The sequence below is a fragment of the Micropterus dolomieu genome, linkage group LG08 (assembly GCF_021292245.1).
Source record: "Micropterus dolomieu isolate WLL.071019.BEF.003 ecotype Adirondacks linkage group LG08, ASM2129224v1, whole genome shotgun sequence".
Classification (NCBI taxonomy): Eukaryota; Metazoa; Chordata; class Actinopteri; order Centrarchiformes; family Centrarchidae; genus Micropterus; species Micropterus dolomieu.
Window position 1 is genome coordinate 21336127 of NC_060157.1, and position 70452 is coordinate 21406578.

The 70452-nt window shown below is 40.0% G+C and overlaps 6 protein-coding genes across 17 annotated transcripts in view; 2 read left to right on the top strand and 4 right to left on the bottom strand.

Annotated features, from left to right (window-relative positions):
• The window catches only part of LOC123975315 (large neutral amino acids transporter small subunit 1-like), a 10968-nt gene extending 5581 nt beyond the window's left edge, over positions 1 to 5387 (bottom strand). Inside the window, exons 1-3 of one of the 2 annotated variants that reach the window (XM_046056704.1) lie at positions 2567 to 5387; positions 1529 to 2050; positions 1267 to 1392 (exon numbers count right to left, since the gene is read on the bottom strand). In XM_046056704.1, coding sequence (XP_045912660.1) covers positions 1267 to 1392; positions 1529 to 2050; positions 2567 to 2642 — 724 coding nt within the window. In that variant the 5' untranslated portion in view covers positions 2643 to 5387. Of the gene's footprint in view, positions 1 to 1266; positions 1393 to 1528; positions 2054 to 2566 lie in introns of both variants that reach the window. The other variant, XM_046056703.1, reaches the window with a different exon arrangement.
• Positions 5388 to 11554: 6167 nt separating this feature from the next.
• Positions 11555 to 31307, bottom strand: LOC123975323 (N-terminal EF-hand calcium-binding protein 1-like). Its single transcript, XM_046056725.1, has 12 exons — positions 31031 to 31307; positions 27724 to 27748; positions 22527 to 22635; positions 21263 to 21288; positions 20843 to 20940; positions 16138 to 16396; positions 15786 to 15865; positions 14446 to 14499; positions 14150 to 14262; positions 13909 to 13986; positions 13643 to 13734; positions 11555 to 12807 (listed from the first exon to the last, which is right to left on the bottom strand). Exons 1-12 carry the CDS (start codon positions 31145 to 31147, stop codon positions 12779 to 12781), a joined length of 1080 nt encoding a protein of 359 aa, XP_045912681.1. The 5' UTR covers positions 31148 to 31307; the 3' UTR covers positions 11555 to 12778.
• A 1694-nt stretch (positions 31308 to 33001) lies between these two features.
• On the top strand, positions 33002 to 40694 carry alas2 (aminolevulinate, delta-, synthase 2). Of its 2 annotated transcripts, none has more exons than XM_046056701.1 (10): positions 33002 to 33105; positions 34162 to 34513; positions 34651 to 34746; positions 34922 to 35144; positions 35769 to 35953; positions 36196 to 36375; positions 37174 to 37338; positions 38513 to 38781; positions 39649 to 39811; positions 40164 to 40694. In XM_046056701.1, the coding sequence occupies exons 2-10, from the start codon at positions 34183 to 34185 to the stop codon at positions 40325 to 40327; spliced, it is 1776 nt and encodes a 591-aa protein (XP_045912657.1). In that variant the 5' UTR covers positions 33002 to 33105; positions 34162 to 34182; the 3' UTR covers positions 40328 to 40694. The 2 variants fall into 2 exon arrangements, with proteins under 2 accessions (XP_045912657.1, XP_045912656.1); XM_046056700.1 differs by lacking the exon at positions 33002 to 33105 and adding an exon at positions 33632 to 33653.
• A 1044-nt stretch (positions 40695 to 41738) lies between these two features.
• ttc34 (tetratricopeptide repeat domain 34) lies at positions 41739 to 51971 on the bottom strand. Of its 4 annotated transcripts, none has more exons than XM_046056673.1 (8): positions 51874 to 51971; positions 46701 to 48485; positions 46175 to 46397; positions 44987 to 45179; positions 44399 to 44565; positions 43598 to 43871; positions 43201 to 43415; positions 41739 to 42418 (listed from the first exon to the last, which is right to left on the bottom strand). In XM_046056673.1, the coding sequence occupies exons 2-8, from the start codon at positions 48410 to 48412 to the stop codon at positions 41873 to 41875; spliced, it is 3330 nt and encodes a 1109-aa protein (XP_045912629.1). In that variant the 5' UTR covers positions 48413 to 48485; positions 51874 to 51971; the 3' UTR covers positions 41739 to 41872. The 4 variants fall into 4 exon arrangements, 3 of the variants coding, with proteins under 3 accessions (XP_045912629.1, XP_045912628.1, XP_045912630.1); XM_046056672.1 differs by lacking the exon at positions 51874 to 51971 and adding an exon at positions 49441 to 49504; XR_006826032.1 differs by lacking the exon at positions 51874 to 51971 and adding an exon at positions 49441 to 49504 and having other exon boundaries at positions 42286 to 42418; positions 43201 to 43380.
• Positions 51972 to 52029: 58 nt separating this feature from the next.
• On the bottom strand, positions 52030 to 59080 carry si:ch211-112c15.8 (tumor necrosis factor receptor superfamily member 25). The gene is made up of 10 exons (XM_046056719.1): positions 58678 to 59080; positions 58496 to 58592; positions 58266 to 58391; positions 57660 to 57785; positions 57469 to 57517; positions 55909 to 56048; positions 55488 to 55649; positions 54922 to 54959; positions 54339 to 54441; positions 52030 to 52349 (listed from the first exon to the last, which is right to left on the bottom strand). Exons 1-10 carry the CDS (start codon positions 58756 to 58758, stop codon positions 52030 to 52032), a joined length of 1242 nt encoding a protein of 413 aa, XP_045912675.1. The 5' UTR covers positions 58759 to 59080.
• A 4283-nt stretch (positions 59081 to 63363) lies between these two features.
• znf362b (zinc finger protein 362b) overlaps positions 63364 to 70452 on the top strand; it is a 9153-nt gene continuing 2064 nt past the window's right edge. The window contains exons 1-9 of one of the 7 annotated variants that reach the window (XM_046056711.1): positions 63364 to 63551; positions 65573 to 65636; positions 65932 to 66160; positions 66808 to 67002; positions 67764 to 68082; positions 68751 to 68975; positions 69388 to 69466; positions 69643 to 69801; positions 70294 to 70452. The exon at positions 70294 to 70452 is cut by the window's right edge and continues 2064 nt beyond it. In XM_046056711.1, the coding sequence (XP_045912667.1) occupies positions 65574 to 65636; positions 65932 to 66160; positions 66808 to 67002; positions 67764 to 68082; positions 68751 to 68975; positions 69388 to 69466; positions 69643 to 69801; positions 70294 to 70410 (1386 nt within the window). In that variant the 5' untranslated portion in view covers positions 63364 to 63551; position 65573 and the 3' untranslated portion in view covers positions 70411 to 70452. Of the gene's footprint in view, positions 63552 to 63749; positions 63782 to 64128; positions 64233 to 64865; positions 64938 to 65572; positions 65637 to 65904; positions 66161 to 66807; positions 67003 to 67763; positions 68083 to 68750; positions 68976 to 69387; positions 69467 to 69642; positions 69802 to 70293 lie in introns of those variants that run through there. The other 6 variants (XM_046056706.1, XM_046056713.1, XM_046056708.1 and 3 more) reach the window with 6 other exon arrangements.

Below are 70452 nucleotides of genomic sequence, written 5' to 3' on the forward strand. Positions count from 1 at the left end.
TTGCATATGTGAATCACATCAGCAGTGATTGTCTCCCTCCATGTTTAGGGCAATGGTATGGAAGATTCAATTCAAATAATGTGATTCATTGTGATTCATTGTAAGGGCAATTACTGCAGGCAGAAAGTGTATCTTTTTTGCAGCAATTATCAATGTTCCTAATATGGCGATATCAATTCCATCATGTTCTGTTAGATACATACAGATGAGTCCTGTAAGAACCTAATTACACTCAGCAGCGCTCAGCTTCAAAGTACACCCACGTAGACTCGCACGCACATGGTTACACACTTGCACAGACTCAATCACATGGCTGCAGACACACAAGCCTTGTGTTCAGACTCAGCAACTGTGCAAACAAACTGAAAGGAGGGCAGTCTGCTTGGTTGGGCTTATTAGTGTTATTAGTGTCAACAATTTGCTGATAATTAGAGACAAATGAAGTAAACCTCAGTATCAGCATTGCCATTCGATACCATAGGGTCGATACTGACACACGTGGGGTGGGACAACACTATAACTATGCTTTGATAAAACCTGCAAACAGCAATAGTATTTATTTTAACAAACCTTTCATTTTTGCAATAAATAACAATGAAGTGGGAGTTGGTTTAACGCAGTGTACACAGCTGCATGCTGGGAAACACACACTAATCATATTGGAAGTTGGAGAAAGCAATGCTTGTTGGGACTGGGAGGGAGAAAAACTTATTATAGAGTCCCATAAAAGAGGATTTGGAACAAAGTATAATCATACTTCAGTTTCAAAACAGGTTTGAAAGTGTCTGCCTAATGCAGCAAGGTCACGGTCACACCGAAAAGTAGAGATTTACTGATCTATACTGAAGCATATTTCCATACTGTTTAATATTATATTTAAATAATTATTAGGGGTTGGGGTTAGGGGTAATTTGGCCAATCGTATTATGAATGTAAATATTGGCACATGCCTCATTAGGGTTAGGGTCACACATTAACACAGAACTAGTTTTCTAATTCTGTGTTGAAGTGATTGTGTTCAACAAAGAGTTGTGACCAACATGTTAGTATTGACATCAGGAACGATACCAGATGAACCAGTGAAATAGACTGAACTTCAAAACCCAGCTGAAAGCAGATCTCGTTATGTTATGAAGACACGTGGCCACAGAATGCTGTAAGGCATAGTTTTACCCACAGCGTGAAAGAGCCAAACTATGAAGTAAAGAAATGAGGGTCAATCTGGACTTTTAGGTGACTGTTGCTCTTTGAGTAAGTGGGACTCACCTGTGGAAATCTGGATGAAGCCAAATAGGATGATGATGATTAGAGCTAGCAATTTGGAGGCCGTGAACATGTCCTGGACCTTGGTGGCCGCTCTCACACTGATACAGTTTACAAACGTCAGGGAGGCTGCAGGAGGTACAAAAGAGAGTGGACTGGAATTAAGTATATCAAGTATATGAATTATTTGTCATCTCTAAAGAAAGAGAATATATGTCTACAGTTAGTTTTTGCAAGTTAACCCCAGCCATCAATCCCCACTCACTAAGACACAGGCAGGCAATGAGTTTGGCAGCACTGTCGGGCACGCTGCAGTTCGGGTAGAGAGGTTTCAGAAGGTAGGTTGCAAACACCAGCGACACCACATACTGTGACGACGGCCGGATGATGAGCATCTCCACCCACAGCTTCAGGAAGGCCGCCAGTTCACCATACACCTCCAGGATATAGGTGTAGTCTCCCCCCGACTTGGTGATGGTTGTGCCCAGCTCAGCGTAGCACAGGGCACCCATGGTAGAGATCACTCCACAGGCGGACCAGATGATCAGGGAGAGCCCTGCTGAGCCGGTCTCTTTGACCACGCCTGTTGGAGTGACAAAAATGCCAGAGCCGATGATGGTGCCTATGATCATTCCCACGCCGTTGAAGAGGGTGATACTGCGTTTGAGCTCGATCTTCTCCCCTTTGGTAGGTGAGCCATCAGTGGGACTTGTGGCAGTGGGAGCAGGGACCATGAGGGTAGACGGCTGCTCTACAATCAAATCGTCCTGGTCTGGGTCTGCATCAGCTGCTGTCAGAGAGAGGACAGCGGACCAGGAGATTAGATGAGAGAGTTTCACATTTGAGGTACAACCAAAAAAAATCATCAGTGTCAGTCCACGTGCCCATGTGTGCATTCTGGGTCAATACATGTGTGGCATGGCTTATTCAAAAACAGGTTAAGCAGGCTCATCGGGGTAATTTTGAAAACCTGTTTTTGAAGAGTGACACCTTACCTACCTAATTAACCTCTCCTTCTGTTAATGTGAACACACACTGCATCAGGTTATTATGTTTACATGCACAGAAAAGGGCTCGTGAGGCACACAAGGTCTATTTTTGAGTAATTTGTGTCATATTTAATCACCTTAATCACACAGACACCACTGTGGTAAATCTAGCACCTATAGCCAAATCTAATCTATAGCCACGTTAATCTCAATGTACTTTTGCATCAGGCAATGTTGCATCAGAGCGCATGGCGGAATAATGCAGCGCTGCACCATGTGGTATTTACAAGAGTGAGAGCATGCACAGTACCTACCTCCCATCTTCTCCTGGCTCGCCGCCTTGGCAACGCTCTCCCGGCTGCTCCGTGATTTCAGCTCCGGCTCAGCCATCTTCCCTCTTAATCTGGGTCCCCCTGTCTTGTCTTTTTTCCTCCGGGCCCCCTGTTTCCTTCCGTCCTTTATGTCCCCTTTCTCCTCCTGCCTGGATCTCCTCTCTGTCTCTCTCACACACGCAACCACCCCACCCCCTAACTCTCCCTAACCCTCCCTGATTCGTCCTCTCTCACACACATACACACACATTGTCCACTTCATTCGCGCACACTGCCGTCGTCACTCAGACTTGAATTCATCTGACCCTGATCCCATCTGTCCCAACCTCCCTCCCTCAGTCTGTCTCTCCAGGATACAGCAGGGAGGAGCTGAACCTTTGATGATGCTGCTGCTGCCTGAGCCTACGCCCACTCCAACTGAATGATGGGATAGCTCAGAGGGGAAAGTAGGTTACTGGCAGGGACCATTTGGAGGGGCCACCATGTGACACTGTAATCTTTTCGTGTGCTGCCTAATCCGGTGGTACTTCATGTCGACGTGTGTCTGTGTGTGCTTTGGTGTCAGAGCGTCTCAGTAAGGATGAGGCAAATCTGGTGCTCCCTCTACTGGTGTTAATGTGAAAAAACAAGGGTCTTTGTTCTCCGTCACACACAAAGGTGACGCCACAGAGAAAATGGAGACCCCAATGGCAATATGCAGTGCAGACAATGCAGAATAATAATGACTCAGCACATGGTATTTCTGGATCACCTAATGCTTTTTCCACCTCCATAATGCCTAACATGAAATTGTGAAATTGTCCCAAGGTGTTCAAACAAGACAAATACTACAGTATTATAATGTCAATGTGCACTGCTCCATTACAGTAAGGGCAGTATAGCTTACTGTAAGTACAGGCACATACTGGTCAGTTATAGAAATAATTTTGCAAGGGATTCTGGACATTAAAGAGCTTAAAGGGTGGAAATCAAGGGCAACTGGGCTTCTTTCAAGGATATTTGAAGATGCTTCACCTCTCATCCAAGAGGGTTCTTCAGATCTGGCTGACTGGCATCAGAGCATAAGCTATGGGTTATCAGATCCCTGCACCATTGAGTTGATAACATACCAACAAGTGCCCAAGCTCAAAAGAATGAGCATAAAGAACTGAAGGATACACTTACAGCTTGTAGATATCCCAACTGGCACTTTACAAAAACAGCCACAAGACAACAACAACATTGTGATTCCATATGAGTCTGGAGTATTTGATAACCGTAAGAGGATTTTTGACAAGCACACTGTGTTTTTTAAACCCAAGTACACACTAGGATAGATACTAGTCCACCCTAAAGGCTGCACACCCAAACACAAGAAAAGCACTCTAGTGTATGCTGTCGAGAGTGGTGAGAAATGCACAGACCTATTTATTGGGGAAACTAAATAACCATTACACAAACGCATGGCTCATCACAGAGGGGCCAACTCCTCAGGTCCACTCAGCAGTTTAACTACATTTGAAGGATTAGGGACACTATTATACTATAACAACAATATTCATATTCTGTATAGGGAGGAAAGATGTTTTTAGAGAGGAGTGAAATAAGCCAGAGTCAACACCAGAGTAGAGAAACTATCTCTCAAGAGTGGAGGAGGTCTGTGACGCCATTTATCACCTGCTTAGAGTGCTGTCTTTCATCTCTTCCCAGGAGATTGAACAAACGCTCACATTTGGCATCATGTGACAATGCCAATGAAGGTCATTCAGACTTGGCCTCAGGTGACTTTACAACAACCATAACGACTGTTGCTACAACAGCCAGGAGCACTAACGAACCAGGCTGTGTGGGCCTTTCCATCAAATTCACAATGACCCCACTGAGGTTAAATGGCTGGGATTCCCCAGTCAGCCAGAATTGAAGAAGCCTCTTGAATAAGAGGCGAAGCATCTTTAAGTATCTTCAACCAAGTCCAGTTGCGCTTGATTTAAAACTTACCTTGGCTAGCAATGGCCCGGACGACTAAGAGTTTTTACAGACATCTTTTAGGGAAATTGTATAGATGTGTAAAAGTAATACATTTTTATGTCACTGAAAATGGTCATCAATCAAGAGGTTGAAGCTTTTATTTGCAAAGCATATCCTATAATGTCAGGTTGATTTGCCTTATGGGCACTTGGTTTGACGCTGATGAATTGCACGTCACATTTCCAACCACTAGATGGATACCTAAACACGTTTCAAATTGGGGACTTGCTTCTGGTAAACAAGTGATACGTTTATGTTTATGCCGCTCCGTCATTAAATGCGATGGAATAAAGAACGGCGGGTGTAGTCTACATTTCTCATCACAAGCTCTAGTAAATTAAGTTAGCTTTTTTGCCTGTTGTGTAAAAGACACCAAACGTGCATAATGTGTGCTCACACCGTCCACAGTAAACCTGCAGTCCATTCAAGACGGACGAGCTAACTTCCTTAACGTTAGCACTAGCGCAACTGATTAAAATGTTTGTTGTAATGTAAAATGTGCATTCCGAGAATGAGCCCCGTTCTGTTTAAGCGGTAGTACTTGCTTACTTGCATTACTATCAACGCTGACAAAGTCGGCCAACGATCCCCAAGCTCAGTTCATGCGAACATCTCAGCTTTATGAAGGGTAGACGCTGGTCGACACTGGAATCACCCAGAGCACTTTCTGCCGCGAGTCCGGGGACTTTCCCCTGGGCGAGAGTGAGAGAAACCAGGTCCTCAGCTTGTAGCCCAGAGTGCAAGCCTTCTGAATGCCCGGATGTGATATGGCGGGCACGGAGTATAAGTAGGAGCATATGCGGCAGTTATTCACAATCAGGGTGTCACAAAAGTTAGACGTGTTTTTTTGCAGTGTAACGTTACTCTGATAAACTGCGAGCGGATGTTTACTCTTACAAACTTCTCCGTTGTTTGTAAGTAGATAGTCGTTGAATTAAAATATGAAACACCGTGAAGGATCATGGGAGATTTTAAAGGCATAGTGTGCCACAGACCGTGCCCACCACAATAATGTTTCACATTTCTTATTTCTTTATTTCTTTATACAGGCACAACTGTGCCCAGTACAAACACTCATGACACTGGAGATTGAATAGGAACCTGGCTGCTATCACTTTCAAATGGATTTACAAGTCTGTTTAGCCTCTGATACTAAATGATGTCTGATTGCAATAGTTTACATTATTGCTCATAACACAGAAATGCGGGAAACCACAAATTCAACATCATTAATTTTCATGTCTCCAATTATTGTTTTCAAGTAAATATTATTAACTAAAAGAAATAATATGCTAAAGAGAAAAACAACAGGGATGTATAATAAGGAATAAATCGTGATAAAACGAATTATTCAAAACATTAGACAAAGGAAATTAAACTCGAAGCATATCTTTTATGCTTCTTGTGTGAATAGTGTCTCCATATATGCTATCTTATATCTTTTTAAAGCAAAGGGGCGTGTGTTCCATCTGTTAAGACTGAGTAGGACCACAGACTAGGCCCATCTCCATGAGTCATGATTTAAATTTAAAACGGACAAATAAGACATTAAATCGGAAGTCTCACAAGACATTAACAGTCTCAGTTAATACTAAGAGGTCGTCTGTTACATGAGCATTCACATAAAATAAATAGTTTTGCCTTCATTAATTTAGCCTACTTTACGGACTAAAGCTCATTGTCGAGATCACGTGTAAATTACTCAACTAAACTGTATGTCGGGAATCACAAATAAATGTAGTTCTCATTCAAAAATTGTGGAATAAATAATGGCAGACAATGGAAATGTTTGAAGTACCTCAGAATTGCTCTTGAGCTTAACCTAGTAACTTTCCACTTCCAGTAACTTTATACTTGCATCTGAGAAATACATATTAAGTCAGTTGTGGTATATAGCTAATTAAATAAAGGTTATGAAATTTTCCATTTTCTGCTTCTTTTTACTTCTACTAAATTTCAGAGATAATCATTGTAATTTTTATTGCACTATATTATTTATTACAGATTTACAGCTTACATACAGAACATATGATCAGTAATGATTAATAATAGCTGCACCTCAACCAGTTACAACATTAAAATGCTGACTGTAATGTAGAATCAAATTATATTATGAGAGAAAGAAATTATCACTACAGCAATACAATATATTTTTATGTGAGTGCTTAGAATGGGTGGTGTGACAGGCAATAGACACATCAGGCAATAATTGCTTAATAATATATTGCTTGCACGATTGGATTGATATGAAAATGAAATGTTGCAACAATATAATGGTACATTAATTACTGCTTGTGGCGATCAGGTTGGTTCTGGATAGACCTTTTTATATACAGTCTATGGAATACACAGGCTGTGCTCCAGCCCACAGAGACATTTTAGCAGTGTGGAGGGCGTTGAGGCTTATACGATCAACCTGCTGTGAGATAAATCCATGATTTTGCATGTCTTCTGCTTTCAAGTTGAGGTAGTTTGTGCTCATCACCTTCAGTAACTGCTCTGAGACAACAATGTGTTAAAAGCAGGACAGGTATTTGTGAAGCTACACTGGTTGTTACCCGAGGTGAAGGAAACATTTAAATCTTGACATAAAAGTAACAATTCCACAGTAGAGGAATACTCCATTAAAAGTCCTGGATTTTCCTGGATAAATGCTTTATGTAGGCTCTTCACAGTAAATATACCTGTATTGGTGTCAAAGGGCTCATTGCGATGAAGGGGTATTTCAGTGTTAGCTGGTCCTGGTGGAGCTAAGCCTGATTATATCATGCATATCTGGGGATTTTTGTGCTTTTAGATGAAATGAAGGATTAGTTGCTATACATAATATAAAAAGTGTGTTTGATACTGTATAGGTACTAGATACGACACCAGTATTTTAGAAAGCTTATCGCACAAGTCATTTTGAATGTAGCATCTCGATCTGCAGCTTCACTTCCAAATTCGATCATCAGATAAATGTAGAGGAGGGAAAGGTACAATGATTAGTGGTATAAGTAATAAATACCTCAATGTTGTACTTACTGGTGAGAAGGTTACTTACAGTTCCTGAGTAGAAAAGGAAGTTACTACAAACCCCTGGTAGATATTAAGCACATGGTGACATCTCTGTGAAACAGAAATATCACAATCTTGTCTGATATGACCCATCCGTCCATGACGATTAGTAAAACCAAGACCAATAGTACGCCGTTACAAAATGTTCAACTGACGTACATTTACAATAGCTTTGGCCATTTCCCCCACATATTTATGTCTTTCATTATACGGCCCAAAACATTTTCCTTTTTCTCATACTTTGTTTTACCTGTCATCTAACTTTCTACTTTAATTTAGTCTATTTCCATCATTGTCTTGTTTTGCTTTAATTTTATTTTATTTTTGTCCTCACTATTTTTAGTGTTCTTCGTTGTTCTCTTGTTACATTTTTTCCTTCCGGCTTTCTTTGCCCTTGCAGTCATCTCATATCTGTAATCTTATTTCACAGGTTGCTCCTATGTCCTCTGTCATCACCTTTTAATCCTATGAGCATTTCTTAATCTCTTTTTACTAAAAAAAATTCTCTCTCACTCTCTTTTCCATTCTCTCCAACCATTTCTGTCTCTCTTACTTGTACATCTCATCCGTCTGCCTCCACTCTTCCATCCTACTCTTTTCCACTAGATATTTCTTTTTCTTGCTGTTATGTGTTTATAAATGAGGAGAGACAGTGATAGCGTCATGATGGATGTTAAAACCTGTACAGCGTACAACAATGTTTGTAGACACAGGAGGGATCAGATGTTATGTAGCGTTATGTAACTTGATGTAGGAAACACTTGGAATGAGCATGTGTGATGGTGTGCTGTGTGCATGTATGTGTGAGCGTGGCTATGGGAACATATGGGCATGCGTGGGAAAGTGATGAGAAGAAAAAAGGATGAAATAAGAAAAAAGAGAAATGGAGAGAGAGAGAGAAAATTAAAGAAAAAGATATGAATATAATGTGCATGTATGCACCCTACATGCACAATAAAAATAATAATAATAATAATAATTTATAAGTTATACTAGAACTAGCTGGCTTCATTTGTAAATGGACCTCACTTGTGCATGGGGGCATTGTCATTTTGAAACAGGAAAGGGCCTTCCCCCAAACTGTGGACGGTGGAAGCACCATTGTATAAAATATAATTGGATGTTGTAGCTTTAACATTCCCCAAAATTTAAAATAAGGGGTCGAGCCCAAACAAAAAGCTATATTTTACCTGTGTTTTTCATGTGTTTTTCTTCTCTCCGTCTCTCTTTCTGTGAGCTGTGTGCTGTTCACCGGTGGTGCTTGAAGCGTCGCATCCTCTTGAACCTCTCCACTAATCTGTGGTTGGTCAAGTGCTTTTTAGTTCAGCCAAACTATCCAGATAGTGATTTAAGTACCGATCTGTGATCTGTTCTCCTTTTCAGTAAATTAACAGGAGTTGTTTTTAAGTGATCTGGAGCTTGCTGAGCAGGTACACAAGTATGTGCTTCAGGTTTAATCTTCATTTTTGGCACCTTTAGGGCAACAATGCCATTTAATAACCCTGATAACATTGCACAGTAAGACTTAAAACAATGAGTGTTTTTTCTTTTTCTCTCTTTCTTTATTCACTGCTGCACTAATGTTTACGTATTTAAAGAAATATTTCTTATCTGTACAAAAAAAACCTGTATCATTCACTCTCCTTGTTTATTGGCAGGATGATAAACTTTATATAAGATGATGAATGTCATCACTCCTGTTTTATTCAGATCTACACCATATAACTGAAAAAAAAATCTAAATAGAAGCTCCACAGTTATTCTGTTTGTGAGCTGATGTACTCCTCCACATAAGATTGTGTCATCTGCCACTGATGCCGCGAATGTGTAGCCAATGAAAGTAGGCAGTGGAGCCCATCTGATAACACAGATCAAACGCCTTCTAATTCCATAAATATATTTTGTGCCTTGGGCCGTCAGTAATCCCTCCTTGATCAGCTGTCACTGTAAGCTGGCCTGGAAAATGCTAGAAGACATGTAACTGTACACATCGCTGCATTCCCTGAATCCTTTACTCTCACCTCCTCCTCCCTCCCTCCCTCCCTCCTCCTGTTACCTTGTAGCTTATCGCAAATCTGACCACTGGTGTGTGTCTGTGAGTGTGCGTGTGTGTGAGCCACACACACAGGAAATCAGAGTTCAGGCTTTCTGCTTGAGTTTGCTTCCCTTCGGCGTCAATGTGCCTTGACAGTTGACCCTGTCAAGGCACTTCACACACACCGTCTCTTCACACACCACTTCTTCCTCCCTCTCTTCCCTTTGTAATTTTTTTCCTGTGTTACTCCTCTCTCTGAATGGTTCATTCCCTCTCACCCAGTCTCCAACTATTCTAACCACATATTCTTAATTATACACAAGCACAAACACATGCACATAAACTCCTAATTGTTCAAAAAGCTGTGTAGTGACACTCAGGTGCATTAACATCGCGGACAGAAAAGCCTTGTCTACTAATGGGTGCAAAACATCCCAAATGGCATCCATTTGCAGGCAATTAATCCACACCATACTGACTGACTCGCCTTCTCTTACATCCACCTTACAGTTATAAGTGTCTGCTCGGTCTGCAGTGGAAATGGACTATTCTTTGCGCAATTTGCACTAGGAAATCACACAAAAAGACATAATGGCTTCAACATACTGTATAAGTTTAGGAACAGATTCTGCTTTTCACTATTAACCTTTTATTTGAATTATGTGAGATATGTAAAAAGGATTCATATATGAACTTCTACTTATGAAGACTAATACTTTCACATGATGTTCGGTAACACATTACATTGGTCTATTTTTATTTCTTTGGGTTCAAAACATTCTAGGTTAGAGCTAGCTACTGCTACTAGCTAAGCTACTGGTTTCCTGCTGTTTCCACATACCCTCTCATAAGTGGAGGTAGTGACATCACAAGTGCCAGACCCGGATAGTTTTGTCAGTTTAAACTTAAAATGCTTACAACTGTCAAGATGTTAGTGAGAAAATTCTGATAAAAAATCAAGCATCATTCTGCTGGTTTTGGGTGTGTTGTTAATTATTTTGGTGGCATTTGATCCAAAACTGATTTAAAAAGAAAATGTTGTTTATACTGTACAAGTTACAGCAAGATACTGAATATCACTGCAGACTCACCGTTTGACCAATCTGAAAACCCTTTGAAACACTTGATATCGGCCATCTGGAGAACGACTCTGTTGAGTTTGGTAGCGTCTGAAGAAAGACTTGTGGAGATATAGATGTTAATTTAATTAGCATATTCTGAAAAATATCGAGTGACTGACTTGACCATAGGTTGCAGGCAAACGTTAGTCACAAATCAGTGAATGTGCTGAAAAGATTGCAGCTCTCTGGGACGTACAGATGATTTTTTAGATTTTTTTAAGTTAGGAATGAGAAATGTCAAAAAATTTACATTTCTTGTAAAAAAACACGCCCCCTTTGCGCAATCATTACCAAATTTTATACATCAACTGAGTAGTGACCCGAGATCGTACAAACCGAATTTTGCACGAATCCATCTAACGAATTACGAGGTATAAACGTTTTGCAAGTGTAGCGCCCCCTAGTGGAAGAATATCACAGGACTGCTCGTGGAAGCTTAGGCTGAGCATCTGAACAGACGCGTCAAGTTTGGTGACAATAGTTTTTGCTGCCTAAACACTTTTAGCGGAGAAACAGAAGAAAGAAGAAGAAGAAGAAGAAGAATCAGAACAAAACCAATAGGGCTCCCGCAGCTTCGCTGCTTGGACCCCTAATAAACACAATAAGGTGAGGTGGCTGCTTAATACAGAGGGCCATTTCAACTGTACCATTAATTTACTAATAAATATCCAGGATTTCTCTATTAGATCACAATTCATAAACACTAGTACTAAACCTTAACACGGGGACAATGAATGCATAATTTCATGAGACATTTCAAGTCATGAACTTTATTTCATGCCAGAAAACAAACATAGCATCCACATAACAACTGTATATTCTTCATAAAAGAAAGGATAAACACTTCAGAAAAGAGTGAACACATTCATTCCTCGCATTATCAGAGCAACCAAAGCTCAACATACTATCATACTATACATTTACCAATGTTCTACAACAATTACTTACATCTTTCTATCTTTCATTAACTACTGTATACAATCTTTATAGAACTTCTTTCTATTGTCATTATATTGAACAGTTTCTTCTTAATTTCTGTACGCAAAATATAAACTTCTATTTTGTGCGTACTGTACAGATACAGACTGCAAATGTAAAATAATGGCTTTTGAGTTTAATTATTGAGAATTATTTGGTTAATTGTTATCATCCGCTAATGTCTCACTACACTTCAGTGCAGCTTGTTATAACAGCAGTTACAGCTACATGTTCAATAGACAGTCTACAATAAATATCCATCCGTCACAAGTAGGTCCATGTTTCATATTTTTCTAAAGTGCAGGAGTGACACAACGGATAAAAGTTTAGGTGTGGACCATAATCGTTCATTAACTATGTTTTATCTAATGGCTGTCTAACCCATCAAGAAAAAGACGCTTGGTAGCAAAGCTTTGAAGGAGACAACAAAGCACAATACCACAGACAGAACAAGGGGAAATGCAAGTTAACCCTAAAACTTTTTCTGCTTTTGTCTGTGCTGAAGAATGAGTGATAGATAGTGACGATAGGATGGACAGATCAGTTGTCATTCATATGTTTCTATTTCTGTGGCATCACTGACAACATATCTATTCTAAGATGTAGTTTTGATTGAAATAAACTAGCACTGAGAAATAAGAAATCATGCAAATAATTGTTTTTTCAGAGTTTTTTTCTTTTGTGTGTTTCTATTAAATCAGAAGCATGAAATGTGCCAAGACTGTTAAATGAATGTTGGTACAGATCTTGATCACACAATAAAATATTGCATTACCTTGATTCTTCCTCTCCATAGATTTTAGTTAGTTTCACTGTTGACTGGTTTATCCAAGTAGTCTTCTTTTTTTTATATAACCTCTGCGCATAGCTTTGCAAGAACAATCCTGATTATGCCATGAGGAAAAAGTAGATATCAGAGAGTAAAAAGATTAAACGATTATACAATCGCCTCTTCCTCCTGCTTTTATGGTGTTGAACAGCAGCAGCTTTGCTCTGTCAGTTGTTGTTCATAATCCACCAAGAGGCTGTTAAATGAAACAATCATCAAACATCAGTGATTTATGCTCCTTGACATGACAGCAGGAAGAGAAACTAAATATAGACATGTATTTATATTTTTCCTTAAAGGAGGGATGGCTTTCTAAGATTACAATTCATTATCTAATACAGTACATCTCACACATTAGGCCTGCATTAACTGATTTTTTAAACGGTGACATATTATCACCACCACCTAAGTTGTTATGGTGAACTTGTTAGCATGTGTTAGTTTATTTTCCTAATTACATATCCAGCAGATACAAAGCAACATTAGCATTCATTTGTAGTTATGCTTCACCTGATAAAAGCCCAATATTCACTCTGCTATTAGCTCTGCTTTGATCTCCACCAACTCCTGTGAGAAATATCAGTTTCTTTAGCTGCTAAATGCTACGCTACACTCACCAGCTTGTTGCTAATGTTGTCTACCATTTGGTGCTGGGCAGGTAGCACACAGTGGGTTTATCAGAGGGTTTTAGCTGAAATTAGCATCTAGAAATCGCGCTGATGAGAGCTGTGTGAGTGAACAAAAACAGTATGGCTTGGTTTTGTTTTCCCTACAAACTATTCTCCCAGAAAGACTTCAATGAGCTCTTAAATTAATTTAACTTATAATCTTTTGTATCTTGAACCGCTGAAAACCCCTGTTCATTGTGTGAGGCATATGTAATATTTCTCCACAAGGCCATGCTATTTTTCATTTTATTCTCACAGATTTACTAATAATAGCTATCATTAATTCATCAAACGGTCAACTAAATCACACTGGACTAAAATAAAAGCTTTCAACAAATTATTGTTTAAGGGTCTGGTTTCTACCTGGAAGGAGCATGGTGGAGACCATCTCCGGCCCTTCCAGTGAGTCGATAATGCAGCGCTGGAATGTCTTACTGATGGACGACTGCAGGTAGCTGAGAGGGAAGAGGGATGAAAAGGATAAGGCTGCCATTTGCCTCTCAACAAGGCAATTACACTTCAAAGAGAGCCTGTAAGATGTTTGGTTGCTGTGCAAATATTGGTTCAGCAGTGAAATTCACCGAACATGTTTTCTAGTTTAACATGTCATGAAGCCCTTCTGATCCTACCTCATCCAAGAGAGACGGTCCTGCCAAAATTCATACATTATGAAGCATGATCTGTCTGGCAGGTTCTGGACTGAAACGCTAAACAATTTTAAAAAGACAAAGAGAGACAGAGAGAGAAAAACAGGGCAGTGTGGGTTATCTCATAATGTTTGGGAAAATTGAAGCAATATGAAGTGGCTGCATCAAATCACGGCGAGATCCTCAGGCAAACAAAGGCACTGAGGCAGACAAAGGGACATACTGCAGGTTATTCGGCTGGCTGCTGGTGGCATCTGTGTAGATTTTCAGAGCTTGCTGAAACTGCTCCACATCCCTCTCCTTCACAGACATTTGCCTCTGGACCAGAAGTATGTTCTAGAGAGGGAGCAGGCAACAGATCAGGCTACTTTTGGATTGTTTATGATTTCCAGGTATTCAAATATATAAATCAAATATTTAGAGACAAATGGAACACCTCAAAAATTAGCAACAACATATTTACTGTACACACACACACACACACACACACACACACACACACACACACGTTGGACTCACCGAATTATATGTTCCTGCCAGTGTGTCCTCTTTGAGAGGTTCAAGATGTGGGCTCTGAAAATGGGGTTATAAATATTTCAGTTAACACAAATTAGCAGTAGATTCAAGCTGGCTCAAAGGAATCCAGCAAAAGCAAGGCCTCTAGTTACAGTCTGTCACAAAGCATTGGCTTTCTCAAGGAAAGGGATCGCCCTATTCATATTAACCCTTTCATCAGCCTCACTGCAGCCCTAAGAACTGTGTTTACACTATTTTCTTGTCTGCAAAGCCAAGATAAGAAAATGTAATTAATAGTGAGTTAGCAGGCCAGCTTATTATCCATGCAGCACTGATATCTAACCCTCATCTATAATTTCAGATGACTATTTTAAGTTATAATAACTGCAAAATTAAAAATGAAATTAATACCACAGCAGCACCAAAAAGCAATTTTTTTCAGACCAGCAGGAAAATTATTGGTAGCTTTCTATACATTTGAAGAATTTCAAAACATCTGTAACCATCTGTTAGCCCAGAGCACCAATAACAGAATCTGTACAGAACTGATGCATCACCATCTACATATCTGTGTAAAGTATCAGGTTTTCGAACAACCACTGTGTCTCATCGGCTCACTGAAACCCTTTTCTCAGTTTCCAGTTTGAGTGAAGAACAGCATGTTTTCACAGGCTGGCAGACCTTATGCATGGCATTCAGTGTGTGTTGTTCAGTAAAGCTTGTACCATTATGTGGTACCAACATCCACATGAACTTTGTATAAATCACTCCCTCTGACAACATATTGGATCCCATACCGCAGGGAAAACACTGGTTATCTGCAAACGCACCGTAGGGCTCATATACAGTGTGCTTGACATTTCTGTCTGTAGCAGCTGAGTCTCTGCAGTTATACCTAAACTGCACAAAGACCAATTCTCCCTCAGGAGACAAACCTCACCAGTATTGGCTGATGTGGTCCTGCGGCTACCACGTTTTGGATGAAATATGCCAGTGATGCTGCTATTTTTAAAGGCTTAAATTCTTAAGAAAAAGAAAGAGCATTTGAAATTTGTTCAAAGATATGAGAAATTGCTTTTATGATGTGCACAAGTGACGCGATGATGTGGAGGCTGAAGAAGTAGTTTTGAGAATTGTGATCGGAGAAACATACCAAGGCGACTGAGAAAATCTGTTAAGGAATAAATCAACATTTTGGGAGACACACTTTTTATGCTGAGAATTAGATGAAAAGATCGACACCAGCACTCTCATGTCTGTCTGCTGGGTCTGGCTTCACTTTTAGCAGAGTTGGCTTAGCTTAGCATAAAGACTGGAAGCACAAAAACAGATTTTATACAAACCTCACACTCCAGTTTGTCCATGAGCTGCTCCAGTTGGTTGATCTGGGAGCCCCAGTGGTTGTCTGGCTCCACGCTGACCCCTGATCCCAAGAACCACAACATTAGCACAAGCCAAAACAACATTGCATCCACATGGCTGAATACACTTGTTGTAAGTCACTTTGGATAAAAGCTTCAGCTAAATAAATGTAATGTGAGGTGATGATGCATGTTTTGTTTGGATGACCTACTGTGAGTGCACTCCTGAGCCCAATCACTGTAATATACCCTTTTAATTTCCAGTATTTTGTCAAACTTTTGCCATCATCGGATTTACCTCCAGTACCTTAATCACAATGTTCCTGAGACGTACCTGTGGTGAGCATGCCAGAGTAGGGGTCAGTAGGGGACAGACACATGTTCTTCTGAATGCGTCGGCCTGGGCGTTTGGCAGCCCTCTGGATAGGCAGGTCCTCAGGCTTCTTCAGTATCCTCCTCCCTGTACAGCCCTGGTCATGAACAGCCTCCATTGCGCAGTCCAGTGATGACTGAAGGGACTGTAGCTGGGTGGAGGTCTCCCTCAGCAAGAAGCGCGTCACAAACTGACCCAGCACCGATGAACCCTGGTACTCCTGAATGGAAGAATGAGGGTAAAAATGAAGGAAAGGAATCAGCCATGATGTGGGGAAAACAAATTAAATTATCTTGTTTGTATCATTCATTTATTTATTTATTATCTTTCCCTATCTTAACTTTAGTTCAAGAAATGTTTGTGTTTTCTCAGTTGCTATGCTTGACTTGCCTGCCTGTTAATCTTCAGCTCAGGTGTTAATATGAACTGTGAACATGTGGAGAAATAACTGCAAGTCCAGACAGCAACTGATTCTTGGTTCATTTCACACTAAGCTTTTTGAGCAGTAGCTCAAGTTGCTGATTCTCAGATAATCTGCCTCATACCTTATACCCTTAAAACCTTGTATTTAGAGGTTATTTGTTGTTTGTTAGGATTACGTTCTCACTCCCCCTTACGATCTTCTTATTGCAGTTATTTGGTCAGAGGAAACAAGTTAATACAGCACTATTCCCCAAAAAAACAAGGAGTAAATACAAGCCCCATCTACACAGCCTGTTCAAGGCGGGAATCTTGTGCCGTTATTCTGCCTCGCAGTTCTGTATAAAGCATACAAATATAGAGTCAGGGGGAAATTGTTGATTCACTGTTAATCTGGCGGCGGAGGTAGAACAGAGCCAAATTGACTTCTGTCTAAAATGGGGGCGCCACTACGACAGGATACACTAGAGGTTGATGCTGTTGTGCTACACTTCATGCCTCTTTTGCTTTATTGGATTATATAAAAAAGCAACGCTGGCATAATTATAAGTCTTCTTTTTGTCAGTACTGCGGGATCTCTGTGATTTTGTCACTGTGTAGATTACCCTGAATGAATGAATGCAAAACACACAAGGGGATATTGGTGAAGTCCAAGAACTGGAAAGTGATATTAAGATAATGTATGGATGTCTGGTGCCAGAGACCTTTCTGAGATGTTTCAGGGCTGTGGCTGCTGCTTCTATGCCAGCTACATTTCTGTGGACAATGAACCCTCCTCAGCACTGTGGTGTAACAAAATAGAGTTCAGAAAGAAATGACAGGGAGACATTTTTTTTTACAAATGACCACTGAGCTCAATAGAATCCTTGTTTCTATGTGCTCCGTTTTCTCTGCAACAGATCCGCTGCACTACATGAGAATTTCTCCTCCCTTTCTTTTTGAGACAGAAGAGCTGCAACACCACAGAAGATGTTTTCTCTTTATGTCTGGGCAACACAACAGCACACAAGAGAGGATATATTTGAGTCTGATGAATTCATAATATTACTGTTTGTTTTTCCAGGCTTCGTGTACTACATTTTCCCCATCTTTTACCTAAAGCTATATGGGAGTCTTGGTGGCCATTTAGCACTGCTACAGGACCAGTTTTATTTTTTGTTTAGCAGCAAGAACTAAGGGCTACAACAGCATCTGCTCTTCACGGCAAAGAAAGCTTTTGATAGCAACATGAAAAATGCATGAGCTGTAGGAAGGCAAGGTTGATATAGAGAAGAGGAAATAGAAATAGATGTACAGAGAAAGGAGATAGAACAGAGAGAAAGAGAAGTGTGTGTCTGAGCGAATAAAAGACTCAAATTAAGAAAAAGAGGGAAGGAAACTGAAAGAGAAGGAGAATGTTGGAATATAGAAGCTGGCTGTGTGTTTGTAGTGCAGTCATGTGGAGGACATCTGCGTCAGATCAGTTGGACAGCTGGGGGGTTTGTCAGCCCTAGTTACTGTCACCTACGCTTTACTATTGCCCTATCTTCTTTCTCTTACTATTATCAGTGACAGCCACTCTCTGCACTGCAGTGAAAATAAGTTGCTGCATACCACAGGAAACAACCTCATTATACTGTAATCTATTCACAATCCACACCTGATTATCTTCCCCTGCCAAATACAAATAAATATTCACCAGTTGGCTTAACGTGGAAGTTTATGTGAGATCGATAAAGAGTTTTGAAGGAAAGTGTGTTTAGTGGATAAACACACGTGTTTCATTTTAATCTGAATTCATGATGGGAAAGCAACACACGAACATAGTGAGAACCAAAGTTGTTTTGTTAGATAGAGCAACCAGAAAAATCCCATCCCATGAGGAGCTTATTATGGAAGGATTAAAGGTGCAATGTACAAGAATAGAAAGAGATTTAAGAGTTTAAAACATTCAAAAATGAACCAACATTATCAACAGAATGTGAAGAACATTTCTGGTGTTGTGTCGAAGACATCTATGCATTGTGTTGCAGAGATATCTACTGAAGTTAGCGCGCTAGCAGCTAGTCCCAGCCATAATGTCTACCACAAGAGGCAATAGTCAGATAGCATAGATCAGGCCTCCTCCTGTAATTTCAGCAGGGAGATGTGTGCAAGCATTACGCAACTATGTTACACAAGCTCTCTTAGCTTTTTTAGTCTAAGAAAAAACAAAGTAAATACTCAAAATGTTAGGAAATTAAATATTCTTACACCTATTTTCCTTTCCAAACAAAAAAATCCAGCCATACACCTTCAAAGTTCTTTCTTTCACCAAACTAATTGCCTTGTTAACTCATCTTAAAACACACTTCATTCAAACTTGAATGATAAAAAATAAAACTCTGTTAGTCTTGGTTAAATCTAACTTGGAAAGTCTTTCCACTGTTACAATAATCACCAAATCTGGTTTGTTCGAAATAAACCAAAGTTGTACAAACTTGGTGAAAACATGTTATTGATTCTACTGGCTACTGGTTTTAAAAAGAGAAAAAATACTTAATGTGACGTCTAATAATGGCCAATCCAATGCAATCAGTGCTATCATGTGAAGATTTCAAATCCACAAGTTAATAGAGTATGTTGTCAGAGGTAGCCTAATCTTGTTCCCACGTGGAGGTGATTTATGTTTGATTGTGCATATTAAAGCATTACTGTGTTTCTGCACATTATTGAACCTGTTGTAATTGAAAAAAAACTGCTGGTTCCAGCTTCTCAAAGGGGAGTATTATTTTTGCTTTTTTATACCTTAGTTGATTATCTCTGGGTTTTATTAGCCACACTAGCAGCACACACACCTTCACATTTTATAGTTCACATATGTGGTTTTGCTCTCCAGGTGCTCAGGCTTCCACCATCCAAAGACATGAAGGCTAGGTTAATTGGTGTCTCTAAAATTGTCCTTAGGTGTGAATGTGAGTGTGAGTGGTTGTCTGTCTGTGTGGCCCTGCAATGGACTGGCGACCTGTCCAGGGTGCACCCCGCCTTTCGCCCGATGTCAGCTGGGATTGGCTCCAGCCCCCCGCAATCCTGTACGCAGGATAAGCGGTTGACAATGGATGGATGGATGGATGGATATGTGGTTTTAAGCAAAATGTCTTGACAACTGTTGGATGGATTGCCATGACATTTGGTTCAGACGTTCATGTGGATGAATTTCAATAACTTTGGTGACCTATTATTTTTACCTCTAGTGCCTCAGGTCAAAATTAATATGCCCAACAGAAAACTAACTAAACTAACTTCCCAGTTTAGCTGTACTTTCTGTTTAGTGCTAATTGGCTAAATTAACAACTAATCAAAGATGATAATCATGGTGTACATGCTAAACATGCTCGTTAACAATGCCATTGTTAGCATGTCAGCATCTTGACATTTAGCATGTAGCTCATAGCACTGCAGAGCCGCTAGCAGAGCTGTAATCTGGGATCTGGAAAATTGTGTATTGTTCACTATTTTCTAACATTTTATACACTATGCAGTTAATTAACTAGGAGAAAAAAGGCAACAGATTAATAATGAATGTGTCAGCTCTATAACCTCCGTAGTAACCAATAGCCTATCTCTAATACCAGCACCATATTGTGAAATAAGTTTAAATTTTCAAAAAAGCCCAGAATGATGTGTTCACATAAATTGCTTTACTTCCTCTTTACTGGTTGCCCAAATGATTTACAAAGACAAACAGCTCCTCTTATCAACAGGCTGACATCAACTGTTGTGAGAGGAGGCCATTTTTAAAAGCACGGCTCATCTTGTAGGTTCTGTGAGCTCATGTTTGAAAATGTATCGTCAGTGAGGAGAGGCAGAGCATATAGCAGCCAAAGTCAGTCTTGCCAGGAGGTTTTCTTTTCTTCTGTATTGCCACGGCAGCACAGTGATCTGAGAGGGTTTTAAACTGACTGCTGAGGCACTAACAAAAAAGCCTGTCTAACTCTTGTTTTGGTTTGATCTGATCCACAAAACTACCCTGTAATGTTTTATTGCTGGAAATGTGTAAAGTCTAAGGATGCAATTATGACCTTTGGTGATTCCATAACTCCAACCATTTCATAAGTTCCCTCAAGTGTAGGCCTGTTGTATTGAGAGCCACACGGCAGTGTTGGGAAATACAAAAACCCCTTTGACGAGTTCCCACAATAATCCATGTCAAATTAAGCGTATTCAGAGCTGGGATGCTTATTCAGGTTCATAGGAAGATAAGAATGGCCCCTCCATCATCACCCACCTCTTTAGTTTTGTCCATGGCCTTCAAAATGGCCACATTCAGCTTTTCCAGAGCAGACAGGACATTGACATATTCTCCCAGATGTGGAGTGAAGTACTCTGGAGGAGAAGAAGATTTGTTAAGCACTTTCACCACGCTTTGTGTCTGATCAGCACACTGATCAGTGCTGTTTTCTGCAAGAAGGACATAAATCAATACGATACTGGTGGCATTAATTATAATTGAAGTCGGTTGGCCACCAATTGCTGAGTCACTGAGACTAAAGGCATGTTTGTGTTTGAGCTGTTGTCATTAGACAGCTTTAGTCAACAAGCAACAGCAAAAATCATGCAACCATAGGTTTTTGTGTGATCATATGTACTACGTAAGTTTTGATTGTGATTTTAGTAGCAAAATAAATCAACAATGACACATAATTACCTGAGAGTTTGTCTATCTCCAGGTTGCTGTGAGGCAATGGGAAGAAGACAAAAAGAGACAATTTAGGAGCTGTCACTGGGAATCCTGAGAAATATTTTATATATTGTCAATGCACTTTAACGAGTCTAGTCTTTTTGTCATTGTAACCATGCTAGCAGCTCTAGGGATGTCAATTTGTCGGTCTGTCTATCGGTTGGTCCATCACTTTGATCCAGACTACTGGATGGTTTGCCATGAAAAGTTGTACAGACATTCATGGTCCCCAGAAGACTATCTTTGGTGATCCCCACAGTGGGCGCGGGAGGGTTTCAGGTGAGGCATAGAGAGAGAGAGAGACATGACACTTGATGTTCTACAGGAAGTTATTGCATTTGACCTGTTAACCAACACGGTCAGCTGGAGCTGCAAAACAGGGTGTGACACAAAGCCCATGGAGGCAATTAACAGACTTAAAAAAGCCATAAATAAACATCTGCTTAGAAATCATAGGAAACAACGCTCCTCATATTTTACCACTTGCCTGGGAATAATTACATCTTTAATTTTTTTCTATCCAATCAAAGTAATACAGTTACATATGTGCACCTAAATCTGAAACCACTTTTACAGCACCCAAGTATAGTACAGTGTAATGTACAGTGTTAATTGTAAAGTACTGTGATGTATAGCAACTGATTTTACACTGGCATGGTATGGCAAAAGGTCTTGAACATACAATTTGTGAGCTTTAGATATTTGTGGTGTTTTAATTTGATTATTTTACCATCAACATTAACTTTAAATATCTCAATTAGTGCAAAACTAGCATGTTTAATTGTTTGTATTGCAAGCTTTATTGTTTATTGGGGTGTAGTTAAAGCTATAACACCTGAGATGTCATTCTTCATTGTGATTGACTTCAGTGATACACAGTGATATCTCATTTCTATTTCATCATTGTTGTGGCCACGAACACAGCAAAATATGGGTATATTTTTTGTCATATTACCAAACGTTTTTTATTCCAACAAATGTTTTTCAAGTTTAGTTGTAAGCACAGGCAAATGTTTACATATTTCACAATCTTATTTGTACTCATGAGTGCGCAAACAGAGTGCTGCAAACTCAGGGGCGAGCTTTCACGCCAGAATTGAGGCTCTCAGTGGAATATTGACATAATCTTTATTGAAGTGAGGCACTGACATCTCCCTGCCAGGCAGCATGGGAGCAGGAGGCTACAGATGGCAGCGGAGTTGGAGGACGTCCAAAAGGAAAATGAGCTTACTCTGTCTGCTGCCTATCGATGGAGTTATACAGCTCCTGCATCTGTTCTTCAGTGAGGATACCATCAGTAAAGTATGACTGGAACTCCTCCAAGGACAGCTTCCCGTCGTCTGAAAGGAGACAACCCATGAAAATTAGACTGCACTGAAGCCTGAGAGGTTTTATCACCTTAAAGGATTATTTCAGTATTTTTAAACATGGGCCCCATTTTCACATATTTTGGTGTTGAAATGACTAGTAGGTACAAAAAGTTTTGCAATCCATGTTATTTTCCCAAAATATGGGAAAATAGGGCCCAGGTTTAAAAATACTGAAATAATCCTTTAATAAAGAGTTGCTTTTATTCCTCACTGCAGAAACCTGAGACTGCAAAATTATTTACCTACTGTCCTGATTTCTGTTACAGTTCATTCATCCTATTAAAAGTTTGCAACAATCACATAAACATTGTTTTCACATCCACCAATTCGATGTAAGTGTGTAGTTAATGGCAGATCAGAGGATAAACAGTGTCTGCCACTGATTAGCAGCATCTTGGGCTGAGGAAATTGGGAGCAAGGATTGAGGGCTAGTTTGAGTAGTCAGAGCACAGCTCAATAGCGATCAAACTTCAGGCGATAATGAGATCTCGCCTCCATCTCGCCAGCTTTTCTCTGTAAGCAGTGAAACCCTTTGAGACCTGGCTCTGAGATCCCCGCCAGGCAACGGAGCTCCGACTGAAAGGCCCGAGCCAACAGTAAATCATATCATCTGTTAGTTTGTAAGAACAATTTTGACTTCTTGCCAGCTTACACAGTGGATGGCTCTGGACATGACGCATTTGCAGCAAAGGCTTGTTAGTGACTTTACACATTTCCAGAAGAGATTTGCTTCTGATCTCGGCAAGTTGTACGCTGTGTTTACTACAAGTAACATTAAAGTGAAGTGTTTTTACATTGTTCTGCTGTTGTCGTTAACATAGGGATCATATCCTTAAGATGGAAATATGTGCGTTTACTTCATTTAACATGTGTTGTGGCCTGGATAAACTGAACCTCAGATGGAGGATGAAGCTATTAGAGAAGGCAGTATCATAACTCCTTTTTCAAACTACCCTGTAAATTTCTTCTTTCCACATGATGTAGGAGTAAACACGATCTGTTGCACATCTGAGTCATTCTCCAGCCTTCTCCAGAAGAACTGCTTTGGTGCAGATTCACACCCAATTAGAAACCCGAATACAACTTAGAGTGCAGCTCAGGTGGCATAGTATGCAAGTGTTCACAGTTTCTCAGAGAGCAGAGCTGCAGTGGTAGAATGGCTGAGCCTCTCGCTATACACAGTGTTTGTCTCACAAGCTAAAGGACAGTAATCTATCCAGCATGTGCTTTGCCTGGAGGAGTTATGATTTTTTCCAAATTTAATCACTTAATGATTGATAATAATTTGTGCAGAAGTGAGCTTTGAGGGCATTTCATAACAATTAGTATCGCAAGGATTAGTCAGTTAATTGATTAGTGAGACTGTGTTTCTGTACCATGTATGTTTTCTGCCCAACCTTCCACCATTTCCGGTTTCTGGTGTATTTTGAGATTAATTTGTTAGTCCCTTCCCCTAGGCTACTGTCCTCCAGGTAATGAATTTAACAGTTTCATGCCACATGGAACCCTGACAGGCTAAGGGTTGTGTACAAGCTGTCATGTCAAGCCCATCTAACTCATCCAACTCCTGCCACTGTGTATTGACAACTGCACCAGTACAACACTTCTTACCAGCAGCGCTAGGCTGTCCCAAACTGAACAAAACGACAGCATTACAGGTTGTTTGGTCAAACACTTCAAAATGACTTGTGTTATGGTTTTATTAAAGTAGAAGTAGAGCGATGCTTTCATAGCAAGGGCAAAGGTTTGCATATAGGTAGGGACATGTACCTACCAATATTTTGGGAGTACAGAATTGTCCCTACCAATATGTTTGCAAACTCATTCGCATTATATTTGGAGTGATAGTCGCAGATAATTCCGATGTGCCCTCCCAGAGGTTATGTCAAATTAAAAAGCTGTTCCTACGCGCCTCCCCCTGCTGATTTTGACAGGGAATCGTTCATAAAAGATATTTAGTGCTCTGCTAGTGCCACATTCTTATGTGAGTGCTCTGATTAATACATCGATTCTTTGATTATTGTTTTTATCTTTTTATTTTAGCAGCCTTAGGGCTCGTGTCCATATAGCATTTTTCTCTCTCACAGCACAAGCGCTTCACCCCAGGGCTTTCTCTGCCAGAGAAAAACACTTTATGAACACACACTCTTATGTTGTTGTTATCTGGGGGGGTTAGGGTGTTGTTGTGTCCTTACCAATGTCGAAACTAAACCTACGCCCTTTTTTTTAAATAGCATATAGCATAGCATACAATAATAGCAACCGGTTTTGTCATTTATGTTGGAGGATTTCTTGGATTAGTTTAGTTTAGATTACCATCAGCAAAAATTGCTTAATCATCAAGCTATTATAGCAAACAGTTGATGCCTCAAGGTTCTTAAATGTGAGGATATTCTGCCTTTTTTTTGTTTTATATGATTTAAAAAAAAACTGTTTCAAATGTGCAGCTTTTGCAGCAATTGATGCAGAGGCTTTGTGATTAACAACTGTCAATACAACACCTCTGCAGGGAAAAAGATGGATGATAAATCAGTAACTCCTGTTAGAAGTGAGGCAGCTTACTAGCTTTAATAGTTTGACTTCACATTGATTGAAATTCCAGCTCTAACTGTGACCTAAATGAAAATCTCTCTCTGAAGCTTCTTTGAGGCAATCCTAAAGCTAAAAGTGCTACAAACCAAAGAAGCACCAATAATTCATAAGGCCCACCAGTGCAATAGAGGAGAATATCAGAGATAAGAATAGACTGGAGAGAAAAAATAGATAGTAAATAACTCACTTTACAGAGAATACAAGAATTTCCACTTACTATATTGTCTTATAGTTATTTGTAATATTGTGCAGTATATTAAGTTTAAAAACACTTTGCACTTTCTGTACATCCAAATTCAAGAAATAGTCAATGGATAAATGACAGCTGAATATTTGCTTTTCACAAACTGCTGATAATGTTACTCTTTTGCATCCAGGGCTTTGGCACTTTTGTACATCGTTGCATCCTGTGAGGATTCTGCTGTAGTCTGCAGTCCTCTCTGTTACAGCACTGAACACAGCAATAATTTAAAAATTGCAAGTGAAGTATAGGAGGTGGAAACCTCACAGTGATCCTTACTATCTGACTGTTTAGAGTGAAAAGTTAAAACTATATTATGCACCTTAATGGAAACTGTTTTCCAACAATCAGAAATAAAAACTCATGAAAATAAAAAAGGTAAAACAATACAGGCAGAAAAACATTCTAACTATGTTAGAAAACTAGTGTGGTGTATGAAACCAATCATCATTTTTCAGCTTGTAATAACAGCTCAGCTCAGATGATGACACTTGTGTGTTTGATGTGAAAGTCTCCTGAAGGCAAATCTTATCACACTTCACAAAATGCACCACTTTTCCACAAGAGTTAATTTATTTTTAAAGACTTTATCTAATGGCTGTGTTTGTTAATGGTTTTGGTTGGATCCGAATATCACTGATTACACTTTCAGCTTCATTGTTACATTGTCCTTGTTTACTCTCTCTTTATCTCTGAGCTCAGTGTGCAGCAACGTGAAACTAATCAGCACAAAGCTGGTGAGTAAAAGCACTCAGTATCTACTTAATATTCTTGCATTCATACAATGTTTTTTTTTTGCTTTTAAAAAGTATAATTCCTCATTACAATAGCATGGAGGAATGTGAGTGTAGTGGGTTGGCAGCCAGCCCTCATTAAGTGGTAAATCCGCAGTGCTCAAGGCGTATCATGGCAGCCCACTCAGTGCTGATTGGTAGGAGGCACTTTCCTCTCGGGTGCACAACTCAGTGAGTTCATGAAGACGGGAAGCAAGCAGAGCTGCAAATTGAAGATAACTACCACAAACATGCGACAGAGTTCTTTTCTCTCACTTTATCTTTCTACAGTGAAAAATAAATACTTTGTGCGAGTGCGGGAGGACGGCGAGTAGAAAGAAATAAAACAAGGAGCAGACTTGAAGCTTACAGAAATGCATGTAATGGAAATACTTATTGAAATGGAGTCAACATCTATTTCCATTTAAACGTCACACCTCTGTTGTGTTTATTAGCTGCTATGTTTTTTTTTTTGATTCACAAATCCACCCGCCCTTTCCTTCTACCTTGTACAGTTTCTTCACAACAGCCGCGAAGAAAAAAAAAGCATCTTCTAAGTGATATTTCATTATTCACAAACTGAGGATTTTTCCTGTATTTAAGTATCTCCACACGAGCTGTGAGGCACCCCAGAGAACCACTGCTCATAGCACCACATGTTGCATCATTAATCCTGCTCTTATGTAACACATTCACTATCCTCCTGAGCAATCTGATCAGAGTTCGGAGATACTCTACATGCATTAATCACTTCCCCCTTTTGCATTTTACATTCCATTAAATGGAGATACAGTGCATGGATAAAAAATTAAGAGCAAAAACATTTTCCTGTTTGGCAGCATTGTTTTTTCATGCAAAGCAAATGATTTCCTTTAATGTGAAGAGGGGATTTAAATGTAACACTGTATCACATTAATCAAATGTAACAGTGACATGTTTAGGGGGAATATATTAAAATCACATTAGACTATACTGAATTTGTACCTTTTTTAATTTAATTGTTAAAAATGTATTTTCTACCGAGTCAAGTGCCAGCCGAGGCCACAAATTAATGTGTAGCAAGATATTTGGGCTACAATTATGTTGCCGTCTCACTGAGGAAATATCACTGGATATCGCTGAGATGAGCATTGTGTGGTGAGCAGCTGCATCAAAGGAGTTCATCTTCTCAAATCCAATCACATCACAAAAAGATGCAGCTGCACCTGACCCTGGATATTTATATCCTTTCTACCTGGGTCTCTCAAGGATGGCAGTAAACCAAAAAACTCCAACAGTGTCACATAAATCCCCTCTGAGCCAAAACAGGCCGCCTGTCTATACAGAGGCATCAAAGTTGTGCCTTTTTCTTTCACTGGCCTATCTCTTTTTTTGTGTGAAAACGCCTTCAAAGAAATTTTTAATTGAGTTTTAACTAGCCAAATAATCAAATTAGCTGCATATTTTACTTACCATTTTTGTCTGCCCGGCGGAATATCTGTAATAAGGGAGAAGATCATGTCACAGTTTTTAGGCACAAAAACACATGACAAAAAACAGTGGAAAAAATTAAAAACACACAACACAACAATATTTTTTTAAGCACACGAAGTACAGTGTCTTCATGCAGTAACAATCTATTTACACGTGGAGCTATAATCTGAGATAAAATGCAAATACTTTTGCCTATTGGAGAAGCAGTGTTGCAAGCCAGTCTCCACAAATCCGAGGCAACAGCTGTTTTTTCCCCCTATTTCTTTATGAGGCAGCGCAATTTCCACATTTCAATAACGAAAGCGACATGAGACATTTCAGGAAATGAAATGCTGACATTTATTTTCACCCGGCAGGAGCTTTGGAATGATTGCTTTTATGTTCTTCCTCTCCCCGGGCATTGAGAACGATCCATGCTGCTGTAAGATATTTCCCCGGTTTTGTGCAAAACAGCAAGCAGGAAGTGACAAGTCCTTTCTATTCATTAACATATTCTGTGACAACAACGATAAATTCTTCATTAATGTCTGTATCCTCTTCACTGTGTAATACCAAATCTGTGAGTCAGATCTGTTTGTGGTGTGTGAGGTGTTGCATGTGAGATCTGAGTAGAACCTCTTTCATTTCAGAAAGAGGTGGAGGGGGGAGGTCTGCTCAATAAACCTGTGCGGACCAATAGAGTCCAGTGGCTGGTCGATTAACTGTATTATTGGAGCGGAGCGGTGCACTCACATCCAGCTGTCACCTCTTGACACTGACCTCTACTGAGCCTCACAGAAATCTATGCAAGAAACAATGGAACTGAACATTTCTATAGGATTAGAAATATTGCACTGAATATCTCAGGAACCTGGAAAACATTCTGTCTTTATGGCCCAATACAGAGTGCACTTAAGCATTTTCGAACAAAAGCTGTACGGTTTTCACTCCTGTCTTGTATAAATGTGTTTTAGCAGATTCTTGAAAAGTGATTGCATTGATCACCCAAGTCTGCTTTAATTAATTTAAATCTTACACTATCACTGTATGGTAATGCAGTTGTCGTGATGTTCACTATGATAGATTGCAAAACTGAAGGTAGATTCACGAATCCGCTAAAGGACTTTGACACGATACGGAAATGAAGGGAAACCAGAGGCTGTCAGGGACGGGAGAGCCAGACCAGTTTTAGATTGTTGAGGCTGTTGAATACCAACACTGACTAAAAGCAGTAAAAGATTGTCAGATAAGTCAAAAATACAATTGAATACTGTCCGTCAATAAATAATATAGTTAGTACCAAGGAAAAGTATAAAACAGCATATTACAAAATTATTTACAAATGTTGTATTCTTGACTTGTCTGATCATTTTTGTCAGTTTTTAGATACATAAAGAATTAAATGTATTACTAATATCTATTTGTAATTTTCCTGTCAATGTGAAGTAAGGTACAGGACAGCTTTTCAATCCATTATTTAAGTCAACGGATTGAACTCCAACCAAAAACGCCTATTCAAAACATAATTTAGCATTTCTGCAGTGTCCTCTTGCTTATTGGCTGAACCCAAAACCAATTTGAATATCTGGGAAACTATTTGAGAGCAATAAACATTGGCTGTAGAGAAACCTGAGGAGGAGATTTACTGGCCCTTATTCCTCCTTTGTGCCGTCAAGTGGGAGGTTGGTGGAGTCGATAGACCTGCTGTCATCCCACAGAGCCAATGACGATCTTCTAAAAGCAGTATTAGCTGCATGGATGCTGCGCGGTTGTAATTTCGATCTCAGCCAGTCCCTTGGGCCTGTTAATATGTCACACTGGGTCTTATCTGGACACAATAAAACTACAGCAGGGATGAGTAACTGGCATTCTCAGAACATCCATACAGCATACCAGCTGTGTATGAGAGGCACACCGCTGCTTCCCAGCAGCCTCTGAAGCAAATTATTATCTCAGAAAAAGAGCACCAAAACACTTCTCAGGGATGTGAAAGCCTTCACGCAACGGTGAGTCTGTTAAATCAACAATGAGTGCTTCAACCTGCCTAATTTTATAAATACACATTTTTGAGATGAAAAATAAACCGCACATAAAGCTTCCTCAAGTTTAAGTGAGCTGTATTGAGTCCGTGTGGAGGAAGAAAAGCACAAATGAGGCTCATTTTTCTGTGAAATATTGCAGATAATAACAAAATCAGTGGAGGTCAAGTTGGATTAGTGGATTTCCAGTCTTAATTTATGCAGCTATTAAAGAATAAATGACCGCCCTTTAGCCACTGTAATATGTTAAATGTGGAAACACCAGTTTGGAGGTTATGCATTGTTGGGCTGGAGAGAAATGCTAACTGCATTTAAACCAAATGCGTATTTGCTGCAGTCAGATGTTCCCCTCACTGGCCAATAATCTGCACCGAGGAAACTGGAGGATTGTCTTTACAGCCAGCTGTCAGTGAGTCTATTGCTGGGAAATGATTCTGTCTTGTATTTTTTGGTGTTTTCTGAGTGTCCTCAGTAAACCAGATTAAAGGCTTTAAACATACAGCATTTAGTTTTAAAATATAATACTGCATGTACACAGTTGTCTTTTATATGGAGGGATCACTTGCATTTTTTTTCATTCTGTACCAAAAAGAAGAATAACAGGCAGCTGAGGGAGAGAACATTTCTGTGCATGTAAATCCAGCCCTCTGTCAAATGTGCAAGCAATATCCTGATTACATCATTCAAATTTTAACATTTTTCTATTTTTATGTTTCTTTTTCGAGCTGTGTGAAGGGAAAGCTGCTCATAAAAAATGCATACCATATCATGTTTAATATAGACACCATGCATGTTTCATCTAGGGTAAAAGCAATGACAAGACACTCATTATCAGGTGAAAATAAAAGCTGGAAAACAACCACATTAAAACAACTGCATTGTAAAGTTTAAAAGGTGAGATGAATCCAAACATTTGTGTGTCAGATGACTGTGTTGGAGCATCTCCTTTGTTATTCACGCGCTAATAAGCATGCACTCACCTCTCTTACACAATAGGATTGCTGCATGTCGAGCACATGTGAATGGGAGGCTGACAAGCCATTAGCTCAATATGAACCATTCATAAAGAGCAGAAATGGATTACTCATAAGTGTACCTTTGTAAGATGACCCTCCAAAGAGGTGGATGTGAGCAAATCATTTCTAAATATAGACACAATCATGCACACAGCTAATCATAAGTGTTTCTAAAAGATGTAATAATAAGATATGCATTTTGAAGCTATAACACCACCTAAACATAACAACACCAGTGTATAGCCTACTTACATCCTGAACAAGAGAGATGCCTTGATTGTGGTTGCGGTCAAGCTCCTGCTGCTTTCTCAAGTGCTCGTGCTTGGCAGACTGCAGACACATGGTGATCATCTCTGTACAGGCCAGCATCTTGCCGATCTCGATGCGATTTCTGACCTTTTCTTTCAAAACACAAGATTGTCCTGTCCCTGCGGTTTATTTTGTTTATGTATGCGGGAGCTGTTGTCCTTGTCAGGGTGGACGGCGGATGATGATGTCGGTCCTGTGATCCAGTCAGGGGGAGATGGACTCACCCAGCCTGCTGCCCACCGCCTGCACGTCAGAGCTGAGCAGAGTAACTCCGCCTCTACACGAGCAGCAGCAGCGATTCATAAAAGCCAAAGCCCGAGGAGTGCACCACCTGCTGGTGAAAGAACACACGCACACACACGAGAGAGAGAGAGAGAGAGAGAGAGAGAGAGAGAGAGAGAGAAATGGATAAATAGTTAATTACAGGCTGGCTGTCAGGAAGTGAGTTTGTTAACACTGAGAACCGGCTAAACAAAGAAAAGAACAACAGGAGATGCTTGTCGAGCTGACAGGCAGTTTTTATCTCCTGGGATTTATTTGAAGACTGTAATCTGTGTCGGTGAAATTCCAATGAACTTTAAAGTGAGTTCATGTGACGTTATGGTGGATTGTAACCCATATGCTATTTTATATAGTGCATAGTATACGGCGTCTGTAGTTTATCCATTGGCATATGATGAGATTTATAGTATCGTGAAATTAAACCTTTATTTGTGACATTTATAATGCAGGTATTACCATTATTCCTAAAGGGACTCATCACCTATGTATGTCATACGAATCGTTTTTGATGAGTTTAAAGTTATCTTTATCATATGGGTATTTGTGACATCTCTTTCACTATATGCCTATAATATCCCTACAGAGACTTACAACCGAATTATCCCAGGGGCTTAATTAACGTGGCTATTCTTATTATTTCCCTATAATGTTACTATAAATAAGGCTGTGTCTAAGTAGTCATAAGGCTGGTACCACTTTAATCAGCACATACACAAATAATAAATACAATTTAATTTAAAATAAAATGAACATACTTTATGTAATTGTAAGCAAATATAACATTTATTATTTATTAAAGTATTAAGCAATTATAAGTGTAAAGTCATAACTGGTTTATAAACAGTAATGGATCACTGATAACAGGTATTTCACAGCTGCAATCATATATAATACCAATATATGAATACACACAAACCTTTACAGTGTGTTATAAAACACTTATTAAGTGTTTATAAACATGTATAAATTATTCACAAGCAGGTTCTAACTGTTCATTTATGTATTCAAAAGTCATTCTGAATGAATGATGAGTAAATAAAGTACTTCATCAATAAATATGATAAATAAACATTTCATATTTCAGATAAGATATATTTTCATGATACATTTTATATGATTATCATTTATTAACTAGATGCTTCAAAGGAGGAGTTATAGTTGATGACAAATACACTAATAAACTTAAAGATTTAAAGATGTCCTTATTTCTGATTACAACTACATAATTATGTGTTATACATTCTAAAAGAAGGGATGTTAAAATAAATTGTTCCTATATCACGTACAGCCTATAGAATCACTTTAACATCACAATGCGTTTACAGTGACCGTATTGTGTCTTATGATATTTTAATCTCCTAATATCACAAAAAAAAACACCAAATAGAGAATTTACCACATAATGCACATGCATGTTTTTGAAAATGCAGCACCACTTCTTTTTAACAACTCAGACATCAAAGTGAAAATGTCCACCATAAAGTCATTTTACCTGACAGTGAGTGACACAACTTTAAAACAGCCCTATCAGCATCTTGGCACCTCCCATGCAAACACACACACACACACACCCGTCCCTGGGTGGCCCCCAAAGCTGAGACCCACATGATACCTCTCAGCAGTGGGAGTGGAGCTGATTGCATAATGCTCTTCATCATCTGACCAATAACTGTTGACACTTTCTGACCTTCTGTCTATTTACTGTTTTGAAGTTCGTCCTCAGTGCAGGTCAACAGGTGAGCTTCCTGACTGTTTTAACTTCTCATTAGTTTCATAATAATTGTAATTATTGTTGTTGTTGTTGTTGTGATTTCTTTTTAGTAATAGTAGTGGTAATCATACCATTACTATCTGTTAGTAGCAGTGTTATTGTTATATACAAGGCTATACACTGCAATAGAAAAATATTTATTGTTATAAGTTATAAAAATAAATATAGCATCATTTATTATATTTATTGTAGTGGAGAACACACTATATGAATGAATATGTATTTATGCGCACACAGTGTATCCCTAAACAACATTTGTTAACAGTCAGTGAGAATAAACCTGACATGTCGATACCACAGCCTATAGCTAACTAAAGTAAATGTGGCTTTTTGCATGTGATCAATAGTTAAATGTTTTCAACAAACACATTAACTAAGGTCAAAAAAACTTTTGACCAACTTGTGGTGTTTAAAAGGCACTTGTCTTTTACAGACCAACGTAAAGATAACATCTAACCACAAGAGAAACCCACAGATCCCAAGAATTGCTTTATCTGCTGACCGCAGGAGAATGTGAGGAAAATGATACTGCTGCCCTCTGTTTACGCTTTATACAGAGGTGATCATTAGCAAATTAAAATAATAGGGAAATAATAGTTAATAGTCATCAAAAGAATTAGATGCATCCCTGCCGTATTTTATACTGGATTATATGAGCCTCAGCTGATGACGTCTGTCAGGGCAGCACTTGGGCGCCTGCAGTGTGAAGATAAGCAGCAGCAACCTGCCGCACCCTGGAGAAACCGAACCACTACATTCACTGCCAGCCCTTCTGATCATGTTTAAGTGTGTAAACTACTATGGGATTCTAGTTTCATGAAACCCAGTGTCAAGTTTAGCGATTCCTCAGTCATACCTATTTAGTCACATGATAGGATGAGTTTTTAGGTTTTCTGTGAATGTTTTTTCACATCCTGACTGCAATGAAACGGACACTCTTCACAGATGTATCGCATCATCTCAGCCAGCCTGAGAAGTTGTGTAGAATAAATTCCATTTCCTGTCTTTTGTTTTAACTCAGACTAAAAACAGCTGCTGTAGAATGGCTGCCTTCCTTCATTACTGCCCCTTCCTAAAGTCCGTCCCTAAGCCATCTTTGAGGAGGACAGGAGCCGCCTTGCTGTCTCTGGCCAATCAATGTCCCATCATCATTCGCCAGATCAGTGTGAGCGGCCCAGCCACTCTGGAGGACGAGCTGAACGCCTCACCTACCAAGAAAAAGGGTCAGCAGAATCCCACAGTGGACCAGAGGAGGCTGTTTGCTCAAACGGCTACTCAGGTGGCTGTGTCTATATCAAAGGGCTGCCCTTTTGTCACCTCTCAGATTGGGGCAATCCGAGCCAGCCCTGAAGTACAGGAGGACATCCAAGAAGGTAGGAAGAATTAACTCACTGATCCTGAGTGACACTACAGTGAATCCAAACTTTTAGAGAGGCAAAATATCAAAGGGAATTAAAAAAACAAAATTGTACCATCTCACACTGACTGCATCTGCACTCTTCTTTCACAGGTTTGATGACGTCACTGTTAAAGGGTTTAAAGGATTCATTCGTCCCAACATCACCTCAAACAAACACTGTCACCCACCTCCTCAAAGACAGCATGGGTATGTTTTAGGCTACAGTAGAAATGAGCTGAAAGCCGTTGAAATTACCTATATAATATGACTGAGTCTAGTAATACAGTACCTGTTTCTTATTTTGCCTTATTCTTATTTTTATTAGAGAGCTGTTCATGATTTAACTGTAACTTGTTTAAAGTCAAAACTGTTCCTCCTGCAGAGGGCCCCAGCTACGACTATGACCGCTTCTTCATGGAGAAGCTTGCTGAGAAAAAGAAGGACCACACATACAGAGTCTTCAAGACCGTCAACAGGAGCACCGAGGCCTTCCCTTTCGCTGAGGATTACTCCTTCTCTGGGCGGGAGGGCTCCCAAGTGTCCGTCTGGTGCAGCAACGACTATCTGGGAATGAGTCGGCACCCACGGGTCCTCAGTGCGGTCGGGTAAAATAAGACTGAAAAAAAAGTCTTCTGAAGCAGGTCCACGTCAAGTCTCAATTCAGTCGAGATGAGTTCAAGTGAATTCTCAGTTCTTGTCTAAGCAAGTCGAAATCCAGGCCAAGTCAAGCAGGAAAACTGCAAGTCATTTGGAAGTCTTCATGTGTCTGACACTGCATTTTCCTTTCCAAGTTGTGTTAATAGTGTGTATTTTACATACTGGAGTCTGGAGTCCTTTGAATACGTAGGCCTAATGGTTACATTTTTCAAGGTGTATTGTGTTCTTCCACGATTATACCATGCCAAAGTTGAGATTGAAATGTTTTTGCTGTGAGGTCTCATGTCAGCTCAAGGAGGCAAATCAAGTCTTGAGGCAGTCAAGTCCAAGTCCAGTCTCAAGCACTGGTTTTTGTAACTTATAACTCTTGCAGCCATTGCACCATTTGTAGGTTGATGGTAGATGTACATGCAAGGGGGCAAACGCTTCTGACTTTCTTTATGAATATAAGACACTTTTATTTTTTGGGTGTTTCAGACTGAATTGGAAAGAAAAAGATGGGAAACCCTTCATGGCATGGATTATGTGAGCCGGATGCTTGGCTAAGATCATTTTGTTCTGGATGTTCTCAGAGATGCCCTGGAGAGGCACGGTGCAGGAGCAGGTGGGACCAGGAACATCTCAGGCACCAGTAACTTCCACGTGTCTCTGGAGAAGGAGATGGCCCAGCTACACCAGAAAGATGCAGCTCTGGTTTTCTCCTCCTGCTTCGTGGCAAATGACTCCACACTCTTCACTTTGGCTAAGATGCTTCCAGGTAAATACTGACCTCTGACCTCTGAGCCACAGGTCATATCAATAGATTCAGGTGTTGACATTTATCAAAACGTGTAAATGTCACTGTTCGTCAATACATGTTTCGTATTTATATTTTTGGGCTCATGTTTCAGACGACATATTTCACGTTTTTTACATTGTAGAAGAGGTGAATAGTATCTCAGGGTTGAATGTTTAGAGGGAAATCATCGCCACTGGTTTCAAGGTGTGTTCACTGTACAGGGTGCGAGATCTACTCTGATGCAGGGAACCATGCATCAATGATTCAGGGCATCAGGAACAGCGGAGCCAAGCGATTCATCTTCCGCCACAACAACAGCCGACACCTGGAGGAGCTGCTGCAACGCTCTGACCCCAAGACACCCAAAATAGTGGCATTTGAGACCGTGCACTCGATGGACGGTGAGTATTGTTGAAATGTTAATTTGCAGTGATTTATTGAATTAATCAGATATATACGGTGGAAGGCAAACCTATACTTACTTACTTAAATTTATCCTTTATATGCAGAAACAGTTTAGATATAAATCTGAGACTGATGTGCAAAGTAGTTTTTAAAAGAAAAACATATAATGCAAATATATGTATGTGCTTTTAATGTAGTTACTGTACATTGGAGGATATGTGGTTATGAAACTCCCTAGGTCACAGTTTAGCCATAATGTATTTATAGTTTTAATAATAAAATCTAATAACAAAAACTTTATTATTTTAAAATGGGAAAATAAAATAATTTGTACGCGCTGTACAAATCTCAAGAATGTTTATCTGTTTTCAGATAAAGCAAGACTTGTTTTATATTTCTATAATTTACAATTTTTCAGTCTGCATCGTCTGTCATTCATCACTGTTTCCCATGAGAGGATATAGACACAGCCCCCTGCTCTGTTTCATTGTTTGATATTACACAGCTGACAGCTCCATCAAACACAAATTGAAGTAGACTCAATGGATGAGTGTGACTATATCCAGGAGGAGTTTTTAAAAACACAAACACAAAAAGTTTGTTTTGATGTAAATGTTAGAAGATTTTCAGATTTTAATATTGCAAAGGGTGTAAATAACTCCACATACATTTCAGCATATACTGTAGGTCATATCCAGATCTTACACAGTGATGACATTTGCTGCTCAGATTTCCTGCTGTTCACCTATATTGCACGGTTCTAAAAATACCACCTTATTCTCTGGGGCTTTCAGGTGGCATATGTCCCCTGGAAGAGCTGTGCGATGTAGCTCACCGTTATGGAGCACTTACGTTTGTTGATGAAGTTCACGCTGTGGGCCTGTACGGAGCCCATGGAGCTGGAGTGGGAGAGAGGGACAATGTTATGCACAAGATTGACATTGTTTCTGGGACCTTAGGTGAGTATCTCTTTAAGAAATCCACTTTGTGTCCTTTTAAAATTTATACACAAGTAAGCCGACTGTTTTGTTTAATCTCTATTTTGTTATGAAAGGTATAATAACTATCCTATTTATTGAGACATTAGCTCCTACATCTTCTGTAAACAAGTCATTTCACTACGACACAAAAAAGGGCAAGGCAAACAGATCTTCTTGGCCAAACTCTTATTTACAGCCACTTGCACTAACTGACACTTTCATACTGCCAACAAGGCAGCAGTAGCTCTCAGCCAGCACGATACTGCTCTGATGTTGGTTAAATAAGGACAGGAGAAGAGGAGGGGTCTTATCAGCTGGGTGCCTGCTCAACTCCCTCTCTGGTCGCACTGATAAAACCATCATCAGCGAGTCCATGCTGTGTGTAGGGTTTTAGGTAGAAATCCCTGTCAAGCTCACATCAAGTGTAAACTAATCCTGGATTACAACGCTTGACTTTACAAGGCATGGTTGCGAGTGTGGACTTGGCAATAAATAAAGCTCAAACTGAAATAACAAATTAATAGCGGTGTATTAACCATAGACTGTATAGTCAGCACATAAAATTCACTGATATGAAATCTGATACATTATGGTGATGACAATTATTCATCAATTTATTAAATTATCTAACTCTTTAAAATTATAATGTTTGGGATTCAATGAGTTTAGTCTCACTGTCTATATATATCTATATGTAATGCATTATTATTGTGGTGGAGAAAGTGTCCATCAGATTCTTTATTTTAGTAAACGTAGCTATACCACAATGTGAAAATACATAATAACAATCAACTAGCATTCAGAATTACAGAGGGATAATTGATAAATCTACATATGCCTTAAAAATAGTACTCATTATGCATTGTGTTAAATCATTATATTATTATTATAACAATAATAATTACACAAGAATTGTATACACTGTTGTAGTTTAATCTGTAACAATGCAGATTTTATATGCTCATCAAGGAATAGTTATGTAAATTTTTATAAATGTCAAATAAATGCATGGGGTAGAATCTTTTTTGAAATCTACTTTAATGTAGTGTAAAAGTACTATAAAGTGGAAATGCTCAAGCTAGGTATGTTACATTTATACTTTATTAAATGTACTTACCATCATTAATTAATTTCCTGTCTGTTGCTGTTCCAGGCAAAGCCTTCGGCTGTGTTGGAGGCTACATTGCCAGCAGCGCCACTCTGGTGGACACAGTGCGCTCCTTCGCAGCCGGCTTCATTTTCACCACCGCCCTGCCCCCGATGGTACTGGCTGGAGCCCTTGAGTCTGTTCGGGTTCTGAAGAGCCCAGAGGGGCAAGTGCTCCGCAGAGCGCACCAGAGGAACGTCAAACACATGAGGCAGCTGCTCATGGATAAGGGCTTGCCCGTGGTCAACTGTCCCAGCCACATCATCCCCATACGGGTATGACAATTTTGCAGGGCTGATGCCTCCATTACCGTATCTCACTCCACCAACTCCTCAGCTCTTTATTTTTTCAGCTTTCATTCATTTATTTCATGAAGAAGCACAAGTCTGTTGTTAATTTCATTATTGTCACAGAGAATTATCTTACAGTAGGAACTGGATAAAAACATATTTACCTGATATATCATTAGGGAAGAACTCTGACAGTTTCAACAATTTTCCTTTGTATATATGCTAAATATCAACCAAACACTTCCCTTTATTGTAAGCCTTTTCAAGAGCATCACTGTATAAGCCTTTTCCATTTTATAGGAAAAGTGTAAATAATGAAATTAATGATGGCTGAATTTCATGCTGGCTCACAAAATGTCTTCTGTAAAAAAGCTTAATGTATACTCGCCCACTTAACTTAATAAGTACAGCTGAACATGGAGTCTGTCACTGGAATAATTAAACTTTTTCAGTGCTTAATTATAATCTAAATTATAATTTTTAAAAAGCAATTATAAGTCGTTAGGTTAATTAAATTAGCATTTAAATCATGTAAACTTAAATCTTTCTGTGATACCATTTATTTTGGTTCCATTTTAAATTTTACATTTTAAATTTAAAGTGAATTATGAACGCATCGTATTTTTTAATGCATCATTTAAAATCAAATTGAATAAATCAATCTGTAATTACTTTTTTTAATGCATAATATGACCATGTAACTAAACACAGAAGACTTCTGTAATAATTCCAGGGACATACTCTTGACTCCATAGATCAGCCACAGTAATGGCTTTGATTCCCACATGGATGACCTGAATGTGCTGGATAAAAGCTAAAGGCTCATATCACCTTTCATGGTGCATTTTCTAGGTGGGCAACGCTGAGCTGAACACCAAGGTGTGTGACATTCTGCTGGAGCGACACAACATCTACGTCCAGGCCATCAACTACCCCACAGTGCCTCGTGGTGAGGAGCTGCTGCGTTTGGCTCCGTCTCCTCATCACAACCCCGCCATGATGGAGTACTTTGTGGGTGAGTGTGGGAATCCTTACCAAAAGAGTTTTTCTAGTTAAACGCTCAATCAAGTTAAGTGGGGACAATGGCCAGTACAAGTGACATGTTTGTTGTTAGTGAGTCTTTTTGATTTGTAAGTATATATGAATTTTTTGGCATCCACTTGTCACCATATACTGCAATGCAGTTAAATGACAATACTCTGTAGAGATCTTAAAATAGTTGACTCTTAGTAGCAAAACTGACCGCATGTCTGAGTGTGTGCTTGCAAAAATGCCCAGAGATTTTAGCTTATAAGACAGAGAAGTAAAAGAGAAATAAATATTGGCCTTTAATTGTTCATTCTCATAAATGACTGTTTCATTCACAGATAAACTGGTGGAGGTGTGGCAGGAAGTAGGGCTCCTGCTCAACAGCCCGGCCACGGCCTCCTGCACCTTCTGTGACCGCCCGCTGCATTTTGAGCTTTTGAGTGAATGGGAGAAATCCTACTTCGGCACCATGGAACCACAATACATTACTGTGTCTGCATAATACCTAAAACACAAGCTACACATACCATATATGTATACATTGTGGACTTTCTTTCTGTTATCTTGTATTTATGCTTACTAAATTGTGTCTGCTGTCATGGATATTATTAAAGAAAACCTCTATTTTAAAAGCATAAAACCTGCACACCGGTCACTTTCATAAATCAATTATCTAGGTGTGATGGTTTGAATTAAACTATGATATTAAATTACACGTTGCTTGATTTCCTTCATACAATATAATCATCATTAGCATCATGTTTTGTTTCCATAACAATTCAGTTACTGATGTTTCAGTCATGAAATGTATGAACAACCAAAGTTAACTGGTTCATGAATTAAGGCATAATAAACACTTGGTAAATTTGTGTTGTTGAATATCGCTAGCATTCACATACATAATTCACTGATCCTTCAAACATAACATTGAAATTGGAAGACATAATGTGAACTGAAGCACTGTGCCCTCAAAGAAACACCAAACATGCGGTAAAAAAAATTGGTTTCTCTCCAGTTAGAGCATTCGTCCATAATACAATAACTTGAGGTAGGGGAGAGTGGGGTGAGTTGAGCCAGTTTTTACTTGAGGTGTCTTTAAAGTGAGGACATGACAGTAATGTCTCCAACTAAAATATGTATGCAATATGTGGTGCATCACTGGGAACCATCAGTTTAGATCTAAAATAAACTGTTCCAAAAAAAAGTGGACTCTTGGCTCAACTTGCCCCACATGAGGGGTAAGTTGAGCCATATGGGGGTCGGGGACATCATGTCATTTCCTTGTGCAAACTCAAATGCCAGTTCCCAACATTTAATTGCACTTAGATAGTGAAACATTGCAGTTATGTCTCCTAGTTGTTTCATATGAATGTATTGCTTTAAAGTCATCCTGTTTCTCATCATGTCACCTTATGTATGTACTTCCCATTTTTTTACCTCTCCCACTACTCTGTCCAAACCCACAATAGGAGTTGAAGCCTGTCTGTCTTCCATTCATAGAAGCATGACATGATGGTTTCTGGTCTAAAATGCATATGTCACATCATTTTAGTGATGCATAAGAATGCAATGTAAAATTACAGTAAAATAGGTGGTTATACTTCCCCCAGGTCTTTTGGGCTCAAATTACCCCATCCCTGCCATTTTAACAAAATTGTGTCATCCAGCGGTTTAAGACTAAAGTCATGCTAACATTACAGCTTCATATTGTAACTTCCTAAAGCACTAACACATTTTCAACAGATTTTCTCAAACCTCTCAGTAATTGTTCAGACACAAGAATCAGGACTCCTTGAACATAAAAAAAAAAATCACATTTTTTTATCTTAAATGTGCTTATCACTTATTCCATGGGCCTTCTCTCCATCACAGGATGAGTAAAATGGATGACTCAAAAATGTGTATTCACATGACCAATTTTGTAGAGAAACAAGGGGTGGCTCAACTTCCCCACAGGCTCAAATCACCCTGGTCTCCCCAACAGGCATTGACCTGGCAACGTAATATAAGCTCAGCTGGAGCTCCTGTGTGATTCTGACTATCAGCACTAGTTGACATTGCAGGGACTGGCCACTTCTCGTTTGACCCTTGTCCTCAGTCTGCGGAGCTCTGCGTTCTCACTGTCCACGACAAGGCCACATTCAATTAATGTCCAGGCTTTACTAAGCTGCTCCTCCCCATAATGCTGCAGCGCCCCCCGCAGGAAGCACTCAGCCAGACGCAGCCTCCCCAGACCAGCCTCAACACACTGGATGGCCAGGTTCCTGTGGAGCTCCAAGGCCCGAGTGAAGTCCTCCAGAGCTGCTCCTTCTCTGGAACAGAGCACCAGGCTGCGGCCACGCAGACACAGGTCCTCCACCCAGACTTGGGGGTCGTCTGAGCATCTGGAGTCGGATCCACCGTGTCTCTGGATAACTCTGTCCAGGTCAGTTATAGCCCGCTCGTGTAAGCCCAGCTGAGCGAGGCAGGCAGCCCGCTGGCGAAGATACTGGAGTCTGTGATTACCCACAGCATGTACTGCCACAGTCAGGAGTGTAAGGGCCTGATCCCACTGGCCACCTGATGACACATTGCTGGCTTCCTGTGCTGCTGCCTGTTACAATATTGATGCAAAGCATTTAATGTGAATTTTACAAATGCATAAATACAATATATTTACAATACATAGATTAAGGAAATAATCCCAAGCCCTGTCTTGTAAGTTTTGTAAAATTGTTTATTGATGTTCTCCATCATCATACAATATGCATACTTTTCCATCTTCTCTGACCTTACTGTCCATTTCAAACATATGAAATATTTAGCGTGATATGTTGAGAGAGAACCTCCTAAAATTGATGGATATGCCACTGCAGTTTTGTACAGTTTATTTATTTTTTTGTTTTTGACATACTATATTTTAGCCTACACTGTCTTAAAACATAAAAAGTGAAGTAAACAAGCATGATACCATGTAAACACACCAGACAGAACAGATGAAATCAAAATTATAAAAAATGATCTTAAGAAAAGATACCACGGGCCTCATAGAATCAGAAAGGAGCTCTTTCAGTGTGATAACACTGAAAAACAACACCACAAATTCGATCTTCAATGAGTGAGTAATCTCGTCTTATTTATTTGATAGTTTCAGTGACATATATTAATATGGACGGATGTATTTTAGTTTATTTCATTTTATGTTTTGTTCTTTTGACTTTTGACTATATTGCTATCTATGAAAAATCAGAGCATGATTTTTGTCCTGTTGTGCAGAAAAGATAAAACAAATTTGCTGATGACGGTAGACTAAAAAAGGCAGCCATAGCCAGCACAAACAACTTTAGCAATGGCGCTCATTCTATGCTGAATCTAGTATTCCTGCAGTAGGCCTACCTGTGCCATGCGTTTTCGCTGATTGGATGGGATCAGGGCCAGCAAGAAGTCCAGGCTGGATGAATCTTTCTCACTCAGTTTGCTGAGCCTGCAGGCTGCACTGCGGTAGTTCTGCTGCCAGGTCTCCATCACACCCACCCTCGCCTGGGCCACTGCATCTCTTGGCTCCTGGCCAAACACCTGGCACAGATGAGCACCTGCTGCCTTAATTTCACCTGGAGCAGTTGGACCATAACAGCAGGAATAAGGATTACTGTAAACAAGGAGCCCCGGGTTCAATGGTCATTTTTATCAAAGTGGAAACACTGCACAGCCTAAACCATAATCTCCCATCCGGACCACTTCCAGTGACATCAAGGATCCCACCAAGAATTTCAGAAGCAAGTTCCACTCTCACCTTTGGCTAAGAGTATGTCCACATAGAGAAGATGCCATCTGGGGTCTCTGCAGCCAGTCCTCATCAGAGCGCCACAAATTATAAAAGCATCTCTTAGCTGCTCTTCATGGCAGGGGACAGCATTAGTGACCAGGATGTCGGACAGATTGGTCCGACAGAACTGATGCAGCCAATCACAGACCAGCTTCCGTGCCTTGTCCTTGAGTGACAGGATGTCTATGGTGACTATGTCAGTGTTTATCTGAAGTGCTGCCAGGATGTCTTGAGTGCATTCCTAAGGGGAAAAGGCAGTTTCAATTGCATATTTAAATTGAACATACAACTACAGCTGCACCAGACAATCTTATGTAAAAATGTCTTATCAGCCAGACTTTAAAAGGGACTACAGATGCAAATAAGCTTGAAGCTATAATCTGGTACAGTGCATCAAATGGTAACATTTATGTTTTACTGTACGCTGTCCCTTTTAAATAAATAAATAATAAAATGTATTTGTAAAAGTAAACAGCATCCCATCCCCTGAGATCCTGTAGATCGTATTTGTCCAAATTATTCCTAGAGTTAGGTGTGTTTCCTTCTCTGCCAACATGAAATGATTTTGCCTCTTTCTCCCTGCCCATGTTGGTCACCAAAAACATGATACAGGTAGTTTACAGGGGTTGTTTTTTAAACAGTTACCTTTCACTGCCAGTTGCAGCCACTAATGTGTAAAACTGCCTAGAGAAAAGGAACAAACTGTTTAAAGTACTGTACACGTATTGAGGTACGGCATATTTTGAAAGTGTTTCAACTTAACAATACCTTTTGTTGGTTCAACATGAGATAGGTGAAGCCTCTTCCACAGAGGGCCTTAACATGTTTTGGGTGCTCCTTCAGAATGGCACTGAAATCAAAGATGGCCGTCTTTCGTTGGCCCAGCAGGGCATAACACCTTGCTCTCTCTAGCAAAGAGTCAGCTGCCTCGCCACCTTGAACAATACAATTATTTGATTGGTTTCACAATATTCACAGTATTATCATTTTCCATTTTAATGGCTGCTTCGATATTTATACATAAACAAGCACTGATCCAGACACAGTTAAGTAGTATTTATGATATGTGCTGAAATGGCTTCACATTGACAGATTTCCGCTCAGGTTGGCTGTCTTCTAGTTAAATAATACAGAGCCAGTCTGCTTTGTGTTCAGTGTTGTAAAAGATGTGTACCTCTGCTGAATTGAAGCCAAACACAGAAACAATGCTTCGGGTTTGTGCCAACCATTCCCTTAAACCTGCTAACCGTTCCCCCCTATCTAGATTAGATAAGTATTACCCACTATTAATTAAGTCAACAATCAGAATCTGACAAATAACAACCATTAATATCTCTTCAATCAGATTCTAATCACCAGAGGCCATGATAGCAATGGAGAGATATGCCACAGCCTCCCTGATAGCACTCTCCTCTCGCGTGCCCTCCAGGATGCGTTTCGCAGCAGAGTGGCAGTGTGCCTGCAGCAGTGCTAGGTCCTTCTGTTGTGCCACCGCTAACAGCGAGCGCAAGCAGCTTGTCTCACCGCACTGAACGAGCTTTTTCAGCAGCTGTGGGGAAAATGAACAGATATGAAATCTTTATGTCTTTCACTGTAAAAGTTGTAAAATTAGTGAATAAAGGTATTAAGCTTCCTAACCTGACACACTGTGTTGTTACTGTGTCCCTTCAGAATAATGTACATTACAAAATATGATATTCAGTTCAGTTCAGTTGATCATTTGAAATCAGCTGAGACCACACTTTTTATTTTTTGCAGCAGTTTAGCAACTCCATTGTTTTTTATGTAATTACGGTATAATGTGTTACAACACTTCTTAGGGCTTAGGTTAGTTTAATTTTTAAATAGTGACAAATGGCAAACCAAGCCCATCCATGCTGAACATGCTGGTGATTCTACAGGTGTTTTGATGTCTCTCTCTTGTCTGCTGGCCTTGGTTGCAGCTCTGCTGTAGTATATTTGTTTTTGTGTTTGGATTTGCTGTGACACCAGGTTTGACAATACACAAATTAAGAAATCAAATTAGAGGGGGTGTAAATGAGTCTCTGTGGTTCCTTATTTCTTAAACGTAGGCACTCTGAAGCTGAGTCCAGAGAGCAATTTGAGTGAATGAGAATATCACAAGAATTTCTCACCATAACAATATCAAGAATTTTGAATGGTTTGTTTTCACTCAGCACTTTATTTTTAATCAAGGTAAAAAAAAAAACATGACCATTTTAGCTGAAGCTTCTAAAATGGGCTACTTTGCAGCAGCAGTTACCAAACATTTATATGTATCTATTTCCCTGTATCACACATACATAGCAAAAGAACAGAAATTTCAAAATATTTTCACACAGAAATCTTAAATGGATAATTGTGTCAGATATATATGCAGAAATTACAACAGAATTTGGCATGAATCATTTAACTGTTCATTTTCATAATGACTGACATTATAGTTTTCATAATTCAGCAGGAACACATCCTGAACCCCCCTTTTGTAAAACTGTTGGTGCCTCTGGACCTCACTTTGGGACCCACAGTCCCAAACCTACATACCTGATTGGTGTCATAAAGAAATCCTCTCTGAAGTTGCAACAGGGCGAGGCGAGCCAGTATGGATGCCCGTGGACTGGTGGGCCCGATGGAAAGCAGCAGCCGGTAGGCCTCCTCCACCCGGCCAAGCTGGTACAAGGCATCCGCCGCCAGGATCTGGGCCCCATCAGCACCGGGCTGGAGCTCCATCAGCAGCACAGCCAGGGACTGGACACCAGCAGGGGTCCTAATGAACAGAGTGGGGAAAAGTGCACCATCAAGAAAATGCATTTATTTGAGAAAAAAGAATAAGGACTTTCATTAGTCATTGTCATTCATTGTTAGTAATTAACAACATTAACAATGGCTCTGTCTAATTCAAGTGTCCAGTGAGTGACTGACAGTGTGACAGTGAGTCAGCATGCACAATACCAGGATCCAAAAACTGAAGCACTTAAACGGAATTCAACTTCATAAATACTGTGACATGTCAAACTGTCTTCCAAAAAAGGCCTATTGAGTAAACTGTATGTGAGAAAAAACACAATACCCTGATCTGTGGTTGTCTCTCTTTGACAGGGCCTGCAGCTGAAGCCCTTGCCGGGGCTGTTGGGTGTCTTCACTAGAACTGGACTTGGATTTGTGCTGTCCAGTCCCCTCCAGCATGACTCGTCCCTGCTCCAGTAAAACAGTAAACAGCAGCCCCCGGTAGTTCCATGGCACTAAGCAGCGAACAGTCAGTGCTGTCTCCTGAGGCTGCAGCCTGCTGGCTGTCACATAGTCTAAAGCTGTGAGGTAGTTTAAGCCACCCATCATGCGCAGGAGTCCCCTGCCACACAGCGCCCGCACACAGCTGCACGGGTGGGGGGCATTGTGTTCAATTACAGCCTGGAAGTCTTCTAATGCCCCCTTGTGGTCATCAGAGAGAAGTCGTGCATATCCACGAAGAACCTGCACTGTGTTTTGGTAGCTCTGCTGACCTTGGGAGGCAGCTAGCTGGCTGCAGATGGAGAGGGCCTCTTTGTGTTCCCCTCTGAGGAGAAGACAGTCGGCCAGCCGTACCCGCAGCTCTCTGCCTCCCCCGTCAGGCTCTAAATGGCACAGAGTCCGCAGGTGAGTGATCACAGGGTCCAGGAGTTCAACTCCTTCAGTCGACCTCAGGTCTGGACGGATGAGGACCCTTTCTCTGTAATCAGACAGGCCTCTCTCTGCCTGCTGACGGAGATGGGTGCGAGCAGCCACCCCTGTACCATGATCTGTGAATAGCTTTTGGAAATAAATACGGGCAGTGGCAGGGTGTATCTCAAAAGCCTCTCCTAGATCCATGCATGCCTCTGCAGTCCGTCCACCTGCTGACAAACAGGCAGCAGCTCGACTGGTTAAGAGTCTGGCTCTCCTCTCAGGAGTGTCTTGAAATGACTTGTCGGTACTACTCTCTGACGTTTTCTGACATTGACTATGACCCAAGAGAGCAGAGTACACCTCTGCGCTGTCCCCAAACCTGCCTGTCAAAAAAAAATATGCTGCTTGAAGTTCCTGCACTTCTCTATTATCAGATGAGATAGCCAACAAAAACTCAATAATTGTAGAGGTAGCTGCTACCTCTAGCTTATCATTGTCCTTTGCTGTTACTGCACGCTTGTTGTCACACATTGAGGGATATATGTGCAGTGTTTGGTCTATAAAGGCCCTCACTATTTTGGGTAGGTGCTCAGCTTGTCTGCTTGTAATCAGTTTGACTGTTTCAGATTTGTTACTCTGGTAAGCTTTGAGGTAAAGCTTCAGCCCCTTGATACTGTGAGGCTCTGAGAACAAGCAGGCCAGGGCACGAGTGATCTCCAATACCATGCCATTCATACCTTGTGGTTGAAGGTGTTGTTTCCCTTCAAGCAGAGCAGTGCAGCGAGCAAAAATCTCCTCACAGCCATGCCCACCACTCTGAAGTAGAGACTCCATTTTAAAAATGGTGGCTGACAGATTGTTGGGGCAGAGTGTGGACAGGAACACGGCTGCAAGACCTTTATTAAGACCCTCAGCAGGCTGGGTCTCCTCGTGACTGTCAAGCCAACCTTCTAGAGTGGAAATCACCCCACCCAGGCTAGACTTCATTTTCCGCATGTGGGACATGGTGGAGGCGGCGTGAGTCCTGAAGGCAGACATGTAGAGAGAGGTAGCCCTCCCTAGCTCTCCGGCCTCAAGGAACTTGTCTCCTTCCTCACATAGCTCTGAAATATAGACTCCAGGTCGAACCACAGCAGTCATGATCAGGCAGGAGGCCCTCTCTGTCTGTTTTTCTTTCTTCACCTGTTCACAGTGATGACAGCATTGACGTCACCTTATGGTTAAAAAACAGAAAAATGTTAGTTTAAATAGCAGAATTATCAGTATTCAGCGTATTGGATCAAAACAATAGGACTTTCTCAAAACAGACATTTTGACTATAAAAGCACAGGTGTTATTAATAACATTACTGATGGCTCTTTTCTGTTAATATGTTCCAGTAAGCCATGACAGTGTGACACTGAGTCTGCATGTACATTACCAGGAGGACCCTGAACCCCAAAAGCTAAATGGAAATCGGCTTCATTAATTTTGTTATAGTTTGGTTCAGTATTATTTGACTGCTGATACTGGCCCATTGTGGAATGGCGTTGTGTCATATTTTTAAACTGTAAATATAATACTGATGCAGCAGCACAGTGGTCTTTCATGAACAAGAAGTACTTTCAGTCAAACCTGCTTGAAAGGCAATCTGGGGTGGCAATGACACATAGATAAGACGCTTGCGTTTGGTCTGGGGGACCCGGGTTCAATTCCCATTATGAGACATCCACCTACATGTAAATCGGATAAAAGAGTCATCTAAAATGAGTAAACGTATATATCCCGGCAAAGGAGAAGTGCATTGCATTAAACTAATATTTAAAGTTAGGGTACATATTTAAGTGTTAAGTGCCCTATGGAGGGAATGAACCAACCTGCTCCTTTGGAACTTGATGCCAACAGTAGGCCCACCTAAACGTGAACAAAACCGAACTAAATGCGCGACTTTTTAATGAAGGAAACAACCGACTGATGCGGTCGGTGTCCGCGCATTTCTGTAACGCTAACTGAACGCCCCAAGAACAGAAAACCTGGGCCCCATTCTTGTAACTCAATAGCTCTCGACACAGAGTTGCCTGGACAATACGTTGTGTCCGCTAGTACAACAGAGTTTTTTTTATGTTTGTTGTTTGAGTCAAATTGCTGGAAAGACACAGAGATATTAACAAGATAAAGAACAAACCAACCGCAACTGTTTACATCATGGTGAACTCCCCAGGTCTCCTCTGTTGTTGGGATGGGACAGTCCGGATGAGCGAGCTTCTTGTTCTTGTGAGCACGGGCCCGGTTGCCAGTGGAAACCACTAACACTCGTGCTCAAAGGAAAACCAAACAACCCTGAATGGCACACAGCTCAGTGACAGTTTCACTCCTTAAAACTTTCGCACCAAATATCACATAAAATCTGCGATAAAAATATGTTCCTCAACTCAGACGACGAACCTGGTAATTCTAGGAAAGCTGAAAGCAAGTTTCAAAAGTAATTGAGTCATTTACCTACTTCCAGAAAGGTGTTCGTTATTTTCCACACATAGGGCCTAGTTACTGCAAAGAAGCAGAAAATGTAAACATTTGCCAAAGAAATCTCTCTTCCTATCTATGTAAATTCCGTTAACGCTAATTTACATTATAGGGTTATTTTAGGTAGGTATATCGGTCATTAACATGACCATTGGTTAAAACAGGTTAAAACAATTTCTAAATAATAAATCATGTTGCTATGTCCAATATTAATAGATTGCAGAAAATATAATACATTTTGATTTATGTATTTATATATCCGTATGGCAAAGCAGTTGCAATGTTGCACTGATTAAAAAGGCAACCAAAATGCTGCATTCAGTTACAGTTGTAAAAATGATCTCTCATCGGAAGTAACAGCTATCTGGCAGCATATCAACATGTCCTTGTACTATTCACCGACAAAAAAAAAAACAACTTCAATCACATGCAAGTTTTCTTAAAGCTGCTGCCAAAAAAAGTCTCTTTGTGTGGAATCTATCCTTTTTCTGTCCAGGTAGTATGGACAATTCAGGACAGCTGTTCTTTATTCTGAGGCAGAAGTTGCAATTCATGAGCTCTGTCTAATCCACCTCAAGAATAAAAGCTCAAGCACCCTGCCTACATTTTTTTTGTATGGGGTCCTGTGCTCAAAACTGAACACCAGCTGCTGCTGTTCAAACACTCAGCCAATACTCCCACCTTGTGGCCAAGAATTTTATTCATGACATAATGTATAGTGACACTTGACACAGGCTCCTCACAGTACTATACTAACATACATTTGCACCACAGGTGACTACAAGGATAAAATTCCATCAGTATGATTATCCACTCATTTAGTTTTGTAACAAAAAGGTGCAAGCATCCATAAGTAGTTTCAGAAAATAATAATTTTTAAAAAAGGCACACACGTGTCTCCCAAAGCCAGAAACCACAGACCTAGATTCATAGTAAAACATTGATAAATAAACTCCAATAATTGGAAAGTCCAACTCCTTTACTGTTAGTAACTGAATTGACACACAAACACTCTCAAAATGAGATACCTAACCCCATTACAGGAAACCAACAGTTTGGACGAATACGTGTGGTGAGGAAAAACCCAGCCTACTTCACATTGACACCATTTATTTGCAGGAAACTGAACATCTGACGTCCTGCGGGGATTTCAGTTTTCTTCCTTTGCGAGGGTGCGTAACAAGAGTCAGTGGCTGGGTTATTAGAGCAGACCTTCAAACGAGATGAAGGAAATGTCAGACGTGGTGAACTGATCTGCAGCTGTGCTGCTCTTACATCATAAATGTGCCCTGAAATGTTCATAGTTTAAATAATCAAACTGAATAAGACTTTTCACTTTGATTAGTTAAATATCAAAAAATTTAAAAGCCAAGCACCAATTTGGATATTTGGAGGTAGAAAAATAATCTTGAGAGTTCAAACAAGGAACTTTTTCAGCGCTACCTCAACCTTCACACACATATACAATTATACAGTAACATATTTACATTTGCACTCTGCTGTAAAACCACAGCCTTCCACTGTTGGAGATGCCACACGCGAAGCTGTAGGTTAAGTGGTATTCTGGCAGTATAGCATATTAAAGGAGACTTCCCCACCCACTAGATTACTAGAGTTCAGCCTGAGTGTTAGGGTGAGTTTAGGATTAGGCCATCTTTTTCCATGATGTCCTTAAGAATGCAACTGGTGGTGTTGTTGTTGTTACATGCATTTAAGCAAGCCACTTATTGATCCAAGTGCCAGTTCTGCAGCTGACAATGCACTGCAACAAATCCATTATTGTCTATTTGTACATTCTGCATTTTAAGTGTGAGTTTGGAGGTAAAATAAAGCTCAACTTAATAAAGACTCACAAAAGGAAATATTATAAACTTATCTTGAGTACATTTGATGACATTTACCCATTAAAAGAAAGGAAAAGAGGAAGTAAACTAATTGTAGTGGGGCCTGTCATGATCTCCACAGTGCTCCATAATGCCATTTAGCTCTTAGCTAGATTGTAATATACAAAACATCTGCATTACTCAGTATGGGTCATTTGTAACATAATTGCAGTGTTCTGTGGTTGCACCATGTAGTAGCTACAGTTATTTATGTACTTTCCAAGGACTTGAAGTTTCTAGTCTTATGCACTGGCGCCGAAGGTTGAAGCACTGGTGTCTCTCATTCTATGATAGTATGGTATGCAGCCTCATCCTGCATTGCCCCATTGAAACCATTTTAAGTCTAACTTCTGCAGGCTGTGAAACCGTGCTTCAGTTCAGGCCTCCACACTGCAGCTTCTCCAGGCTTTCCTGCAGCAGCTGGGCACAGCCGGATAAATCCATGTAGTGCAAGGCAGAGAAGACATCATTCAGGCTCGCAGAGGAGCGCTGGCTCCACAGTCTCAGCATCTGGTACTGCCTCTCCATGGAGCCCAGACCCAAACCGGCCTCCAGCTCCACCCGCTCCAGCTGCTGATCAGCCACCGAGAGCAGACGCAAGAACTCCTTCCACCTACGCAAGGGCACCTCCTTGATAATTGTGTAGAGGACGATGGCCGGCCAGTGCTCCAATTGCTCATCTCGTCTGTCAGCTGGAAGGAGAGAAAACAGAAACACAGAAAATCACTGCATGTGCAAAACTGAAAACTCTGCTATGGAAAAAGGTCAGCTGCAAGAGCGTGCTGTCTGTCCAATGGGCTACTGCTTAACCACTTTAAGATAAAACTTTTGAGCTTTCCAATGTCTCACTTTTTCCCTTTGTGATTCAACATTCAGCTCTGTCCTGCAGAACGTTATGTTCTCTGGGTGGACTAAATGTCATCAAGATACAGAAACTGTGCAGAGGCGTTTGAGCATACCATGTCAGGAGACCAGCCGTGCAGTGAGTTCATTTGTTATGAAAAGGTCAAATTTACTGTCAACAAATCAAAACCAACAATTAACTAATCCTACTAACAACTACTGCCTGTGTAGCCAGAGCCAGATATATCTTATTACTCTTATTACTGTGCCATTAAGGCCCACTGATATCCAAAAACACGTGAAAAAGCTGTTGCACTGGGTGACATGTTTCTTCATTTGTCATTGTTCACTTATTCATTATCACTAATTCCTCCTGCATGGGTGAGCTGCAGCTAATTTAAGAAATTACTTTTACTGCCATAAGAAAAAAAATATATATTTGTGAGCAGTTTTTTTAAAGGTTTATGCGTTATGTAGGAATCAATGGGCTTGACCGCTAAACAGGCAGGAAAGTTAGAAAGTATGGAGAGAAAAATCCATGGGATCAATTTGTTGACAGTAAGGAAATATAGAACAAAAGCCTTTTAGTGGGGATTTTTTAATCATAAAAGTCAACACTGAATCACACAGGGGGGAAAAATAGCTGCTGCCGTCTGAGCTGTGGGGAGATTCAAGATTCTTAACTGCCTTTTGTACATTTGAAACATAGAAAACCTTCCTCACGCGTGAGAGGTGAAAAATGCAGTGGAAAATCTATTTAGCTTCATCAGCCTCATACACACCATAACCTATACGTAACATCTAACGATGTGTGAATGTTGTCGGTGATTTAAAAAAGGAGTTTGAACAGGATGTACAAGGCTGTTTAAGGAATATCCCTATCTGGTTTGCCATTTCACCTAAAATTAAATTGCTGACTGATGTGAAAAAGTTAATGCATCTTGTTTCCTAGTTTACACCTCCACACTGTGGTCCACACAACTGATCAGTGATAAAGAACAGAGAGACGCTGTAGCTTAAATAGATAGTACACCTTCAGTAATCAGATGGGGAAAAGAGTCACTGTGACATTTTTAGTTTCAGAGGCGTGATGACGTGTGATGCAACATTTGAACCAGGCAAGCTCATGTCTTTGTGCTTGTAGGCACTCACTCTGCAGAAGTGTCCCCAAGCAAGACACTAAATACTTTCTGTCCATCTACTGCTGGCATCATCAAAAAGGCACAGGACCCCCCACTGTCACTGACTATCACTGATTATGTTAAAGTAATGCAAAGATTCCAGTGTCGCCTCACACAAAGTCAAAGTTGAGAGGAAAGAGTTTATATGTTTTTGGTGTACAGCTTAGCTTTTCTCATTAAGTTGCCAATACACCACAACTGTTTTGTGTATTCTGAAATATTGACAAGTTCATGGGAGAACCTGAAAAGGCATGTTTGACACATGCTATCCTTCTCTATTATCATTATCCTATGACTCTTAACATTCTTTGTTAGTAGTAGTAGTAATACTAGAAAACAGTGAAGGGAAAACAGAAAAGTGTGGATCACTAATTTAAGCTGGTTTTATACTGCAAAGCAGTGCAAGCTTCTGCTGTAGGAATGTAAAAGATAAAAACTGAAATTACTTACATCTTACACATACATTTCTCTTTCATCTTTATTCCACTGAAATGTTTTGGGCAAAACATTAGCTATGACATGAACCAGTGTTGGAGAAGAACAATGGTGTCAAATATATACTTCATATAATTCATGTTCATACACTGAACAAAGACCAACTAAATCGCTCCGTCACAGGCTATGCATTGTAACCAAGCATCAAATACTGAATCTTACCTTTGTGTTCAGTGTCTGGCAGCACAGGACTGCAGTGGGCTGCATGTTCTGGTGTGGTGGAGCTGAGATTCATCATGGGAGTTTCCTCAGATACTTTAAATGTCTTGGAGGAACAAACAAGAGAGTGAAGGTAAAACTCTGTTTAAAGAGTGCCGGGTGAAATTCTTCAGCCTTTCTAAAACCCCAGAAAATCATTTTGATAATTTATTACAGCTTTAATGGTAAATGGACTGATGGTACTTAGAGGGCACCCTTTCTAGTCTTCTGACCATTTAAAGCACTTTCCACTACATGTCACCTCACCCCATTCACACACATTCATACACTAATGGCAATGGCTGCTATGTAAGGTGACAGCTGCTCATCAGAAAGGAACTAATCATTCACACACATTCATACACGATCAATTTTACGGTTAGTTGGCTACTCTTCCTCCTGAGCCACAGCCGCCCCTATATGGAACCAATTTTATTAGTTCACTTTAAATACAAATTGTGATCAGTGTGTTTGTGTCCACCTACAATACTGCTCCAATCTATATTTCTATCAAAAGCACACAAAATGCATGAAACTGAGCACAAACCAGTGTGGTCGGGGTGCTGACTTGATGACTGCGTTGTTCTGTTAGGAGGAAAAGAGATATGATCAGTGAGCTTCCTGCTTAAACATGTTCAGTTGAGAAAAAAGGAACTAGGTGAAAAAAAATTGTTTAACAACCATAAATGTCTCTTAAACTTGCATTTTATACACACACTTAATTTGAGTTTATCTTTTGTTGTGCTGTGTCACAGTACCTGCTGTGTATCTACAAAACAATCTAGACATTTAAATGTATTTTATACATTTAGTAAGTCTAAGAAGTTAAAGACTGAAGCTTTGATAAATTAAGCCCCGGATGTGACTTCAGCTAAAAGAAGACTGTGTGTATGAATCATAGCAAAATGTACTTAAAGTATCAAAAGTAAAAGTACTCCTCTCTGGGCAGAATAATAGTGGAATATCATTAGTGATGCATTCATATGTAAGCAGCATTTTAATACGTACATACAGTTGAGTAGTAAAATATAAAACACATTTTCAAGCTAATCATATGTGGCTGTTGTTCAGTACTTGAGTGAATGTGGTTAGTTACATTCTACCACTGGTTACCGTTAAATTTGGGGTCCTCGACAGACAGCTCCAGGTCTTTATTTACACTCCAGCAAGGAAAACTGTATGGGTATCTGAGCTGGTTCCTAATGAGCAGGAGCCAAAGAAGCACCACACCTGTCCCCATAACCGCCACGACTAACAGCCAGGTCATTTCGTTCACTGCCATGGACACAAAGAAACACTGACATCATTCCACCACTTGGAAAGTGTAACATACAGTAATTCTGTCAGAAAATCTTTTATGATAAAAACATGAGTGATCCTCCAGATAACTTGAATAGTTCCTGTCTGAGTAAATTTACTCAATGCCCACACATACTGTGAGTGAAAAGGTCATATGAATCAAAACTACAATACCACAGGCCACTACGTTATGTCACTTTACTGGTTAAAAGTACAGTACAGATTGAGAACTAACAATTCAATGTTGGGTTTGAAGCTGTGGTTCTTGGAGATGTAGCTGAAGACGTGGTTGTAGTCGTAGGTGGATTTGTAGAAGGAGGAATTGTAATTGCGGTAGATTTCCTCTCACATTCTGGGTTTGTCAAACACTCCTTCCTGAGAAAAAGGAGAGACTACTATAGACAACATTGTAATCTGACAACATATTAATCCATACATAGAAGGATAGGTTCACAACTGCAGAGTGCACGATGGGTCCACAGTCCTTGTTCTGTGTAAAGCTATGTTTGAAAGGTTTATCTTAAGCTCAGTGAGGCTTATATAAACAGTTTGAATTAGTTAAATCAAGTCAATATCTTCAAAAGTTAGTCTTTTTAATAAAAAACTCCCCCTTTGTTTGCCTAGGTAGCATCTCCCTGCTGAGGTGTACTGGAGAGATAGTATAACACCAAAAGAAAGTTGTTCTAAGATTTGCCTAACACAGCTGCCCCATATTAGCAAACTCTGAATACATTCTTACACAGAAAGAGGACTGAATTTTGTCTGCCCTTGCGTACCTTTAAAGCACATTAGAAAGAGATCTTTCAATGGCCCGCATTGACAAAAGGAATGATTACAGCAAGCAAAAACGGTTTAAATGTTTATATGGGCATCTGACTAGTGTTTTAAGACAACCTTGAAAATATGTGAACTTATCCTTAAAAGACAAAACAGCAATCTTGTGTGCACAGTTACAATCCTTTATCAGTAAGGCTTAAAAGTCTTAACCAAAGACTTCTAATATCCACAGCCACACAGGTAGTGCAGGGCCTCAGAAAAACCACAGGAACTTAATGTTTTGCCACTCTAACAAGACGACGACATGCCCCCTGAACTAAAATCATGCCATGCTTGATTTGACAGCAGAGATATATTTCAGACCAAGACTAAAAGCCAATTAAAATATCAAAAGAGCTGTGTTTTTTAGTCTGTGAAAATGTCTTCAAATATGTAGTTGTGTTTGCCCAGCAGTCAAAAACATAACCTTTGAGAAGCTGGAGTCATTTTTGCTTGATTAAACTACTGCAACAATCGACTGTCAAATCTGTTTTTCTGTTGATCGATAAATTGATTAAGTGTTTCAGCTTCAAACAGGTTCAAACCCACAGAGCTTTTTGTCTGTATACACACAAACATATGCATTACTCTGGTTGCAATCTGCACAATTAAAAGTCAACCTGCTCCCACACTAAGCGAATCAGATGCTAGAAGAGCTTCTCCAACAGAAATAGACAATATATATAGGAAAAACATATTGAAAAAGGTAAATATAGCAACTAAGACAAATACAATGATCAAGATATTGTGATAATGATGAATCAGACACCCAAAAAAAACAAAATAGCAAAAACATACTGTAATTGCAAGGTGCCAAAATGAAAACCTTCCCTAGCTCCTAAGATTTAGTGGGATCTATCACTACAGTACGCAGATTGATTTTTTTCCCTTACAGTTCTGTGTGGCTCTCTACTCTGTCACAAAAACAAAAATCTAAACATGTCTTAGTTTTCATTTGTCATATTGTAACATCTCCCACCTTTGGCAGGGATTGCACTTCCTTTTGTAGTCCTCATTAACATCAGACACTGAAAAAGAAAATATGAGGGTGAATGTGAAAATTCTGAAACATGATATGGCTTCCCTTTGATGGTTTTATCATGTTGAATAAGACAGAATCTTGCTGGTAATCAAGATGGCATCAATTTAACACTTGTTGACGTCACCTACCTCCACATCTTGCAGAGCTGCATGCTTGGCAATTCCTTATTTGGGGGTTTGCGTTGTAGTATCCATCCTTACAGTCACATACCACATTACTATTAAAGGAGCAGGACTTTATTTCCTTCTCATTATCTGGGGGAAAAAATCAAAACACAGTCCTGACAATTTCTTAAAATGTAGTTAAAAATGTATGCTAAACCTGTTCCAGGACAGAACTGACTTTTAAGACAACATCCTATATGAGCTGGAGTTAAAATGGTTATACCAATCAGTGTATTATTTTGATGTTGCTTTTATGAAACAAACAGCCTTAGCCTGCTACTTTGGATTTAACCTCCTAGACAGGTATATTTCATTGCAGAATTTCATCTTCCCAAACAAAATTGCTTGAGTCCCTCAAAAAACACTCTACATACCATCATTATCATATGTTTTGCTATTTATTTTTCTATACTTCATCAGAATGGCATGACAGTATGGTGGTAAATCATTTTTATTTTATTTAGATATCCATAAAATGCCATAATATTACTTATACTAATATATTATTTTCCCACAAGCATGTGTTTCTATCACCCAACCCAATCAATAGTATTTGAACAAGATACTTACGATCACACGAGGAACACCTCTGGCATTTTGGTATTAAGTTTGGTATTTCTGTGTATTCGTTGTTTCCACATTTTTGACAGCTGTACTGTCCAGTTATATTCCCACAGCTACCAATCTTATGATATCCTGGGAACCGGTGGAGAAAAGGAGAAAGGGAATGAGTTAACCTGTGATAATTCCACAATAACTCAACACAAGGTCAATGCATGCGGTTCCTTGTTATAACTTACCAGCTGGACACTTTTCAAAACATGAATTACTGGTTTGTTCTGTCACCTCCGTGTAACTCTGTCCAGTGGAAAGGAAGGCAAGTATCAGTGGGAAAACCTGAAACAAAAGAGGAGGTATGACGAGGTGAGGTACTGTGGGAGAGGAAGATGCTTACAAACCAACTGGGCTGACACTTTCATACCACAGCTGCCACCCAAAACGGCAAGCAAGGTTCAGTACAACTCATTGCACAGGCATCTTTTGCCTTTTCATTTCCATACATCTTTGATATCAAGCAAGCAGGTCTTCAGCTTGGTGGCTAGGTTAGTGGTGATCTTTAACTCCTCGTGGAATACCCTGAATGAGGCCAGAGGATCAGTATCAGTGGCACAAACATTTGAAAGGGTATCAAAAACCTCCGCCCAAACACATGGCTGTGGGTGCCCAGATTACACCCTCATCTTAAGCCATTCTCAATCTGTCCTAAACAAGGGTTTGCCAATTTTCTGATGGTCAGATGGAGCCTATGAAACAATCCAAACTGTAGGTGCCCATTACCTGATGCATCTTGATGAGGAATTAACCTGACCAAGACATTTCTGATATTTGTGAGCTGCAAGGATCGTCTTGTATAAAATAGACGACATGCTTTTCTAATGGATCCATTTCTTAGGATTCTGTTCTGTGGGGTCTCACGAGACGGAGATAACCAAATCTCCTGAAGAGGTCCTTTACTTACATTTTCTAGCCTACAGTTTGAATGCCAAGTCAATGGGGGAGGCAGAGAAGAGAAAATAACGCAAAATAGGAGCCTTATGAGAGAGCCGTTTAAAGTTAAAAAGAATCTATATCTTAAGAGCCCCATAGTCAACAGGATTGTTCACAAAAAACAAATCAGAGCTCAGTGTAACAAGGTTGCCAGTGGTACCAATTGTGTGGATTTCTTCATCCACCTCCTCCTGGACCTGGTAGAAACAGCCCTCCATCTCCCTTCTGCCATTGTAAAAACGTGTGTTCATTTAATTCCTTGAAAAGTGACCTTGGTATAATATTAGTATTGTTTGGGAAAAAAAAGAAGTATTAATCACCAGAGTTAAATCTGCCAGCCAGCAAAAAAATAAGGGATGGCCACCACTTGATCTTGTTTGGCTTCATCCAGGGCTATCTTAAAATTATTGTGAAACAAATTCTTATCTCTTTCAGTCACACCTAAATATGCAAATCTTAGAGCTGAAACGATTAGTTCGTCAATCAATTAGTTGACCGTCAGAAAGTTGACCAGAAACTATTTTGATCATTGCAAAAATGCCAAACCATCAGTGGTTCCAGTCTCTAAACAATGAATATTTTCTGTTTTTCTTTGTAAACTGAATTTATTGGACTGTTGGTCAAACAAAGCAATACATCTGAAGACGTCACCTTGGAATTTGGGAACTTGTGTTGGGCATATTTTGTGATTTACTGACATCGTACAAACTAAACGATTGTAATTGTATTTACACACTTTATATCTGTCTTACATTACTCAAGGACATACAAATGACGTGTTCTTAAAAGAGCATAAGAGACATACTGTATGTTTGTTTGCTTTCATGGCAACAGCTATAATGTGACAACAGTTCCTGTATCAGTGAGTGATGACTATCTAAAATCCACTCACTGAAACTAAATTAAAGCTTCCCTGAAAGGACGACGACAAAAATAAAGTGATCTGTACTGGATTACTTACCAAGACAAAGTCCATGTCAGAAGAGTTGACCGTGAGCAAGTTAAACAACCAACTTTAGATGATTGTTAGTTTCACTCATTTCAAGAAAAAAAAATGAAAAGAAAAAAAAGGTCTGATTAATGCAATATATCAGACATCACTCTATTCACCCACTGGATGAGGCAATCTGACTTTTAGCCATCTGTTCCTTTTAAAGCCGACTCAAAGCGTTAAAGGAAGCCTGCATGTATGTCTGTCTGTTTTGTGTGTTTGTAGGTCAAACCTGTCAGTTCTTTGGAGTTTTCAGAGAAGTGGTGCAAAAAAAACAAAAAAAAACAGGAAACACACTAAGATCGTAACACGTAACCACCCCCCCCCACACACACACACAGTCACACACAGTGACATGACTCTTGGTGGCAACGCCAGCGCACAAGCTCCTTTGTCTGATTCCAATAACTCCACCTCTGTGAAAATACTCTCAACTCTCTTCATAGACAAGACTGAAAACAAAGATACAAATTCAGATGAGGTAGTAGGCAGGTACCAGTGTGAGGATAAATCGAATACAGTAAATGCAATTCCTCATCAAGGGGAGAATAATGTTTTGTTTTTTTGTTGTTTTTTAAAAAAAATCAAAAACATGGAAGCCTGTGAACACACAAAATTAGCAGACATTTTCTGCAGTACAACTCCATGTGCTTCAAAAGCTGCTGAGTGAGTGTTGACTGCACAAAAATCTCAGTCTTGGTCTATTATCTATATCTATATCTAGATATAGATAATAGATATATATCTATGCGCAATATTCACAATAATATGTACGCAAGTAATAATGTGTAACAAAAAGCTAAATGTTTTGGAAAATGCTTTTAAATAGGCCTGTTTATGCATCTTAACTTGATATCCATTAAACACATTTGTAGCATAGTTGTATTGGTCTATTTATGACATCTGTATTATATAATGTATCAATGTTTTTATGCTAGCTTCTTGGTCTCTTAAAGATCCTTTTGTCTCAATGATATTCATACCACATTAATTAAAGGAAAGGAATGAAAACAGTAATCCAAGGGCATCACTTTGTGTTGAGAAGTAAAGGGGAAGGGTCTGTGTGTCCTCCACCATAAAATTTAGCGCATTAAAGACTCTGCACCAATTTATGGTGGAAATGTACAGTGGATAGAAAAAGTCTACACACCCCTGTTAAAATGCCAGGGTCTTATGTAAAATAATGAGCAAGATAAATCATGTCAGAACTTTATCCCACCTTTAATGTGAACAATTCAATAGAAAAACAAATTGAAATCTTCAAGGGGGAAAAATGAAAACCTTACAATAACCTGGTTGCATAAGTGTGCACACCCTTAGACTAATACTTTGTTGAAGCACCTTTTGATTTTATTGCAGCAGTCAGTCTTTTTGGGTAGGAGTCTATTAGCATGGCACATCTTAACGTGGCAATATTTTCCCAACTGTTCTTTGCAAAAGCGCTACAAATCTGTCAGATTGCGTCAGGTCTGGGTTCTGGTTGGGCCATTCCAAAACATTAATCTTCTTCTGGTGAAGCCATGCTTTTGTGGATTCAGATGTGTGCCTTGGGTCATTGTCGTGCTGAAAGGTGAACTTGCTCTTCAGCTTTCTAACCGACACCTGAAGGTTTTGCGTCAAAATTGCCTGGTATTTGGAACGGTTCATAATTCCCTCCACCCTGACTAAGGCCCCGGTTCCAGCTGAAGAAAAACAGCCCCCAAGCATGATACTGCCACCACCATGCTTCACTGTGGGTATGATGCTCCTTGGGTGATGTGTAGTGTTGTTTTTGCGCCAAACATACCTTTTGGAATTATGGCTAAAGAGTTCTACCTTGGTTTCATCAGACCATAACTCATTTTCCCACATGCTTTTGGGGGACTTGATGTTTGTTTTTGCAAACTTCATCCATGCTTGGATGTTTTTCTTTGTAAGGAAAGGCTTCCGTCTTGCCACCCTACCCCATAGCCCATTCATATGAAGAATACGGGAGATAGTTGTCACATGTACCACACAGCCAGCCTGAAGTTCCTGCAGTTCCTTTAATGTTGCTGTAGGCCTCTTGGAAGCCTCCCAGTTTTCTTTTCAGCAATTTTGGAGGGACATACAGTTCTTAAGGTCACAGTTGTGCCATATTTTCTCCACTTGATGATGACTGTCTTCACTGTGTTCCATGGTATATCTAATGCTTTGGAAATTCTTTTGTACCCGTCTCCTGACTTATGTCTTTCAATAATAAGATCTCTCTGATGCTTTGAAAAGCTTTCTGCGGACCATGGCTTTTGCTCAGAGATGCAACTAAGAAAATATCAGGAAAATCCTACTAAAACAGTTGAACTTTATTTGTGATTAATAAAAGTCACTTTAAATGATGGCAGGTGTGTAATGACTTCAAGTTAACCTGAGTTTGAATGTGATTGGTTAATTCTGAACACAGCCACATCCCACTTATAAGAGGGTGTGCACACTTATGCAACCAGGTTATTTGAGGGGTTTTATTTTTCATTTTTCCCCCTTGAAGATTTCAGTTTAAATAAATAAACCTTTCTCAATTCATTTGCTATTTAACATTTCTTGTTGCAAGCTATTTTTCAGAACATTTTTAACAACTGCCTTCAAAAAGTGGTGGGGACATGTCCCCAGCGTCCCCAGTGTAAATGACACCTATGATCAAATATTACAAGAGCTCATCAGATTGGGATACATGAGTGTTTAAGTTTTGGAACCATTATTGTTTTTCACTAATGTTTTGAAATATTGTAGTTTTACTCTCACTGCATATATTTGACTGGGAAGTTTATTTGCAGTTTAATATTTCACATATAAAACATGAAGATGAGCTCATGAAAAATGATGTATTGCTGGAGAGCAGAACACTTTGAGCAGGTAAAGTGTTAACAGACTGAAAGGGTCAATATTTCTTATTTAATCTTCCTTTTGATTTTTTTTTTTGCAGTCAGTATATGGCTTTAGTGAAAATTTGGACGCAGTGCTTTTCTTTGTATGTGGAGTATTTTTACATTGAGGCGTTGCTATTTACCCCTGCAAATCTGTAGGCTAAATCCAACCCAAACACGCGCTGAAATAACGTTATTGGACTCATTATACATGCGCTTTGCATCAAACGTGAACAACGCAGGTCGTGTAAAAATCCAAAGCAACATTAGCAGAATATCTCCCTCTGTGTCTGTACTGTACTGAGCCTGCAGCAGCAGCACCCAGAAGTGAACAAAGCGACCCGGAAGCGGTGGTCCGACTGGAGGCAGGCAGAAAGAACATCAACCTTTTATATTATAGCTGTACTCGCAAGACAATATCTGCAATCAGGACACAAGGTATTTGTGCATGTCTTTTCGTGTCTTCCCTGCTGTGCATTTCTCTGATACGCGATAGCCTCGTAAATGCGTGCATTGTGCACAAAATGCAATTGCTGTCCTTTGATTCGTCCAAAAGTTGCAGAATGTGAAAAAAAGCAGCCCTGAAAGTGAAATTTGGTTAAGATTGCACAGCGCCTTTCGAGAGACATGGCACTGTGCGCCAGTTATATTTTGACCTTAACGCATTGGTACGGTTGTTTTAGTCGGTGTGGTGTTTGGGTCGAGCCTGCATCTTGTCCGTTTCCGTGCTGTTTTTTTTTTTTGCAGGGCATGGTTGTTGTAGGAAGTGTCAGTTTTTTTAAGAGGTGGGGAGGCCGGGCTATTCAAACCTGCAATTCGCCGTAAACAATCATTCATGCCTTTGACATGATAAACACACCTTTGTGTTCGCGTCGGTCGCGTCTTATCCCCAACACCATCCTCACGACAAGATGTTCATGCTCCTAAATTTTTGGGGTCTGCAGAATATGGCGTCCCGCCTTATAAAAATAAGGCTGCCATTTTTGTTTCTCTTTTGTCTGGAAATGTTTAAAGAAAACTGTCTGAGTCGCACCGGGAGGATCTATCCGTAAAATCCTCCATCAATTTGAGTCCAGGGGTGCTGTCAGACAGCCGACATGTCCGAAAAGTCAAAGAATGGAAAGTTTTTTTCATTGCGTTTATCTGAGTATTTAAAGCGACGTCCACTTATTTTCAGGAATTCACTCTCAGACAAAAGGAATATTGGGGCTAAATGTCCAAGCTAACGTTAAACGGCGAAGGCTCTGTCAGACATGCCTTTTTCTTATACGTGGCAAAATGTTTGTGGGTGACATTTAGGTGTTTGACCTGTGTTAACTTAAAGGTGACAGTTTGGTTCATAATGACACTGTAGGCCTAATTCACACACTGAGTTATTAGCGTAAATGTAACACAGCAAGTCACTTAAAATTAGCCTGGGCATCTTTATCCAAGGACTGCTCTTGGTTATGATTTTATTATTATTTATTTTAATTAATTAATTTTTAATTTCAAGGTTAATGCAGGTCCTAAAAAGATCTTTAAAATAGCTTAACTCAAGGTCCAGTTACTGTATTTCACCCTTCAGCTGCATCTCAAGGTCTTCCTCAGCTGATGAGGTTTGCTCAGTTATTAGGAGCAAACTTAATCCACCGAGAGGAAGACCATGAGATGTGGATGAAAGCTCGAAAAATGTGGTAAGTGAACCATGAGTTAATAATTTTTTGTAAAAATAAACGTTTTCCAAGGTGAAGTTATCCATTTTTAAACCTATTTTTCGAATACCAGCCTAAACAACCTGACTTAAATTGTCTTCAGTTTGTATTTTTAAGTCTTCATTTAAATGTAAGTATTTAAAACCCAAAGCCAACATAAGAAGTACACACTCATGTAACCTCATACATGAATACCCTTGCCAGTTGTTTCCTTTATAGATTATCCAAATCTCCTTTTCATTTACCTCACATAAGAAATGCAGAATAACACTGGAATTTGGAGCAAACATCTAATAATGCAAGCCCTTTGAAATGTATTACTACCTTTACCCTTGCAGTGAAATCTGCCTGCATGCGGTGTCCCAAAATCTTAACATTTATTTATTTTGGTCTCATAAATTTCACATTTTCAATGTGCCAACACCCTGTTGGATGAGTAATGTGTCTTCAGTAGAAGCACTTACAAAGCTAGATGAAAGTGAACAGGATGGAAACTGATGAAATGTAAATGGGAAGTTGGGGCTAAAAGAAAATGCTCACCTTTTCTACTCAACATGAAACCTGCTGGGTTTCTTGTGGTTAGGGTGCCAGCCTTTTCGTCATCAGTCAGTCTGCCACATCAACGCGCTATAGATATTTTAAAGTCTCTGCAGTTTTAAAAGCAGTGCGTTGCATCATAAACATCTTTCTGATCTCAACTGACTTTTACATATTTGTAGTAAGACCACAAATGTTATTTGCTAAAACAAATGTTATTCATTTCAGAATGGCAGAGCCTCGATTTAACAACCCGTATTTCTGGCCGCCACCTCCATCCATGCCAGGCCAGGTAAGTCCATTCGTAACATGTAAATACTGTGACATTTTTAATTGCCATTTGTTTCCATGTGTGAATGTCTTTTCAGCCATTCAGCACCAGTCAGTCAGTGAAACAAATCCGTCACAGTTCGTTCTCGTAGATTAAAAGATATAAATAAATAAATAAATAAATAAATAAATGTAACTTGTACTCTCTGCTGGGATGTGTTTTTGGGGCGTGAATGACATTCACACACGGTGGCTGTTTTCTGTTGAGCATGACCCGTTAACCCTTTCAGCTGGATAACCTGGTGCTCATTAACAAGATCAAGGAGCAGCTGATGGCTGAGAAGATCAGACCCCTGCACTTGCCGCCTACCTCCACCCCTTCCCAGCAGTCTTTGCTGGTGCCCACCTCGTCCCCGGACGGTAGCGCCCAGCACGGCATGTCAGTGCCAAAGCCCCAGGCACAGCAGGTGCAGGGCCACCACCAGCAAGGCTCTGGACAACCAGATATCGCTCTGCATGCTCGCCCTGCCTCCAGCTCTGGACCAGGTAGAGTCTCCACTTTGTTGTTTATAGGCCCAGGTACTGGACCGCAGTCTATTTTAAATACAGACCCAAATGTGTGAGTTGCAAGTATCACAGACTGTCCAGCATTAAAAGTTGACATTGAGTGCCTGGTCAGATTTTTAGTCTTGTTTACTTGTTTCTTTGATCAGATATTTAGATCAGGAAACGTTGCAAATTTTTATTTTAGGAAAAGTCCTGGTAAGGCTGCATGTGTCAAGCCAACAGTAAATACTGATACATTGAGAAGTTTCACGTGTTTTGTGAAACAAAAAAGGGTAATCTAACGAAACATATTTATAAAAAATAATAAAAATAATAATTTGGGTAGTGGTACTGAAACTCTGATATCATATTTGCACAGGTACCAAATTTGGCAAAACATACCCAGCCCTAGTTGTTTATAGACTTATTAAATATCTAAGAGGAAATAAATGAGCTAACTAATTTAAATTTAAATTTGTATTTTAAAGAAGAGACAACAGGGTCGCGACGGTCTCTACAACTGTTGACTTCACATTGTGTGGCATTCTTACACATGAGCATTCAACAGTATATGGTCTGTTACACAAGTTACACATAAGTTACTGTTCACTTCACTGATTAAAATGCTATCACCTCACAACTTCCAGATGGAAATATGGACGACAAGTCAGCAGTGAAAGCTAAAGGATTATGGGAAGACTGGCACATGAGGCAGCTCAGCGAGCAAACTGGCCGGGTCAACCATCGCTCAGGTACTGCAGTCAGCTGGTCTCTGTGGTCTGTTGACATGGGGAAATATGAAGAAAATCAGCCTCTGGGGCTGAAAGGAAATAACACAACTGGTAAATAAGACAAGTACATTTATCATACATGTATCGTCGTAACTAACAACCCAATGTATCATTAGTTACTTAGTTGAAAAGTGTGTTTTTATATATAATTAAACATTTCCTAGGATTTAAAGTGCAGAAATAAACAGAGACTGTCTGTTGTGCAGGCTGAGCAATGCATTAGAGTGCCAACAACGTTTAGGGAATAATACTGAGAGACACATTTGTTAGTTTTATGGCAAATGTGGTGAAGAGAGTACACAGATATTGGTTTTTGAAGATTAGTACAAATAAAGTTAGACCGATGTTGGTGCAAACCAAAACTTTCCCCTGACTTGTGGTAAACCAACAAAATATAAAACCAATATATTGGTGTACCTCCAGGTGAGATTCTAGGCTTCCTGAGCTGTTAAACAACCGCACCAGTGGTTTTGCAAGTTTTAGCCGATTTACTACAAATCATGCATTTTTTGCATCACAGCTAACCATTTTGCAAAAGGCATTGTCGTGCTTTTTGTATTAGTTTTCATTCATGTCTGCACAAATGTAAAAATCAGTGAGAAGACTTTAAAAAAAACAGTGGTTCTTTGGAGTAGTAGGAAACAAACTGTGTAGCTTGCCAGTTAAAATTGTCCATCAAAAATGTAAGTTTGTAGTTTAGAGCTAGAACTTACAAAAAACAATGATGTGGTTAGTAAAATCATCAGAAGCCTCGTAAGTCATGTGTAGTGTTGTAGTAGGTGTTAAAACAGTTCTGGTTGTCACTTCCACAGGTCTGGTTCCTTCTTCCCGACCTGACAGCCACAACACCTCAGAGGCCCTGACCCCCACGACTCCAACCTCCAGCAGCCAGAACCGCCTGGGTGGTGCCCCCTCTGTGAACATCATCTCTGGGCTGGCCAGCGGTCCTGGCATGGACCACATGAAAGTTGGAGGCCTGGCTGGACTGTTGGGCCCCCCACCCAAGGCGCCCCGGGGACGGAAGAAGATCAAGGCTGAAAACCCGTCAGGTCCTCTGCTGGTGGTGCCCTACCCCATCCTAGCTGACCAAGGCTGCGTCACTGTCGCACCCAAAGAGGGCAAAACCTACAGGTTGGACACCGGAACCTGCTACTGTTGTTTTCATGTTTTTATTGCACCACGGGGGGAAGGATATTTGTTTTCACCGCTGCCCTTGAATCCAATTCACAGATTTAATTGTGGCCTGTAAAGATCAATAGGCATTTGCTTGAAGTTTGGTTTTAAGTAGGCTGTAGGTGATCGAGACATCGATATGAACCCATCTTTCTTCACTCAGTGGACTGGAAAATTGCCATTGCCTCCTATTTTCATCTGATTTAGTTTTTCACAAGGATCATGACTTTTCAGAGGCAGTCAGTTGCATCATTATCTAAATGGTCTGACTTCTGGCTGGCAGACTTAATCAATTCTCCGTAGTTGTTTTCCAAAATAAAACCTTGTAGTAAAACTGAGCTTGAAAGACTTGGACTTAGTTTGTGAGGTCAGCACAGTGCAATCAGTAGGGATGTTTGCAACGGATTTGATACTAAACTAATACCTACTTCTTTTGAATTAACCCAGAATTTAACTCTACTCTAACTTTGGTTGGGACTGAGTGCTACGGCTAGTTGGATATAGATCATCATTCAGAATTGGTTATGTTTTAATACTTTAAAACACAAGTTGTGTACTGTGTAGTCTCTTTAACAGCCTGATCTGATCACGTTTATGCATTTTTGTGTCTTTTTTCTGTCATCAAGATGCAAAGTGTGCCCGCTCACCTTTTTAACAAAGTCAGAGATGCAGATTCACTCCAAGTCCCACACAGAGGCCAAACCACACAAGTGTCCCCACTGCTCCAAGACATTCGCCAACGCCTCCTACTTGTCCCAGCACCTGCGCATCCACCTGGGGATAAAACCCTACCACTGCTCCTACTGCGAGAACTCATTCCGTCAGCTGTCACATCTGCAGCAGCACACCAGGTCGGTCCAGCTGCGAACACAAAGCAGGAAAAGTTACTGTGGGGAAAAGAAATAGCCACTGTGCTACTGAAATATGACTCTCAGTGGTCACAGATTAACAGAATATACAGCAAGTCGTGTTTTTTTTTTTTTTTTTTTTTTGCAGAGAATTTGTCTGACATCCCTTGGGGAATTTTAATAACATCTACCCTAATGTTTTCATTTTCCTGGCTAGGTATTTCTCTCATTGTATATCAGATGCATCGAGGTTGCCTTTAAAATATGCAGTGAGAAGATGGGAGTTATAGATTCTGTTGTGGAATCTGTTTGGTCTCGTTTGCAACACTTTAGTTGGTTCAACTGCAGTTATCTCTCTCATTAAATACATTTAGGGTCTTTTCTAACCTTTTTTGATCTGCTTCTTTTGCCACAGAATCCACACTGGCGATAGGCCGTATAAATGTGCTCACCCCGGATGTGAAAAGGCTTTTACCCAGTTGTCTAACCTCCAGGTCAGTACATCGTCACACAGCTTAATTCTGCCACACCAGATACTACAACAAGAACTGTTACTTTACACTGAGGTTGACAACAGCTCAGCGACAAATGTAGTGAAAACAAACAGGTTTATTCATTGCTTTAATAGACTGTAATCATAAGTCACATGTCCGTGCTTCTTCCCTAACAGTCTCACCAGCGGCAGCACAATAAAGACAAGCCGTATAAATGTCCTAACTGCTACCGTGCCTACTCAGACTCGGCATCATTGCAGATCCACTTGTCAGCGCACGCCATCAAAAACGCTAAGGCCTACTGCTGTAGCATGTGTGGCCGGGCATACACCTCAGTGAGTAAACCACAGGTTATCTGTTTATCTTCATCTGTATTACATTTTCCCAGCATGCCCTTCAGGCAGGCTGTTTATTTGGCTGATAAGATGACAGCCTTTTGATGATACTCTGTCTCACTTTGCCTGAAACTTGCTGTGTTTCCTGTTTGTGAAGAATTGAACATGTCGTTGCTCCCATGCAAACATACTGATAAATTTTTACTTGCTGAAACTGGTTCGCGAGATACGTATTTAATCTCTTTTCCAGTTAATGAATGAATGTTTGCTACCAGTTCCAGATCTCTCTTTAGCCCAACATATTACTCTAAACCTAAAACCTTCCACAGAAAATTGATCATAGAATAATTGTGATGACGTGTAAGTAAAAATGCAAAATATTTACTGGTTCCAGCATCTAAAATGTAAATATGTGCTGATTTTCTTGTGATAGGCTGTTGTCCAATCTGTTGTTTTAATGTCACTTAAATTTCATTTTTCATGTCTTTGTAGGAGACCTACCTTATGAAGCACATGTCCAAACATACGGTGGTGGAGCACCTAGTGAGCCACCAGTCGCCTCAGAGGACCGAGTCCCCCAACATCCCCATACGCATCTCCCTCATCTGAGCTCCCCTGCCGCTCAGCAGCAGGACCGATTCAGAGTCTACG

Bases quoted from the DNA above. Each gene is read 5' to 3' on its own strand.
- si:ch211-112c15.8 (XM_046056719.1), bottom strand. From the start codon at position 58,758: ATGTATGGAAATGAAAAGGCAAAAGATGCCTGTGCAATGAGTTGTACT. The intron at 55,650-55,908 runs GTTAGTTCTCAA...TGTCCATGGCAG, and splicing joins TTCAAACCCAACATTGAATT to TGAACGAAATGACCTGGCTG. The intron at 54,960-55,487 runs GTAACCAGTGGT...TCCTCCTAACAG, and splicing joins CGAGGACCCCAAATTTAACG to AACAACGCAGTCATCAAGTC.
- LOC123975323 (XM_046056725.1), bottom strand. From the start codon at position 31,147: ATGCTGGCCTGTACAGAGATGATCACCATGTGTCTGCAGTCTGCCAAG. The intron at 14,263-14,445 runs GTGAGTCCAACG...CTCCCTCTCTAG, and splicing joins TGGCAGGAACATATAATTCG to AACATACTTCTGGTCCAGAG. The intron at 13,987-14,149 runs GTATGTCCCTTT...AAAATTGTTTAG, and splicing joins AGCCAGCCGAATAACCTGCA to CGTTTCAGTCCAGAACCTGC.
- ttc34 (XM_046056673.1), bottom strand. From the start codon at position 48,412: ATGACTGCTGTGGTTCGACCTGGAGTCTATATTTCAGAGCTATGTGAG. The intron at 43,872-44,398 runs GTATTGTTAAGT...TTTTCCCCTTAG, and splicing joins TCATGTTGAACCAACAAAAG to GAATGCACTCAAGACATCCT. The intron at 43,416-43,597 runs GTGAGAGTGGAA...CAACTGCTCCAG, and splicing joins GGACATACTCTTAGCCAAAG to GTGAAATTAAGGCAGCAGGT.
- alas2 (XM_046056701.1), top strand. From the start codon at position 34,183: ATGGCTGCCTTCCTTCATTACTGCCCCTTCCTAAAGTCCGTCCCTAAG. The intron at 35,954-36,195 runs GTAAATACTGAC...TTCACTGTACAG, and splicing joins TTTGGCTAAGATGCTTCCAG to GGTGCGAGATCTACTCTGAT. The intron at 37,339-38,512 runs GTGAGTATCTCT...TTGCTGTTCCAG, and splicing joins CATTGTTTCTGGGACCTTAG to GCAAAGCCTTCGGCTGTGTT.